Source organism: Panthera tigris, chromosome X (assembly GCF_018350195.1).
Source record: "Panthera tigris isolate Pti1 chromosome X, P.tigris_Pti1_mat1.1, whole genome shotgun sequence".
In the NCBI taxonomy this organism is placed as follows: Eukaryota; Metazoa; Chordata; class Mammalia; order Carnivora; family Felidae; genus Panthera; species Panthera tigris.
Genome location: NC_056677.1, coordinates 839168 through 906147, shown reverse-complemented (window position 1 = coordinate 906147; position 66980 = coordinate 839168). Strand labels below are relative to the sequence as shown.

Below are 66980 nucleotides of genomic sequence, written 5' to 3'. Positions count from 1 at the left end.
TCGGCCAAGTGCGTACAACCAACAGCAGAAGACGCAGCGGAAGCCAGCCACGTGTGTCACTGCTGTGTCCCTGTCTCCTGTGTCCCTTTTCTGCGGACCCCCCTTTGACAAAATCGGCAGGGGCCTCTGGTGGCTCAGGCAGCGTAGCGTCCGACTCCTGGTTTCGGCTCAGGTTCACGAGATCGAGCCCCGGGTGGGGCCCTGTGCTGACGCTGAGGGGCCTGCTTGGGATTCCTCGTCTCCCTCCGCCTCTGCCCCTCCCCGCTAAAATAAATAAACTTTTTAAAATTAAAAAAAAAAAAAACACAGAAAAGGAGCAAACATATACAAGTTTCCTCCCGGCCTCTTTTGATCGAGGGTGCTGTTTGCTTGGCCTGGTTTCTCCGTCATGAACGCTTTTGAAAACAAGTAGACGCCCAGACAGACGCGTCCACGGCCGTGCACATGCGCGTACACACGCACCCACTTTGTGCTTCAAGCCCCGCTCTCGTGCGGTCATCACCCAGAGTTCCCGGAGCCAGGCAGCCCGCTTGGGGCATTCCCAGAGTGAATGCGCGCTGCCTGATGGCATCCTGCGTGCTGCACCCCCAGCCCCGGACTGGTTTCCCCCACGCGCTGAATCTGTGTCCCTGTGCACCGGGCACCCTCCCCCCACACCCCCAGGCTGGGCCCTGAGACTGCCGGCTGCTCCCCTGCCCGTCTGCCTGTGTTCCCCTCTCTCCCTCCGTGTCTCTGTCTGTCTCTGCCCTTCTCCGCTTCCACGGTGCGCGCCGGCCTCGGCCTCCCCACGGGCCTGGCGCGCGCGCGGTCGCCTCGCCCTCCCCGCGGCCTGGCGCGCGCCGTCCTTGGCCTCCGCTGCCCTCGGCCTCCCCGAAGGTAGTTCCGAGCGCCCATCGTCGCTGAATCTTGCCCACGACTCCCTCTGGCTCTGTTGTCCGCAGGCGGTGGCCTCCTGGTGGTTGAAACGGCCCTGGACGAGCGGCGAGCGGCCCGGGCCAGCCTGCCGGCGGCCTTGAACGCGCTGGTGCAGGCCCAGGGCAGGGAGCGCAGCCTGGCCGAGTACCGCAGCCTGCTGGGGCAGCATGGGTTCCGGGACGTGCAGGTGGCGCAGGCGGGGGACAGGCTGGACGTGGTTCTGGGCACCAGAGCGTCGTCGGCGCCCTGAGGCTGCCAGCGCGTGACGCTCTCCCAGGAGGCTGATGGGGGGGGGGGGGGTGGTGAGGAGGCTGGAATTTGGATTTGGGCGTCAGGTGCAACATTTACTCGGATCAGCTTGTGTAACCAGACGGATTAAACCAGCAAAACGCACTTGCTCTGAGCTCCTTTGTGGGTCCCGGTCGCGTGGGCAGGAGGGCCGTGCCCTCAGGCGCTCATCTGAGGCCCCGGCCACTTGGCTGCAGACTCCCTCCCCCCCCCCCGCCCCCCCCACTTCCTGGCCTCTGGAAAGGCCTGCAGTCCCCCAGGGGCGCGGTGGAAGGGCCCCTCCGGCTCCCGCTCCGGGACTGCGCGTGTTCCTCGTTCACGCCTGTTCTCCATGTGTTTCTGCACGTGACTTACAGCAGGTCGACCCTGGGGCACCCCGTGTCCCGCGCTCTCTGCCCGGATGCTGGAGGGGATCCTGTGGCGCCCCGTGTCCCGCGCTCTCTGCCCGGATGCTGGGGGGGATCCTGGGGAGCCCCGTGTCCCGCGCTCTCTGCCCGGATGCTGGAGTGGATCCTGTGGCGCCCCGTGTCCCGCGCTCTCTGCCCGGATGCTGGGGGGGATCCTGGGGAGCCCCGTGTCCCTCGCTCTCTGCCCGGATGCTGGGGGGGATCCTGGGGCGCCCCGTGTCCCGCGCTCTCTGCCCGGATGCTGGAGGGGATCCTGTGGCGCCCCGTGTCCCGCGCTCTCTGCCCGGATGCTGGGGGGGATCCTGGGGAGCCCCGTGTCCCGCGCTCTCTGCCCGGATGCTGGGGGGGATCCTGGGGAGCCCCGTGTCCCGCGCTCTCTGCCCGGATGCTGGGGGGGATCCTGGGGCGTCCTCTCTCCTACCCTCTCTGCCCAGATGCTGAGCCGCAGGGCCGCTTCCGTCCACAAAAAGCATCAGAAGTCGTGTCTAGGGAGCTGGTGGTTCACACGGCGGTTTAACAGGTCGAGAGGCCTGCTGGCCACCTGTGTCCCCAAGCGACCTATTTCCCGCTCGAGTCTGCTGGGTATTTCGCTAATTTCTCTCGTCGTCAGGCCATCGTATGATGATTACAAAAACATATACGGACACCTTCATTGATTTATTTACTTATCTTGAATGTTTATTTTTGGGAGAGAGAGAGAGAGAGAGAGAGAGAGAGAGAGCCAGCAGGGGAGGGGCAGAGGTAGAGAGAGAGCATCCCAAGCAGGCCCCGCAGTGAGCCCCACGCGGGACTCGAACTCACCAGCCTGAGACCATGACCTGAACCCAAGTCCGAGGCTCAAAGGACTGAGCCCCCCAGGCGCTGATGGGAGTCATTTCGCTCACACTTTCCACCTACAAGCCACTGTACGTAACTCATAAAAATACACAATTACACGCAAATTAGTTTCCCCTGTGTACAAATGTGTTTTATATAAATAAGATACATTGTGTGTGTTTTATAGAATTCTGTAGCTATGCATACTTATAATGTATATACTACATGTTGTGGATTATAATTCTAGATTTCCACACAGACATTAATTCTTTTTTCTCTAATTTTCTTAAATTTTGTATTTATTTTTGAGAGAGACACACACACACACAGAGTGTGATCGAGGGAGGAGGAGACACAGAATCGGAAGCGGGCTCCAGACTCTGAGCTGTCAGCGCGGAGCCTGATGCAAGGGTTGAACTCAGGAACCATGAGATCTTGACTTGAGCCGAAGTCGGACGCTGAACTGAGCCCCCCAGACTATCCCAATGTTTTGTTTTTTTTTTTTAATCAGAAGTCGTGTGTCTGTGGGAGGCTGGGATGGAAAAAGGAATGAAAGGCTGATCCGAGGGGAGGGGCGGTGCTGTCCAGTGGGTCCCCCGTCTCCTGCCTCCTCCCCACCCCCCTCCATGTAAGAACACAGGTGAAGGGCTCCAGCCTCCTTCATGCCCCAGTGCCGCTGTCTGTGGGACGACCTGACCCGCAGTAAAACAGCACTGCTCCTGCCCTGGGTCCCCTCCCCCACCCCCCACCCCTGGCTGGTGCTCAGCAGCCTGGAGGGACACACCCGCCTCGTGCCAGCCCCAGCCGGGCAGAGCCGCGTGACGCTGACCCGGTCACCTTGGCCCGCCCGTCTGCCTCCCCGCCCCCCCCCCCCACCCCCATCCTGGAGGGGCCAGGCCCTGCGGGGCGCGTTTTGTGTGTCAGCCTGGCCGCACAGCCCTGGCAAGGACACCGCGTTTGTTCCCAGCGACCTCGACCAGCCACGTGCCTGGGCCGCCGCGCGCAGAGCTCAGCCCGCCCGGAGTTTGCACACCCACAAGTGTGCCCGTAAACCAAGGACCCGGGCGGAAAGCAACCGCTCACCCTCCCGCGTCTGTGTCTGCGGGAACTTCTTGAGGCAAAACATCCCCAAAATAGGAAGAGAACGTGTGACCTCCGTACTATACGTCCTGAGCTTTCTTTTACTAGGAATATTGTGACAAAACGGGCTGCCTGGGTGGTCCGGCAGTCACGCGTGTGACTCTTGACTTTGGCTCAGGTCACAATCTCACGGTCCGTGGGTTGGAGCCCCACACGGGGCTCTGAGCTGACATCATGGGGCCTGCTTGGGATGCTCTCTCTCCGTCTGTGTCTCTGCCCCTCCCCTGCTTGCACTCTGTCTCTCTCAAAACAAAATACATAACTTTAAAACGAGGAATTTTGGGCAAAAGGTATGTTTAGAGGAGTCAGACAAAGAACGGATAGTGTGTGGGCACAGAGTGCAAAGGAGTTTCAAGGATCTGTGGTCTTGACGAATGGAGGAGGTTGGAGTTCTGTGGCTGACCTGAGCCCCACCCTCCAGGTGAGATTCATTGACTCATTTTTGAGAGACAGACAGAGCACGAGCAGGGGAGGGGCAGACAGAGAGAGAGGGAGACAGAGAATCCGAAGCAGCCTCCAGGCTCCGAGCTGTCCACACAGAGCCGGACGTGGGGCTCGAACCCACGAACCGTGAGATCGTGACCTCAGCCAAAGTCAGACACATACTCCGTTGAGCCACCCAGGCACCCCACGCATGGTCTCTTAAAATGCATTTTCATTAAAATCTTTTTTTTAATCAATAGGCCCATTTCTCAGATGCTCCGGGGAAGCAGATTTAAGCATCGACTGCCCAGCAAAGGCTGGCCTCCAGCTCCTTCCAAGCGCTGGCTTAATTCTTAGCCATGGGGACCTTTCTGAGCCTGCCCACAGGAGGCGGGAAACGTGAGCCTCTGCAGGACCCCGCCCACCCTGCGTCCCCCCACCAGCCCCTTTCGGGCATCCTCTCCCCCTTGCCTGTCTCAGGGGGGCAGTCTCCCCAGACCGGCTGTCCCAGGTACTCGGGGTTCTGGGCTTCTGGTGTTGGAGACGCCGCTGCCCTCTTGCGTGGCACCCACGCACACCCCCCCGCCCCCCCCAACCACAGAGACACAAAGGGCACACAGTGGAGTGCCTGAGTCGACCCGCCGCGGAAAAACGTGTTCTGGACAGCGATTAGCGATGAGGGAAAGAGACTGTGTGTCTTCCTTCGTCCCAGAAGCATTCTCCAGGGACCATGGGGCTCCAGGGACCATGGGGCTCAGTGCGGCCCGCTGGGGTGGTCACTGGGAATCCAGGCGCAGCGCAGGAGCCGGGGTAAGGGGAGCGGACCGGAGGGTAACCGCCCCCACCTGCTTAGGACGCTGGCTGCACAGAAGCACTTCATGCCAGGTCCTGGGCCTGGAGTCCCAGTGTCATCCGGGGTGAGCCGCTGAGAGGCCCTGGAGGTCCCTCCCCCCACCCTCCCCTGCCGGGCGGTGATCACCACTGCCAGGGTCCCTTCCAGCCCAGACGGGCTGATGCTGTTCTCACCTGGGAGCGCCCAGCTCCAGCCCCCCTGAGCTAACTGCCTGGTCCCCGGCGAGCATCCCCACCACCTCCCGCTGCAGAGCCCCTTGGCTGCTCCTGGTGGCCGTGGGGCCGTCCGGGGACATTCTCCACTTCCTGTCCCTGCGAAGCCTCGAGAATGTGCCAGAACCTCCAAGCGCCCCCCCCACCCCCCCACAGCCGTGCTCAGGGGCCCAGACCCTGTCACCGTTTAAGCTACTTCTGAGTGCCCCCCCCCCCCCCCCCCCCCGCAACAGGGTCAGCGTCTGCATTGCCGGCCAGCCTCAGGCGCCCTGAGCAGGACCGGCCTGTCCTGGAGGTCAGCACAGAGCAGAGGCGGGCGTTGGCAAGGACTCGGCGCACTGGTGCCCGGGGCTTTCCCCGGCGCTTTGCGGGCACTGATCCATCCGGTGCCAGAGGTTTTCACCTGCTACTGGGGACACGGGAAACGACAGTGTGGCGAGCACAGAGAAAAGGGGAAGGAAGCAGAGGGCAGAAAGGAAAACAAACAGGAAGACAGTCCTGGGGTGAGCATTGCTCCCAGGATCTGTTCTCGAGCTTCCAGTTTACAGCACGTAAAACTGAGCCAATGACGGGTTTCCTACTCGGGACGTTCGCTTGCGAGTCAGTAAAAAGCTCACCACGTCTTAAGCCGTCTGGGCTGGTCAGCCTCCCCGCAGGGATGTGCTGCTGGGGGCGCAGGGGGGTGGCGGGTCACGCGGGCGCGTGTGTGCCACGTGTGCGGCTGGGGGAGCAAGGGCCCCCTGCGGGGAGGGCCACCAAGGGCACGGACGGGTCCTCCAGGGGGACGGGGCGCCCGCAGAGGCTGGACGGTCTGGGGTCTCGGGCAGGGGGGCGCGCCAGCCTGGGGGGTGTTCCGGTTAAGGACGGGCGGGGGCAGCCAGCGGTGCAGCCCGAAGAGCCTCAGGGTGAGCGTGGGGGTGGTGACGGGACCTCGGGCGTCGGCAGCGAGGGGTCGCGGCTCAGACAGGGCTTTGGGGGGGCAGCCTAAGGGCCGCGGCGGAGCACCGGTCAGCGAGACGAGGCAGGAGGTCGGGGTCAGGGCCCGAGGTCTTCGGGGCGAGCGCTGGGGTCGAGACCTGACCTCGGAAGGTCAGCAGGGAGAGCCCAGGGTCGCGGCTGGCGCTCGGGCGTCTTCGGCACGAGCGTGCAGGTCACGGCCGGGCATCGGAGGTCGCCGGGACGAGCGCCTCGCGGCGTCTGGGAGGAGCCCGAGCGCGGGAACCCAGCGCCCCCCAGCCGTCTCCCTCCGCCGCGCGCTGCTGCCCCCGCGTGACCTTGACAAGGTCACGGGGCCGGCCGAGCCAACCCCCCGCCTCCACCCGGCCCGTACGGCGCATGGGCGGGGCCCGGCTCCCGCCAGGCCCCGGGGCGAGGCGCGCGGCCGGCAGCAGCGGCGCGACCAATGGGCGCGGCGCTCGGGGCCGCGGGGCGGGGCGCAGAGCGGCTCCCGGCAGGCCGCGGGGGCGCGGCGCGCGGGGAGGGGCGGGGCGCCGGCGCGCGGCGCAGCCAATGGTGGCGGCGGGCGGGGGCGCGGGGCGGGGCGTCGTCCCCTTAGCGGCTGCGCGCTGGCCGCCCCGTCTTTTCGGTCCCGGCGGCGGCAGGGCTGAGCCAGCGGCGCCCACCCTCCGGCTCTCCGCGCCCGCAGCCCGCACTCCTCCCGCCGTGCCGCCCGCCCCGCCACCATGACGGAACAGGCCATCTCTTTCGCCAAGGACTTCCTGGCCGGAGGCATCGCCGCCGCCATCTCCAAGACGGCGGTGGCCCCGATCGAGCGGGTTAAGCTGCTGCTGCAGGTGTGTGTGTGTGTGTGTGTGTGTGTGTGTGTGCGCGCGCGCGGGGACGGAGGCGGGCGGGGGGGGGTCGGCGTGCGCCCGGTGGCGGGCCCGGGGTCCGGGAGCGGGGAGGCGGCATCAGGCCCGGCGGGCCGCGTGCAGCGGAGCCTGCAGTCGGGCGGGCGCCGGAAGTGCGAGGCCGCGCCGCTTTGTCCGCGCGCCGCCGGGTTCCGGGGCCGGGCCGGGCGCGCGGGGTCACGTGGGCGCTGCTGCAGGCGTGGGGGCGGGCCCGCGGGCGCGCAGGCGCGGTCCGCGCCAGGAGGGCAGTGGCGCGCGTGCGCCCGGGGGCTGGGGGCGGGTGACGGAAGAGTCGTTCCCGGGGAGCGGCTTCTGCCGCCGGGAGCGGGAGTGGGGGCGGCCCGGCGCCGCTCGGGGGCGCGCCTGTCCTGGGGCCCTGTTGCCAGCGCGCGCCCGCCCGCCCTGCAGGTGCAGCACGCCAGCAAGCAGATCGCCGCCGACAAGCAGTACAAGGGCATCGTGGACTGCATCGTGCGCATCCCCAAGGAGCAGGGCGTCCTGTCCTTCTGGAGGGGCAACCTGGCCAACGTCATCCGCTACTTCCCCACGCAAGCGCTCAACTTCGCCTTCAAGGATAAGTACAAGCAGATCTTCCTGGGGGGCGTGGACAAGCACACGCAGTTCTGGAGGTACTTCGCCGGCAACCTGGCGTCGGGCGGGGCGGCCGGAGCCACGTCGCTGTGCTTCGTGTACCCGCTGGATTTCGCCAGGACCCGTCTGGCCGCCGACGTGGGCAAGTCGGGCACCGAGCGGGAGTTCAAGGGCCTGGGAGACTGCCTGGTCAAGATCACCAAGTCTGACGGCATCCGCGGCCTGTACCAGGGCTTCAACGTGTCGGTGCAGGGCATCATCATCTACCGGGCGGCCTACTTCGGCGTGTACGACACGGCCAAGGGTAAGCGCGTGGGCCCGGCCGGCGAGGGATCGGGGTGGTTCAGACGCAGAGGTCCGCTGAGTGCCCAGTGTGCTTCAGATGGGGGGGGGGGGGGGCGAGGGACCAGGGAGGTTTCACAGTTGTTGATGTTCCGCTGGCTTCTTGGGTGTGTAGAGGGTGGTTCTGCCCGTGTGTTCTTATGTGACCTTTCTGTGCGTTGAGATTTCACGTTTTTAAAAATTTTTTAAAGTTTACTTACTTATTTGGGGAGGGACAGACAGGATGTCAGGCAGGTTTTTTTTTTTTTTTTTTTAAGACGCTCTGCCTCAGTACAGCTCGATTTCTACCTGCTAGGCATTGGGGCTCCTCTGTGAGTTTCAGGGGCTCACAGATCACACCCTGAAAGCAAGCTGAGAGCAGCTGTCATCAAGGTTTGGGGGTCTTTGCAACAGAGCAGCCTCGCGTTGGGGCGCCTGGAGGGCTCAGTCGCTTGAGCGTCTGACTTCAGCTCAGGTCGTGATGTCACGGTTCGTGGGTTCAGGGCCTGCGTCCCCACTCGGGCTGTCTCAAAAATAAAGGTCCAAAAAAAGGATAGCCTCGCGCTGTCTGGCATGATCACTTCCAAGGTTCGTCCGGCCCCTGCTGTAGAGGGAAGTCACTCTCAGGCACTAAGCGTGGGTCTCTGGCACGGTACCGTGGCCTGCACGAGGCTTCAGCACGCCCACCCCCCTCCCCGTCCAGGCTCTGTGGCCGAGCCCGTCTGCTATCTGGTCTCCGTGACCCGTTGCTGGGAACCCCTCGAGGGGGCAGGGTGGGCAGCACTAGGCCTAACGTCGGCTGCTGACCCCGCAGGCATGCTCCCGGACCCCAAGAACACCCACATCGTGGTGAGCTGGATGATCGCGCAGACGGTGACGGCCGTGGCGGGCGTGGTCTCCTACCCCTTCGACACCGTGCGGAGGCGCATGATGATGCAGTCGGGGCGCAAAGGAGGTATCGTGTGTCCGTTCTGGTGGCCGGACCACAAAGTCCGAGAAACCCTTCCTGGCGGGAAGGGCGTCCTGGTCGCAGCCTTTAAGGGGCTCGCGTTCCTCACGTGAGCCGCTTCCCACACCGCTTGGGGCAGCGTCTGGTTCCAAAGTGTGCCGGCTTCGCGGGCACGGGAGGCCGTGCTGAAGGGCGCTACTCTTGTCCCGCCAGCCCTTGACCCCCGGGTACCTGCTCGGTCCCTGGTCTCCCGAGTGGCCAAGGGCCTCGCATGGTTCCCGAGGTGGGGGTGGGGCCTGAGTTCCGCATTCCTCCTCGACCCCGACAGTGGGCCGGCTGGGCTGTGAGCTGGGGCCACGGGTGTGCGCTGCCTCCCTTTTCTCCCTGACGAGGAACCACGTCCCCCGGGTCGTGGCAGCTGGTTTCGCTGCCTGCCACGTGCCTTTCGTGGTTCCCGTAACGTACTCTTCACAGTAACCTCCCGGTAAGTGTCGTCTCTCTCTTACAGCCGACATCATGTACAAGGGGACCCTCGACTGCTGGCGGAAGATCTTCAAAGACGAAGGGGGCAAAGCCTTCTTCAAGGGTGCGTGGTCCAACGTCCTGCGGGGCATGGGGGGCGCCTTTGTGCTCGTGCTGTACGACGAGCTGAAGAAAGTTCTCTAGGCTCCCCTCCCCCGGACGCAGGCACCGAGGGAATTCTGTAGAATACTTGTAACTGTTACGGACCAGTGATCTTCGAGAAATTCCAGGGTCCCGGCCCCGGCCAGATCGCCTCTAGAGGCCTGGGGCGGGTTCTAAAGGGGCTCATTGTGATCGACCATTGGCACCAGATTCCATGTATTGGTTGGGGGGGAGGGGAAGGAGGACGTCTGTCTTCACGAGTCCGCAGGCAGGCAGGCAGCTCGGCCACAGACCTTAGAGTCCAGGTGCTTGTGGGACCTTAGTTGTGTTTAAGTATTTATTTAAAAAAGAATCATGTCTCCATTTGTACTTAAGCACTATTCTCTTTTGCACAGCCGAATATTTGCAATTATGTTTCATGTCGGGCATTCTGCAAAACCATAAAAAACGGGACAGAGAGAGAGACTCTGGTGGTTTGTTTTCAGCTGAGTGTGCCAGGGAGAGGGGGGGTTCCTCCGGCAGCCCAGGCAGTGGGAGGGGTTGAAAACAGTATGCCCCCTCCTCGCTCCCCCTCAAGTGCTGTGCTGTAGCAACTTGTGCTAAGAAAACCCCAGCCCAGAAAGGGCCTCCAGGAACCGCGTCCCATGGCCCACGTTAGCCCTGGCCCCTGCGGGGACCCACATGTCTCGGCACCAGACCTCGGGGGCAGGTCCTGTGCACCTGTTGCCCCAGTGCACCGGTCAGTGTGGGAGACGCCCTGCAGGCTGAATGTTCGGTCCTGGCGTTGCGTCCGCCTGTCACGAGGGCCACCCGGGGTACGCAGGCCGACCCTATGTGAAGCACCGCTCCTGGGCTGTGGGGTCCTGGCCGTGGGAGGCGGGGCTCCTCAATTTGAAGACGTTGGTAAATGCAACCGTCCTTTCTGCCGCAATTACGGGTCCCGTTAGACACGAGGGAATTTGGGTCGCGAGGCAAGTTAAAAAGAGGCCGGGATCTGTGCGGCCTCCTTGGGGACCTCGCGCTCCTGACCTACTTGACCGGTGGTGCTCTGGCCGGGGCGACGTGGGTCTTGGGTGCGGGCTCCCGTCTGGATCCGTGTTCGGGATTCGGAACTGCCTGTTCGCTCTTTGGCTGAGACCAACCTTCCCTCTTGGCCGCGAGACCTTTTTATGTTTAAGTGACACGTCGCCAAATAGCCACCTGACAGGCCGGTGGCCTCGGGGCGTTCGGGAAACCGTGCTTTGGCTACGGGGTGGGGGTGTGGCGCTCCCGAGGGGCCCCCTGACGCCGCCCTGCCCTGCGCGTCGCGTCTCGGCGTGCGTGGCCACGCCCTCCATCCCCCACGCACCGGCCACACGGTAGTGACCCCCTTGTGCCCGGATGCCCTGTGCCTTGACTGGGGTGGTCGTGGAGCCTGTCGGACCTTCCTGGTTACCTGGGGTGTGGAGGGCTTACAGAGAAGCCGGCATGGCCGCTGAGTGGGGGCGGGGGTGTGGGCTAGGCCCATTTCAGGAGGCCGGAGCGACCCGGAGCCACGGGGCTGGATCCCACTCCGGAGTCCAGGGGGTGGCCGGAAAAGGGCTTTATTTAGGAAACGACCCCCACACCACCTTTCTTCCCTCCTGGTGGCAGCTCCGTGAAGTTGCGCCGGGTGGTCGTGCCCTGGTCCCCCGGTCCCCTGGTCCAACACCAAGCAGGCCGTCCAGGCCCCCGCCGTGCCTAGGACGAGGTCTGCGTCCCAGCGTCACATTTCTCTCAGAACCTGCACCTCCGCCACCTGGCAGTCCTCCTGGCTTGCTCTGCTGGCCTCCCAGGCCACCTGCGCGGGTAATGGGGGGGGGGGGGGTCGTCAGGGTAAAACACAGAGCTGCGGACTCTGGGGGTGTGGGTCCCTGCGGCTTTGAGGCCCGCACCTGGGGCAGCGCCCAGCTCCTCCCCTGAGCGTCACCCGGCAGCCTTCGGCAGTCTACAGCCCGGGCCCACGGACCAGCATCGCGTGCCCGTGCGCCGGGCTATGAGCACCTGTGCGCAGCACCCCCGCCCCACCCGTGCAGGAAGCGGGACGTACCAACTTGCTGCTGTGCAGGGTGTCAGTGATGGGGTCCTTCAGGTGCGGGATCGGGGGGAAGAGTTTCTGCAGCACCGAGTACCTTGGAGGAGGGAGACAGACAGACAGACAGACAGCATCACGTCCTCTGAATCCGGAACGGAGGGGGCAGTGTGGGCCACAGGACGCCAGCCCGAGGGTGAGGGCCTAGGGCCAGTGGTGGGGGGCGGGGGCAGGGCTGTGATCTCTACGGGAGCGGGGGGGGGGGGGGGGGGGGGGGGGGGACCTGGGGTGCGTGGTGTCTACTTTGGGGCTGAGGAGGGGAGGCACTGGGGTCTATACCACTGGGCTGGGGTGGGGGAGGGGGTCTCTACCTGGGGTGAGGGGTATGGTCTGCGGGGGTGGGGGGGGCAGACGGTGCTCTTTCCCGCGGGGCGGCGACTGGGGGGTGTGGTGTCTACTGAGGGGTGGGAGGGAGGAGAAGGGAGAAGAGGAGAAGGAGGAGGGAGAGGAAGAGGGGAAGGAGGAGGACTAGGAAGGGGGAGGGGAGGAGAAAAAGGAGGGAGGATGGAGAGGAGGGGAAGGGAGGGGGAAAAGGGAGATGAGAAGGAGGGAGGAGGAGGAGGATGGAGAGAGGGAGGAGGGAGATGAGGAGGAGGGAGAGGACAAGGGGTCAGGGAGGAGGGGGAAGGGGGGAGGAGGGAGGGGGAAGAGGGAGATGAGAAGGAGGACAGACAGGAGGAAAAGGAGGGGGAGGAGAAGGAGGACGGATAAGAGGAGTGGGGGAGGAGGAGGGGGAGGACAGAGGCAGAGTGGAGGGGAAGGAGGAGGGAGGGGGAGGAGGGAGAGGAAGAGGAGGGGAGGAGGAGGCGAGGGATGGGGAGGGCGAGGGGGCGGAGGGAGAGGAGGGGGAGGAGGGGGAAGGGGAGGGGAAGAAGGAGGAGGGGGAGGCAGAGTGGAGGGGGGGGGAGAGAAGGAGGAGGCTTTCCGGACCCTCCCCCCCCCCCCCCCCCCCGTCGTGCAAGGACATTGGGGGACCGGGAATGTGGGCCAGCGATGAGAGTCCCCCCAGCGGGGACACGTGGGGACACGCAGGCCAGCCTGGCTGCGCCCGCGGACTGGCAGTGACGGTCTGGGGACACAGGGGGGTCCTGAGGGCACCGCACCGGGACCGGCGTCGGCAGGGACCGGATGGCACCACGGGGTCCAGGCTCACACAGGGCCGGACCCGGCGACCCGGCGGCGGGGTCGCGCGGCCCAGCAGCCGGGACCCGCCTGCGGCGGGGGTGGGGCGGGGGTGGGGTGGGGTCAGGGGGCGGCTCGCTCACCTTTGGCACAGCGCGACCCCCAGCCCCAGGGCCAGCAGCGCGCCCAGCGGGATCAGAGCGGAGGCCAGCCAGTCTCGGAAGTGCGCGTCCTTCCCGAGGTCGCACTCTAGGGGAGGGGGAGGGGCGCGTCGGCGTGTGCCCGGGGTCGTGGTTCCTCCCCCATGCGGCAGGCTCTCGGTGCGCCCAGGAGGGGACAACGTCCACCTGCCCCTGGGGGGGGTCCCTCCCACGGGGCCGGCTGCACCAGCCCCAGCGCGAGCCCCAGCCCCCAACCCCAGGCCCCAGGTGCCAGCCGGACAGGCTCACACCCCAGCCCCCAGCCCTCTGCCCCCTGCCCGCCAGGGCCCAGCTGCAGCCCAGCCCAGTCCTTAGACGGCGAGCTTTCCCTGCAGCCTGGCCAGCACAGGGCCCACCGGGTACACTGTCTTCTAAGCCCTCGGGCTCCCCGTGACAGCGGGGGGGGGGGGGGGTCCCTGTGGGGAGTGCCACCACCTAGTCCCACAGGCTGGGTGGCCTAGCAGCAGATATGTGTGCCTTGCAGAGCCCTGGAGGCCGGGGCTTTGAGAGCCAGGCGGGGCGAGGCTGGTTCGTCCCGACGCCCTTCTCCTTGGCTGGTAGAGGCCGTGCTGTCCCTGTGTCCGCACCTGGCCGTCCGTCCCTCTGTGCGTGTCTGTGTCCTCAACTTCTCTTCTTGAAAGGACCCCAGTCCTGTGGGGTCAGGGCCCACCCCACTGACCTCGTTTTACCTTAATCCTCTCCTCAAAGACCCCACCTCCACATACAACCACATTCTCAGGTCCTGGGTGGGGGGGGGGGGGTGAGGACTTCAACATATAAATTCGCGGGGACACATTTGAGTCCACAACAGAGAGTCTGCAGAAATGATCACGTCCAGATGAGGCCCCAGTGGAATACGATGGACCCTGATCCCATGACTACTGTCCTTATAGAGACAGGAAATTGGGACAGAGAGACACAGGAGAAGCCACATGGAGACAGAGGCTGAGACACGAAGCACGTGGCCACAGGTCCAGGGACACCTGGAGCCCTAGAAGCTGGCAGAGGCAGGAGGGACCCTGCCCTGGAGCCTCTGGAGGGAGCACAGCTCTGTCCCATCTGGACCTCAGTGGCCCGGCCCTGCCTGGATCTCAGTGGTCGTGCCCCTCCTGGATCTCAGGGGTCCTGCCCTGCCTGGATCTCAGCAGCCCTGCCTCTCCTGGATCTCAGTGGCCCTGCCCTGCTTGGATCTCAGAGACCCTGCCCTGCCTGGATCTCAGAGGTCCTGCCCCTCCTGGATCTCAGTGGCCCTGCCCCTCCTGGATCTCAGTGGCCCTGCCCTGCCTGGATCTCAGAGGTCCTGCCCCTCCTGGATCTCAGCAGCCATGTCCTACCTGGATCTCAGCAGCCCTGCCCTGCCTGGATCTCACCGGCCCTGCCCCTCCTGGATCTCCGTGGTCCTGCCCTGCCTGGATCTCCATGGTCCTGCCCCTCCTGGGTCTCAGTGGTCCTGCCCCTCCTGGATCTCAGCGGCCCTGCCCTGCCTGGATCTCAGCGGCCCTGCCCTGCCTGGATCTCAGCGGCCCTGCCCTCCTGGATCTGTGGCCCTGCCCTGCCTGGATCTCAGACTTCCTCCCGTCTCCAGAGGTGGGAAAGCACAGATTTCTGTTGTTTCCAGCCCCTCCCCCGCCACGTGCGGTCATTTATAGCAGGAAGCCCAGGACCCTAGTGAGCGCGGTTCCCTACGTGTTACCACTGAAATGGGATGTTTTGGGGGCCGCCGGAGGGGAGGGTCTGTTTTCAAACGTGCTGAGGGAGAGGTGGCCGCTCTTACTGTGATGACAGCCTTCTGCTCAGGCCCTGAGCCCTGCCCTGACGTGTGGGATAAAAGGGAAGGACCCCCCTGCCCTGCACGCCCCGCTCTCACCAGCCCCGGGGTGGGGGTGGGGGTCCGCCCGCCCTCCGCTTCCTCCCACCCTCCGCCTTCCCAGGCCGCCTCTTCAGGGGCCTGCTGGCGCACGCCTCCCGCCAGGGTCGGTGCTTCCGTGACCCGGGGCGGCGCCCGCCAGGGAGTCGTGAGAGGGCGCCCCACTCACCAAAGCGCCGCACGGCGCTCCACTCGCTCCAGGTTTTGCGGAAGCGCGCGTGCGCCCTCAGCCTCACCGCGTAGTTTCCGGGGTTGGGGAGCACGAAGTAGCTGTCGGGCGCCTGCGGTTTCCGAGAAGGGAAGGCCAAGCCCGGTGGGCGGGGCGCTCCCCACGTTCGCGCGCCAGGACTCTCGCCCGAGCCGGCCGTCGTGGGGGGCGGGCGCGCGCAGGCGCGGCGGGGGGCGGGGGGCCACGTGGATACCGGGGGGGGGGGGGGGGGGCTGCGGCCGCGCGCCAAGGAGCCCCCGGGAGCAGGGACAGAGGCCTGGGACGCGGTCCCTGCGGCCTCCGGAGGGAACGCAGCCCCGCCCCGCACGCCTCTCAGGCGACAGGTGTCCAGGACCCCGGGACCACAGCCCCCAGCTGTGGTACCTGTTGTAGCCCCCGCCCCCCAGAGAGAGAGAGAGGGTCCGGCCGCCAGGTACGGCCCCCCAGAACCCGTGGACGGGAGCTGAGTCGGAAACGAGGTGTGTGCAGGTGTGAGTGAGGGGTGGGAGGGGGGTCAAGCTGCATGAGGGGGGCCCTGAAGCCAATGACAGGTGTCCTTGTGAGAGACAGAAGGGGGGACACAGGCTCAGAGGAGAAGCCCCGGGAAGGCGGACTCCCAGCTCCGTGCGGTCCGCCCCCAGCACTGCGTAGGGGTGAGTGGGGCCCACACGCACAGCCCCGCGCAGGGGAGCGGAGGGAGCGCACTAACACACGGCCTGCCCTTCGTGATGCCGAGTTGGGGGGTGGGGGGCTGGGGGACACTCACCTTCTCGGTGTAGGCGGCATCTGAGCCCTGCAAAACAAAACCAGAAGGCGGTGGGTGCCCGCTGCTGTCCCCTGAGAGGGACCCTTGTTCTGTGAGCCCTGTGGTTGGGTGGGAATCGCCAATATAATGTGCGAATCAGTATGACCGTAAAGGAGAGATTGACTGAAAGCTATGTGGCCTTGGAGTCCCGGGGGTGGGGTGGTCAGTTGCTTAAGCGTCCGGCTTTGGATTTCGGCTCAGGCCATGATCTCACAGTTCGTGGGTTTGGGTCCTGTTTCAGACCCTTTTTTGGTTTTTGGTTTTTGGTTTTCTGAGAGAGAGAGAAAACGCACGGGAGCAGCAGAGAGGGAGGGAGAGAGCGAGAATCCCAAGCAGGTTCCCCACCGTCAGCACAGAGCCCCCTCGGGCCTCGAACCCACAAACGGTGACACCATGACCTGAGCCAAAATCCAGAGTCGGATGCTTGGCCGACTGAGCCACCCAGGCGCCCCTGTACCTGGTCTTATAAAACAAAAACAAAAAAACAAAAAAAGCGTAGAATTAATAACGTTTGTGTTTTTGACCACTTGTACGTTTGCAGAAACATGACGTATCATCACTAGTGAACTATAAACAATACATAGAATATACAAAGAAGTAAAGAAAAGTGATACCTTTAAGTCAATAATTGAGTATGAAATACTAAGTAGCTCCAAACGTTTGCTCATTGTCCTTCAATTTGCAGACTTAACATTTTTTACATTTATTGATTGATCATCTCTGTGCCCAACGTGGGGCGCGAACTCACGATCCCTCAGATCAAGAGTCACATGCTCCACGGACGGAACCAGCCAGGTGCGTCACCCACTAGCATCACTCTGCATTTTCCACGCCTCTGTGTATACACGGGATGCCCCAGGGTGGCCCTTGTGTCCGGCTGTCATTCGTGGGGGGTCGGATTCCACAGCGCGGATATATTTTGTTCGTCCCTTCTCTTGGGTCATTCCCAAACACAGCTGCTGTGACCACTCAGGGCCCCACTCTGCTGGGATTATGTTTACACTTCTCTGGGAGCCACACCTCGCAGGGGATCTGCTGCCTTGGCAAGCTGGAACCGAAGGCTCTTCCAAAGCGACTGCGCCATTTTTTACGTAAAGGATACGGTTTTATCCTGGCTCTTGCAATGCAGAGAATGTTCACCCATGAGGAACATCTCATAGAAGAAGGAGCCACCTGCGGGTTTCCTGAAACGGGCCATACCGTTCGAAATGGCCACGAGTTAGTGGCACAAAAGTGTTCCAGTCAAGTGGGTGACAACCTGGCTGACACTGGGTTGGGCCAGACTTTGTCATTATCGCATATCTAATGGGTGTGGACCGGCCTCTCCCTGCGGTTTCCATTTTCTCTGCTATCTTTTCATGTATTTATGGGTCATGAATACATCTTCTTTGGGGAAGTGGCTGTTTCAACTTTTTGCCCTTTGGGTTTTTTTATACAGTTGTTTATCTTCTTGGTATTGACTTGAAAGAATTCCTTATCTACCCTAGATGTGCGTCCTTTGACAGACAAATGTGGAACTGGTTTCTTCCACGTGTGACCTGCATTTTCAATTTTACCTGTCTTTTCAATAGCCAACACTGTTACTTTTGCTAAAGCTAAAAAAAAATTTTTATGCTTCATATATTTTTTGATGATTTTTAGACACACACACACAAAAACTTAAATGATCTTTACTTTTTTCCATTTTTTGTTAGCTTTTTTCATTTTATGTAGAGTTTAGCTTCTATTTATTTTTAAATTTATTTTTGCTTATTTTTTATTTAATGTTTAGTTTTAAAAGATTAAAAACAATTTTTTTTTGGTTCATATTTGTGTGTGTGTGTGTGTGTGTGTGTGTGTGTGTGTGTGTGTGTGTCTTTATCTGCTTCCAAACCCTCAGGGTATAGATTCTGGAGAATCTAGAATTTCCAGTGGGGGCAAGCATTTACCTTTTGTATTTCAAGTTCGTATGTAAATCTGTGATTAAAGTGGCTTGACATTTTCCACTCCATGACTGAATAGGATTTATTACACATTCCAGTGATGTTGGGCAGACTTAATCTCTCTAGGGAAGAAAAAAAAAATTTTATGAGTAAAACAAATCAATATTTTTCATCCCCTAGAAGATACTTAAATTTTTTAAAAAATATTTAGTTATTTTTGAGAGAGAGAAAGGGAGAGAGAGACAGGGCATGAGCAGGGGAGGGGCAGAGAGAGAGGGAGACACAGAATCCGAAGAGGGCTCCAGGCTCTGAGCCGTCCGCACAGAGCCGGACATGGGGCTCGAACCCACAAACCATGAGGTCATGACCTGAGCCAAAGTCGGACCTTTAACCAACTGAGCCCCCCAGGCGCCCCTAGAAGATGCCTTTAAAATAGGCTTCTTACAAATTCGGATGCAGGGGAGGCAGAGAGAAGGTCATTTCAAGGTTGAAGACGGGGCAAAACACCAAGACAGATGCCTGACAGGATATCTGGTTGAATGAGGGTGCTCAGACACCAGCCTGCGAGAGACCCCCGCCCATCCCGAGATCCTTCTGGAATGCGCTCCTAGGTCTGGACTACACCTCACGTTTTCCCCTTGGCCACACGTCCACTGCTCTCCGGTCCGCCCTTGGGGCTGCTGGGACCCTCCCGTCCATCTGTCCCCCCTTCGGGGTGCCGTTCCGGGGCTCTGCCCCCAGCTCTCCCTCCAGAGGGTCGGCCTCTCTGTCCCCAAGGCGTCAGTAGCTTCCTGTGTGACCGCGTCTGAGACGACACCACGGGTCCGACCTCCACGAGGAGCCCAGCCCTGCGTCCTTGCCCGACTGCCCTGCGGTCCGCCTGGACCCCTGGCAGAGAGCTCCCCGCAGGGTGGTCTCCAGCTCGGGGTCTCCTCGTCTTTTTCTCGCTCCTGCTCCCCCTCCTCGCCTTCGCCCTCCTCCTCTCCCTCCCCCCTCCTCCCCTCCTCTTGCTCTCCCCCTCCTCTCCCTTCTCTCCTCCTGCTCTCCATCCTCCTGCTTTCCCTCTCCCTCCTCCTCCTCCTCTCCCCCCACCTATGATGTCACCCTGCACCCAGCCTCCTTCGGTCCCTCTTTCTACCCCAGCAGCATCCACAGAACCCACTGCAATTCCGTCCTGGGAAACAGTCTCAAAAGCGGCTCCCCCCGCCCCTCCCTGCAGCCATCCAGGCCGTGCCCGTCTCCTGCTGCCTTGCACTGGGACCTTCGGGAATGGCCTTCCCCCCCTCAGGACCAGGACGCCTGCGGCCAGCAGCCTGCTTGGGAGGACGCGCCCATGGCAGGGCCGGGAGGGAGGCCCGGGCGGCAGGGACTTCCCAAAGAGCGGCCGCTCAGTCCTGCTGGGGAACCACCCTGCGGACGAAGGAACGCACCTGGTAGGAGCCCCCCAGCCCAGGGCGAGGGAGCCGGGTTACTCACCAGCCCCTACGGCTTCCGGCCAAGCACTCGTGTGGCACCTGCTCAGGGGCTGAAAGGCTCGGTCAACACATAGCACCCACGTGCAGGGTCACGTGCAGGCCCGGGGCCCCGCGGGGCAGGAAGGGCCAGGGCGAAATGCCACTTAACTTCTAAGGAGCTCTGCAGGGGCGCCTGGGTGGCTCAGTGGGTTAAACATCCGACTTTGGCTCAGGTCATCATCTCCCGGTTCGGGGGTTCGAGCCCCGCGTCGGGCCGTGTGCTGACAGCTTGGAGCCTGGAGCCTGGTTCGGATTCTGTGTCTCCCTCTCTCTCTGTCCCTCCCCTGTTTGCTGTCTCTCTCTCTCTCTCTCCCAAATAAATAGTGTCTTTGCAGGTACAGTAAGTGAAGGTTCTGGGACGACCTCCTTCTGCATCAAGGTGGCCCTAAATCCGATGACGACTGTCCCTATAAAAGTCAGAACAGGAGACACAGACACAGAGGGGAAGCCCCAGGAAGACGGACGCAGACACGGGAGGGACGCGGCCACGAGCCCAGGGACGCCTGGAGCCCCAGAGGCTGGAAGAGGCAGGAAGGACCCTCCCCTGGAGCCTCAGGAGGGGGCACAGCCCTGTCCTGCCTGGATCTCAGACTCCGATGCTCCAAGCCTCGTGCTTTGGGATCGTTTGTTAAGGCAGCAGCTGGGAACCAACAGTCCCCCCGGACCCGATTCTCCGTGTCAGTGGGCGATGTCTCTGATACTCTGAGACAGCCGCACCTGCGGGCCCGGACCTGGCCAGTCCACGCCCAGAGACGTCGCTGTCCGTGGCCCCAGGCTTGGGTTCTTGCTCTCCTGGTGCCATCTGGAAATCGCTCATAATGGTATGGCACGGAATATGGAATTCCCCACGGCTGCCACAGCAAAGTCCCACAAACTGGTGGCTGGGGCCATAGAAATGTGTCCTCTCCCAGGTCTGGAGGCCAGAAATCTGAAGTCCACGTGTCCCCGGGGCTGGCTTCTGGTGGAGGCTCACAGGGAGACTCTGTTCGAGGCCCCTTTCCCACTGCGGGCGGCTGCTGGGGAGGCTGGGCGTCCCTGGGCTGGACACACGTCACCTGTCGCTGTGCCTTCCTCCTCTCCTGGCCTTCTCCTCCGCCCCGGCGTCGGCCTCCGCGTCTCCTCCCCTTTGTACGGGCAGCACCGTATTGGATTGGGTGGGGGCTGCCTTACTGCACGTGCAAAGACCCTGTTTCCACATGAGGCGCCTTCGCAGGCGCCCGGGGGCGGCCAGATGTTTGCGCAGCACAACCGGCATCTTCGAAGTCGTGCAAGTGAGGTCCTGGTGCGTCGGCGGAGGCTGAGGCCAGGCGCGTTCCCAGCTGCGCGCGTCCCCGCCGGGCGCTCACACACGCCCGGAGCAGCCCAGCGCGCTCCCTCCCCGCCCGTGCCGGGAGCCGCGGGGTGGACACGGGGGGCGGGGGGCGGGGGCAGCGTGCGCGGCGTCGCACGAGGCCTTGGACGCGGAGCGCAGGCACCCGCGAGGGAGCAGCGGACGCAACACAGCGTCTCGGCCCCAGGGGAGGGAGTCCGCGGGCGCAGGAAAAGGCCCCCCGCTTTTCCAGTAGGAGGCCTGCCTTGTCCCCTCGGAACCCCCGTCTCAGCTCAAGCGGCGGCTCACTGCCCCCCGCCCCCACGTGACCCCGCGCTGCGCGGTGCGGCCCCGGCTTCTCGGGGCTGGCAGGGGCCACCGTGCGGAGAGGGGTCCGCTTTAAGGGAACGAGCCAGAGAGAGCTCTGCTAAGGTGGGGTCCGCGCGCCCCGAACCCGAAGGAGGGTGAACACAGGGCCTCGGCGGGCGCCGCGAGCACGATACTGAGCCCCCCAGACTCGTGGCGGGAGCACGTGCCATCGCCTGCCCTGACCGCCCCCCCCCAAGAAGGTGACCCCCTGGGGAGGCGATTAGGCTTAGGTGACGTCATGAAGGTGGGGCCCCCCCGGGATGCTTTCCTGGCTTCCCACGAAGACCACACGGCTCCCTTTGTCTGTGCCCCGTGCGAGGTCCCGGCGAGGAGGGGTCCCCAAGCCAGGAGGACGGTGCCCCCCGGGACCCACATGCGCCCCCAGAACCGTGAGAAACCCCCCCCCCCCCCAGGACTCACCGATTCTTGCTAGTTCCACAGTGAGGTCCGAGCACGGGATCCTCGCGCCCTTGCTGGTGCCCTTCACCAGGAACCGGACGTGTTCCCCGAGCCGGGACACGTCGTCGAAATGACACCGGATGTGTGTCCCCCGATCGTCCACCCCGTACCGGGGACACTCCTCCTCCTCGTAGGTCCTGCGGCCACCGGCGGGCACTCAGCAATGACCCAGCGCCCCCCCCCCCAGCCCAGCACAGCAGGGGCCGCCAGCCGTGACCCAGCGCCCCCCTCCCAAGCCTGGCGCGGCCGGGGACACCGCTGTCCCCCCAGGGGCCCCGGCGCCCGGTCGACCCAGCCTGCCGCGCCTGCGGCCGCGCCTACTTGAGGTCCTGCCAGTACAGGCGATACTGGACGTCCCCGGGGGCCGCGCGGCCCGCCTCCCAGCTGCACGTCAGGAAGTCCACGTCGTGCACCCAGCAGCCCAGACGCTGCGCCGCCGCCTCAGGGTGGCCCTCTGTGCTTGCAACGGGCGGGAGACAAAAGCACGTCCCCGTGAGCACGGGCGCCAGCGTGTCCAGGCCCCGGGCGAATCCACACACACTTGCAGCAACAAACGCGGACGCGTCCTGCGCCGGCTGGCCTCAGTTTCCCCCCGCGGCTTGACTCGGTTTCCCCCGGGGCTTGCCTCAGTTTCCCCCCTGTGGCTTGAGTTTCCCCCGTGGCTTGCCTCAGTTTCCCCCATGACTTGGCTCAGTTACCCCTATGGCTTGCCTCAGTTTCCCCCCGTGGCTTGCCTCAGTTTCCCCTTACGGTTGACTCAGTTTCCCCCCTGGCTTGCCTCAGTTTCCCCTCATGGCTTGCCTCAGTTTCCCCTTACGATTGACTCGGTTTCCCCCGTGGCTTGCCTCAGTTTCCCCCCGTGGCTTGACTCAGTTTCCCCCCGTGGCTTGCCTCAGTTTCCCCCGTGGCTTGACTCAGTTTCCCCCGTGGCTTGCCTCAGTTTACCCCGTGGCTTGACTCAGTTTCCCCCCGTGGCTTGACTCAGTTTCCCCGTGGCTTGACTCAGTTTACCCCCTGTGGCTTGACTCAGTTTCCCCCGTGGCTTGACTCAGCTTCCCCTTATGGCTTGACTCAGTTTCCCCCACTGGCTTGCGTCAGGTTTCCCTCGTGGCTTGCCTCAGTTTCCCCCCGCGGCTTGACTCGGTTTCCCCCCGTGGCTTGCCTCAGTTTCCCTCGTGGCTTGACTCAGTTTCCCCCCGTGGCTTGACTCAGCTTCCCCTTATGGCTTGACTCAGTTTCCCCCACTGGCTTGCGTCAGGTTTCCCTCGTGGCTTGCCTCAGTTTCCCCCCGCGGCTTGACTCGGTTTCCCCCCGTGGCTTGCCTCAGTTTCCCCCGTGGCTTGCCTCAGTTTACCCCGTGGCTTGACTCAGTTTCCCCCCGTGGCTTGCCTCAGTTTCCCTCGTGGCTTGACTCAGTTTCCCCCCGTGGCTTGACTCAGTTTACCCCCTGTGGCTTGACTCAGTTTCCCCCCGCGGCTTGACTCACTTTCCCCCGGGGCTTGCCTCAGTTTCCCCCGTGGCTTGACTCACTTTCCCCCGTGGCTTGCCTCAGTTTCCCCCGTGGCTTGCCTCAGTTTCCCCCCGTGGCTTGCCTCAGTTTCCCTCGTGGCTTGCCTCAGTTTCCCCCCGCGGCTTGACTCGGTTTCCCCCGGGGCTTGCCTCGGTTTCCCCCGTGGCTTGACTCACTTTCCCCCGTGGCTTGCCTCAGTTTCCCCCGTGGCTTGCCTCAGTTTCCCCCCTGTGGCTTGACTCAGTTTCCCCCGTGGCTTGACTCACTTTCCCCCGTGGCTTGCCTCAGTTTCCCCCATGACTTGGCTCAGTTACCCCTATGGCTTGCCTCAGTTTCCCCCCGTGGCTTGCCTCAGTTTCCCCCTATGGCTTGAATCAGTTTCCCCTTACGGTTGACTCAGTTTCCCCCCTGGCTTGACTCAGTTTCCCCCCATGGCTTGCCTCAGTTTTCCCTTACGGTTGACTCAGTTTGCCCCTTGGCTTGCCTCAGTTTCCCCCCATGGCTTGACTCGCTTTCCCCCGTGGCTTGCCTCAGTTTCCCCCCGTGGCTTGACTCAGTTTCCCTCGTGGCTTGACTCAGTTTCCTCCGGGGCTTGCCTCCGTTTCCCCCAGGGCTTGCCTCAGTTTACCCCCTGTGGCTTGACTCAGTTTACCCCCCGTGGCTTGACTCAGTTTCCCCCCCGTGGCTTGACTCAGTTTCCCCCGTGGCTTGATTCAGTTTACCCCCTGTGGCTTGGCTCAGTTTCCCCCCATGGCTGGACTCCGTTTCCCCCCATCAAGCGCCTCTTAAAAACAGCCGAGCTCTCTCTGAAACGCAGGTCACCACGCACGCGCTTGGGACACGGGACCCTCGTCCCCGAGGCCCCGGGGCCACCTGGTCCCCCGATCGCCTCGCGCCCCTCCCCTCCCGGCCTCAGCCCTGCGCACCATCCCCGTGTCCTCATTTGCCCAGTTCGCTTCCAGAAGCCCCCGCGGACGACCTCCTTCCGCGTGCGTGGACCGCCCCCCCCACCCCCCACCCCCGCCCCGGGGTCGCGTCCTTTTGTCGCCACTCCCCGCGGAGACCCCGCGGCAGAAGTGGTGACGCCTGCGTCTGTGGCGCCAGCTGGCGAGGGGCGGCCCACGCCCTTCCGTGCCGAACCCCGCTGCCCTCACCTGGCCTGGGGTACAGGATCCCCGCGGAGAACGGCCGGTCTCCGGTGGAAGCGACCGTGAAATTTGTCACCTGACACGAGGAAAGTACGCGGAACTCGCAGTAACGCTTGTCGGTGGCCTATGGGGAGCGTGTCACGTTGGGCCCTGTCGCCCAGGGTGTCAGAACCCCGGACGCTTCCCGCCCTGAGCCATGCGCCCTCGGGCTCCCGCGACCTTCTCGGAAATCCCGGCCACGTCCACGGGCTTCTGCACGAGGCGGGACGGGATGGGCGGTGCCTGTCGTGGGGTCTCAGCACGGCCGAGTCGCAGCCCCCCAGACGCGGGCCCCGGGGCCACGGTACCTGGCGGAGACCCCCCCCACCCCATCCCCCAGCCCAGCCCGCAGGAGAGCCCCCACGTCTGCGACACCAGGGCCAGACGGTGGCTCTCGGGTCCCCGGAGGACCCCCGGTGCCGAGGTCGGGGGACGAGCCTACCTTAGTGATGAACCTCGAGTTGATGAAACAGCCGATCTCAGACACGTTTCCGCTGAGGTCCCAGGTCAACCTTCTCGTCTCCGGCTGCATTCGCAGGTTCTTAATCGGCGACTCGGGATCTGAAACGAGGACACAGGGTCGCCTGAGGTCACAAGACGTCCCGCCGCTGAGGACTCATGGTCCGTGGGTTCGAGCCCCGTGTGGGGCCCTGGGCTGACAGCTCGGAGCCTGGAGCCTGCTTCCGAGTCTGTGTCCCCGTCTCTCTCTCTCTGCCGCTGAGACCCAGACGCCCATCAGATACTTGGTGAGGTTTTCTCTGGGGTCCCTTTGAAGGTCCCACAGGTCCCACAGGACATGACTTTCATAAACGTCCACCTCCTTTACGGCCTGTGAGTATGATGATTGCTGATCAAGATCAACGACCTTCGTTTCATCAGCAAAACCAACCCACGCAAACACCTAGGTTTCTGCCTTGGGGTTCTCGCGACACATAAGGATAATTTACTCCTTAACAATTAAAAACAAAAAACATAAAACCCCAAAGGGCGCCCGGGTGGCTCAGTCACTTCAGCGTCTGACTCTTGAACTCGGCTCAGGTCATGATCGCACCGTTCCTGACTTCGAGCCCCGTATCAGGTCTGTGCTTACAACGCGCAACCTGCTTGGGAATTTTCTCTCCTTCTCTCTGTCTCTCTCTCATCTCAGAAATAAATAAACAGTAAAAAACATAATAAGAAAATGCACCAAGGGAAATTTTTTCTAAGTTGAAAATGTAATTTTTAAAAACTTTTTTAGGTTTATTTGTTTTCGGGACAGACATACGGGAAGAGCAGGGGAGGGGCAGACAGGGAGGGAGACACAGAATCCGAAGCGGCTCCAGGCTCCGAGCTGTCGGCACAGAGCCCGACGCGGGGCTCGAACCCACGAACCGTGAGATCATGACCTGAGCCGAAGTCGGACGCTGAACCGACCGAGCCACCCACGTGCCCCGGAAAACGTTAATTTTTAACAGATTCTTATGCCTCCAAATTTACGCTGAGTTCTGCCAGCTCAACATCGAACGTCATTAAAACGGGTATGAAAAATGAAGTAATGAATCTTAATTTTAGCAGATCTTTATCATATTTTACGTGCTGTTTATGAATAAAATCAATAGCTATAAAGGATCCGATATTTAAGGAAGAACTAGTATCCTGTGCACAGACTTTCAAAAAAGAAAGGAAAGGATGGGAAATATTTTGCGACTTCGTGTTCGGAAGTCATCGTCATCCCAACATCAAAATCGGAGATATGAAGAGGAAACGCGAGGGGCGCCTGGGTGGCTCAGTCCGTGATGCGTCCTGTTTTCGGCTCGGGTCGTGATCTCGGGGTTCCCAAGTTCGAGCGCTGCGTCTGGCTCTGTGCCGAGCGTCGGAAGGCTGCCTGGGATTCTCTTTCTTCCCCTCCCCTGCTCGTCCTATCCCTCTCTCTCTAAATAAAGAAATAAACTTAAAAATTAAGAAATATAAGAAAATAATAAAAGCAAACTCAAGGCCAGCACCCTTTATAAATATAGAAATCCCTTAGTCAATAAAATCCAAAAATACATAAACCCGGTAATACGACACGACCCAAGAGACTTACTCTGGGAATACAAGGTTCTTTTAACCATGAATAGAATTCACCCCATTCACAGAAAACTAATAATCTCCATAAAAGCAGGAAACAAAAAAATGACTGAATTTAAAACCCATTTGGGATTAAGATATCTAAGCAAACCAGGAATGGAAGAAAATTTCCTTATCCTCATAAATCTATGAAAATGTTTCAGCTAATTCAGACTCACTGGTGAAAGACTAACCACTTCTACTTAAGGCTAGAACGGGGCAAGGCATGTGATTTCGACACTTCCTCAGTGGTGCTGCCTGGATCTTGGGGGTCCTGCCCCTCGTGGGTCTCAGGGGTCCTTCCCCTCCTGGGTCTCAGGGGTCGTGACCTGCCTGGATTCCAGTGATCCTGCCCTGCCTGGATCTCAGCGGCCCTGCCCCTCCTGGATCTGAGCCTCTGGTCCCCACAACTCTTCAGAAATAGGTGCCTGTATTTAACGTCCGCAGGCCCTGGAATTTTGTCCTGGCCTCCGTCGCAGACCCTGACAGCCGCCTTCAGGGGACAAAGACCTTCGTCTCCGTCCCCACAAAGCATGTGAATCTCACTCGCGCTAGAGGAAGGAGTGAACGTCTAACGGGTTGTGAAATCTTGTGGCTGTCCCCCCCCACCCCGCCCCGACTGATAAAACGGCCGAGGTGAGGCGGGGACACTGAGGTGCTCCTGCAGAAGTAAGACGCTTGGTGGCCCGGAGCCTCGCCCACCTCTGCCAGCGCTGGGAAAGGGGCGCCTGGGCCCTCTCTCGCTCCCCCTGCGTCCTGGGAACCTTCCAGATGGCGTCCGGTCTGCAGGCAGACGGCCCTGCGTTCCCTTGGGTCACTATTGAGTCTGCCTGTCCTTTCCTGAACCCTGGACCCCCCTCCTGCAACCCCCTCTCCCCTCCTGCCCCCTCTCCTCACCCCAGTCCCTCATCCCGTCCTTCCCCTCCCACCCCCTCTCCCCCCGTCTTGCCCCCTCCCCCCATCTCCCCCCCTCCCCGCAAAGCCACGGAGCCGCAAACACCTGGACAGACGCGCACAGCGCTCGTGGGTTTCCGCCTCACCTTCGTCCTTGTGCAGCAGACAGCACGCGGGCGTGAGACACAAGGCCAGCCACAGGAAGGCCATGGCGCTCGGCTCCCGCGTCCCCGACGGCGCGCACTGGAAGAGAAGGGACGCTCAGCGCGCGCCGTGCGGGGCGCCGAGCCCGGGGCACCGCGGGCGCAGGGCGCACGGAGGGAGGGAGGGAAGGCTCCGGCGGGTCTGCGTGGGCGCACCCCTGCGCGCGTCTCCTGCGTGTGCACGCGTGGGGCCAGCCCTGGGGGCGGGGTGTGTGTGTGCGCGTCCGCCGGCCGGCAGAGACCCCCCCACCCCCCACCCCCCGAGCCCGGAGCCCGCTCCTGGCTCCCGCCTGGGCCCCCCCTCCCCCCGCCAGGCCGGGAAACGCCGCGGGGCAGAGCGGGGGAAGGAAGTGCAATTAAGATACGAAGTCAACACAGACCCGGGTTCCTGGGCCGACAGGGTTACGGGAACTGGAGGCTGCCCGCCCCCGACGCCCCAGCCGGGACTGCTGGCCACGGTCGCCAGGGTCGCCGCAAAGCCCGCGCGCCCACCTGGCCCTCCTGGGCCCGCACCTGCGTGCCCGGGGGCTCCCGCTCTCCCTACCGACCCCGCGCGCGCGCCCCACCTCGTCACGCGCGCCCCACCTCGTCACGCGCGCCCTGGCGGCCGGCGCTCTGTGCCCCGCAGAGAGTCGCCCGCGAAACGTGCCACCCGGTCAACCCCGTCCGGAAAATCTCTGCCGGGATGGAAGAGATGGGGCCGCCGACCCCGACACCTGTGCTGGGCATTCACAGCCCCCGTCACAGGACCCAACATGGACCCCACCCAGGGGTTTCAGCTCGTCTCCCGAGCCTCTCTCTCGCAGTTCTCCCGTCTCAACGCCCGAGAGACCCCCTCCCAGGAGAGGGGGATGGTAGGAGCCACGATTGCCTCTGGGTTAGTAATAGAGGGATTGTAGTGGGTTTGTAATACAGGGATTGTAGCAGGTCAGTGATACGGGGATTGTAGTGGGTCTTTAATACGGGGGATTACAGTTGGTTTGTAATAGAGGGATTGTAGCGGGTGTGTAATACAGGGACTGTAACGGGTGTGTAATACAGGGATTGTAGTGGATCTGTAATACAGGGATTATAGTTGGTCTGTAATACAGGGATTGTAGCGGGTGTGTAATAGAGGGATTGTAGTGGGTCTGTAATACAGGGATTGTACTGGGTCTGTAATACAGGGATTGTAACAGGTTTGTAATACAGGGATTGTAGTGGATCTGTAATACAGGGATTATAGTTGGTCTGTAATACAGGGATTGTAGCGGGTGTGTAATAGAGGGATTGTAGTGGGTTTGTAATACAGGGATTGTAGTGGGTCTCTAATACAGGGATTGTAGCGGGTGTGTAATACAGGGATTGTAGTGGGTCTGTAATACAGGGATTGTAGCGGGTGTGTAATACAGGGATGGTAGTGGGTGTGTAATACAGGGATTGTAGCAGGTTAGTGATACAGGGATTGTAGCGGGTGTGTAATAGAGGGATTGTAGTGGGTCTGTAATACAGGGATGGTAGTGGGTTTGTAATACAGGGATTGTAGCAGGTTAGTGATACAGGGATTGTAGCGGGTGTGTAATAAAGGGATTGTAGTGGGTCTGTAATACAGGGATTGTACTGGGTCTGTAATACAGGGATTGTAACAGGTTTGTAATACAGGGATTGTAGTGGATCTGTAATACAGGGATTATAGTTGGTCTGTAATACAGGGATTGTAGCGGGTTTGTAATACAGGGATTGTAACGGGTCTGCAATACAGGGATTGTAGCGAGTTTGTAATACAGGGATTATAGTTGGTTTGTAATACAGGGATTGCAGTGGGTCTGTAATACAGGGATTGTAGCGGGTTTGTCATACAGGGATTGTAACGGGTCTGTAATACAGGGATTGTAGCGAGTTTGTAATACAGGGATTATAGTTGGTTTGTAATACAGGGATTGCAGTGGGTCTGTAATACAGGGATTGTAGCGGGTGTGTAATACAGGGATGGTAGCGGGTGTGTAATACAGGGATTGTAGCGGGTCTGTAATAGAGGGATTGTAGTGGGTCTGTAATACAGGGATTGTAGCGGGTTTGTCATACAGGGATTGTAACGGGTCTGCAATACAGGGATTGTAGCGAGTTTGTAATACAGGGATTATAGTTGGTTTGTAATACAGGGATTGCAGTGGGTCTGTAATACAGGGATTGTAGCGGGTTTGTCATACAGGGATTGTAACGGGTCTGCAATACAGGGATTGTAGCGAGTTTGTAATACAGGGATTATAGTTGGTTTGTAATACAGGGATCGCAGTGGCTCTGTAATACAGGGATTGTAGCGGGTGTGTAATACAGGGATGGTAGCGGGTGTGTAATACAGGGATTGTAGCGGGTCTGTAATAGAGGGATTGTAGTGGGTCTGTAATACAGGGATTGTAGCGGGTTTGTCATACAGGGATTGTAACGGGTCTGCAATACAGGGATTGTAGCGAGTTTGTAATACAGGGATTATAGTTGGTTTGTAATACAGGGATCGCAGTGGCTCTGTAATACAGGGATGTAGCCCGTTAGTGACACGGGGATTAGGGGGAGGAGAGGAAGGCATCAGGCTCCGTGTGTAGCAGGGGACCCCCAACCCCATTCACCGTGAGCCAGACTTCAACGCGACGTTCACAAAACGTCGGTGCGGAAACGCAGAGGACGAACCATGGCGCTTTCGAACCCGTGGGCGCAAGGGCGGCCTGGGGCTGAGGTTCCCGCGGACGCGGGGCGCTCGGGGCTGCGCCCAGCGGGACAGGCGGTGACCGCGGGGACGTGACTGCGCGGGGGTCGCGGATGGCGCGCATGGGCCCCCCCCCCCACAGGAGGGGCCAGCGCTGAGCGCCCCAGGGCGGGACCGGGGCCTCCCCAGACACAGCCCGGCGTCCCCATGTCGTGGCTCCGTGGCCCGCAGGACCTCAGTCACCACACGGGACCCGCGGGCGTCCGTGGTCTTTCAAGCGGATCCATTCATGAATAGTTTTCTGCAGGCGAATCCCCATCAAAATGCAAGCAGGGGGCCAAATGGCACAGTCACCGCGTCTATGTGGCTCCGGAATGTTCCAGTCCCCCCCAAAGGAGACCCCGCCCCACGAGCTCTTACTCGGCTGCCCGTCCCCAGAACTGAGAGAGAGAGAGAGAGAGACAGAGTGAGCAGGGGAGGCGCAGAGAGAGAGGGAGACACAGAATGGGAAGCAGGCTCCAGGCTCCGAGCTGTCCGAGCAGAGCCTGATGCAGGGGTTGAACCCACGAACTGGGAGATCATGACCTGAGCCCAAGTCGGACGCTCAACCGACTGAGCCCCCGGGGCGCCCCTGTTGTGCACAATTTTTATAAACGGGATTGCACACCGTAGGGTCTCGTGGGCCTGCTTCCGTCCCTGAGGATGGACTGCTCAGGTCTATGCAGCGGTCACAGCTTTGCTGCTTTTCGTGGACCAGTGGTGTTCCCCTGTGTGGACGGACCACACTCTGCACGCGTTGCCCCTCCGGGAGGGATTCGTGCGTAACAATCCCTCCAGGGCGCGTGCAGTCCCCCTCCCCGGGGGGCGGGGGGACGCCCAGGAACCTGGGATCCGAGCCCCCAGGCCCTCCCGGCTGGGCTGGGCTGCACGCCAGGACCAAGCCACCCCCAGGGGCGCAAGTGAATTCTAGCACATTCCCCAGTGGACGCGACAGCCGCTCGCGCGGTCTCCAGCACCCTTACCTGCGCTCGCAGACCCGCCGCCTGCCTGGGGTCCCTCGTGCAGCCTGCGCTCGGGATGTTCCCCGGGACGCGGAGAAAGTGCGCGAGCGGGAGGCGGCAGCCGGCCTGGGGGGCCCCCCCCCGGACCGCGGGCTCCTCACTCGTCACTCCTTCCTCGCCTCGGAGGAAGTGTCCCCAAATAGAAACCAAAGCCCAAAGCTGGCTGTCGCTTGCCTCTCGGGGACTTTATAGTCCCCGCCAGGGGCCCCACCCCAGAGGCCTGACCCGGGCACGGTGGGCGTGGTCGGGGCCTGCCCGAGGACCCCCTCCCTCCGACGGCGCGTCCCTCTCCGTGCCTGTGTCTCTGCCTCAAAACCCGGGACAGCCGCTGTGTCAGGAATGTGTCAGCCGCTTTCCCAGGAATGACCCTCTTTCTTACAAAACTGCTGTTTTCCTGTTCTCCTTCCTCTTTGTGACAATCCTAATTGCTCCTAAGCGCCCAGGCCGGCGGGGGCAGCTTCCTGTCCGGCCTCTGGATGGCCGGGCGAGTGGCTTCTGGCCGGCTTCCCTGCAGGTCCCGCTGGAAACTCCCTCGTGCCCTCTGACACCTTCCCTGTTCGGGCTCCGGGTCCCCTGGTCAGGTCGCTGCCCGGGGCCTATGGGGTCAACTGCGCCCTCCAGACGGAAAACGGACCCCAGCTGCCTGTGCAGCTGAGATCGTGATGGCCCCGGGCCCAGCGGCACCTGGACTGAGCCCGTCCAGCCCCTTCCCTTCACCCCGCTCACCGCCATGACTACATGCGGCCTTCCCCAGGCTCAGGACCCTGTGACACGGGAGGGGTCGCCAGAAGTCAGTCTGACCCACCTGCAGGGACCGTGCACTGAAAAGGGGTCTTTTCGAAGCAAGTGAAGGATCTGGGAGGAGCCCATCTTGGATGAGGGTGAATCCAACGACAGGTATCTTTACAAGAGACAAAAGAGGGGACACAGAGACGCAGAGGAGAAGCCCCGCGAAGACAGAGGCAGAGACGGGAGGGAAGCAGCCACAGGCCCAGGGACACCTGGAGCCCCGGAGGCTGGAAGAGGCAGGAAGGGCCCTCCCTGGAGCCTCTGGAGGGAGCACGACCCTCCCCTGCCTGGACCTCAGCGGCTCTGCCCCTCCTGAATCTCAGTGGTCCTGCCCCTGCTGGGTCTCAGTGGCCCTGCCCTGCCTGGATCTCAATGGTCCTACCCCTCTTGGAACTCAGTTGCCCTGCCCTGCCTGGGTCTCAGTGGTCCTGCCCCTCCTGGATCTCAGGGGTCTTGCCCTACCTGGATCTCAATGGTCCTACCCCTCTTGGAACTCAGTTGCCCTGCCCTGCCTGGATCTCAGGGGCCCTGCCCTGCCTGGATCTCAGCAGCCCTGCCCCTCCTGGGTCTCAGCGGCGCTGCCCTGCCTGGGTCTCAGTGGTCCTGCCCCTCCTGGATCTCAGGGGTCTTGCCCTACCTGGATCTCAATGGTCCTACCCCTCTTGGAACTCAGTTGCCCTGCCCTGCCTGGGTCTCAGTGGTCCTGCCCTGCCTGAATCTCAGCAGCCCTGCCCCTCCTGGATCTCAGTGGCCCTGTCCTGCCTGAATCTCAGCGGCCCTACCCTGCCTGGGTCTCAGTGGCCCTGCCCTCCTGGGTCTCAGGGGTCTTGCCCTGCCTGGATCTCAATGGTCCTACCCCTCTTGGATCTCAGTGGCCCTGCCCTGGCTGGATCTCAGCAGCCTTGCCCTGCCTGGATCTCAGCGGCCCTGCCTGGATCTCAGTGGCCCTGCCCCACCTGGGTCTCAGGGGCCCTGCCCCTCCTGGATCGCAGTGGTCCTGCCCTGCCTGGATGTCAGCGGCCCTGTCCTGCCTGGATCTCAGAGGCCCTTCCCTACCTGGATCTCAGTGGCCCTGCCCTGCCCTGCCTGGATCTCAGCGGCCCTGTCCCTCCTGTATCTCAGCGGCCCTGTCCCTCCTGGATCTCAGAGGTCCTGCCCTGCCTGGATCTCAGCGGCCCTGCCCTGCCTGGATCTCAGGGGCCCTGCCCCTCCTGGATCTCAGCAGCCTTGCCCTGCCTGGATCTCAGCGGCCCTGTCCTGCCTGGATCTCAGGGGTCCTGCCCCTCCTGGATCTCAGAGTTCCTGCCCCTCCTGGATCTCAGTGGCCCTGCCCCTCCTGGATCTCAGTGGTCCTGCCCTGCCTGGATCTCAGCAGCCCTGCCCTGCCTGGATCTCAGCGGCCCTGCCCTGCCTGGATCTCAGGGGCCCTGCCCTGCCTGGATCTCAGCGGCCCTGTCCCTCCTGGATCTCAGCGGTCCTGTCCCTCCTGAATGTCAGTGGCCCTGCCCTGCCTGGATCTCAGGGGTCCTGCCCTTCCTGAGTCTCAGTGGCCCTTCCCTGCGTGGATCTCAGGGGTCCTGCCCTGCCTGGATCTCAGTGGCCCTGCCCCGCCTGGATCTCGGTGGCCCTGCCCTGCCTGGATCTCAGTGCCCTGCCCCTCCTGGGTCTCAGGGGCCCTGCCCTGCCTGGATCTCAGTAGACCTGACCTGCCTGGATCTCAGAGGCCTTGCCCTGCCCAGATCTCAGCGGCCCTGCCCTGCCTGGATCTCAGTGGCCCTGGGCTGCCTGGATCTCAGGGGTCCTGCCCCACCCAGGATCTCAGTGGCCCTGCCCCGCCTGGATCTCTGTGGTCCTGTCCCTCCTGGATCTCAGCATCTCGGACCTGCCTGGATCTCAGCAGCCCTCTCCCCACTCCTGCATCTCAGTGGTCCCGCCTGGATCTTAGACTTCAGTCTCCAGAGCTGGGGGTGAATAGATCCCTGTGGTTTAACCCCCAGTTTGGGGTCTTTGGTTACAGCCGCCCCAGGAGACTCATAGACCATGCACCTGCCATGGACCAGCGTCCAGGGAGCGGAGCAGCCCCACTTGGAGATGAAGCCTGTTCTCCCAGGAAGGCAAGGACCCGAATTCCCTCCCTCATCCATCCTCTGGGACGGGGCGGGGGGCGGGGGTGGGGCACCTGTTGAGAATGCAGGTGGGTCCCACATGTATACGGCAGGAGTGTGATGCACTCAGCGAACAGGGCTCTGGGACCCACGGCAGACGGTGGGGGTGGGGCCCCGACTGGGTCAGGGTTCTCAGTGACTCCGGACCAGGCTTCCCCCACAGAACGGGCCCTGTCGTCCCGCTGAGCCCCGGGCTGGACCCCTTCCGGGGGCATCGTGCCCCCGGACGCTGTGGGCAGAGAGGGCACAGAGCGTGGGTAGGGGACGGCCCAGGGCCGGGGGGCAGAGAGTGGCTGGGGAAGGCCAGGGTGGGGACAGGGGAGCAGAGCGGTCCGAGGAAAGAGGGAGTGCCTGGGAGGAGGCAGGCTCCGTGGGCAGAAGTGGACGTGTCGAGGGCTCCGGGGGCAGGGCGGGTTTGGCAGGTCGTCCCCCTGCGACAATGCACAGCTCCTGGGGGCTCTGTGACGAGGAGGGTGTGGCCAGAACCAGGAAAGTGACTCACAACCACCTGCAGGGTGGCTCCCCTCCTGGAGATGAGTTTTCTGCCCGCTTCTCTCTTTCCTCCGGCACCCTCCCTCCTGCGCACGTGTCCCCTGTCACCCGGGAGAAAACCGGAGGGTCCGAGGACCGGGCACCGAGGCTGGGAGCGGGGCCCCTCCAGAACACGGCCAGGAAGGCATCTTTCCGTGCAAATGCCAGACCCTTTCGTGGCCGGTTCCAGAACGCCTGGACTTACCCGCTGGAGCCCCGGCGGCTGACCCTGGCTGCTGGCTCACCTGTCCTGTCTCCCAGGCTGGCACGTGCCCAGACAACCGGATTTCAGAAAGTGGAACGGCAAGGCAAGGCAAGCCCCCGGGGCAGGGGGAGGGTCTCCAGTGGGAGGGCTTTTGTCCTGAGGGTGACGGGGGGCAGCCCCACCAGGACAGGACAGGGTGTGCACGTCTTGATGGTGGAGGAAAAGAGGACAGAAACGGGGAAGAGAAAGTGGGGAGACGGTGGGTGACGCAGGAGGCACAGCTGGCAGTCGGGAGACCCAGATAGACCTTCTCCGCCCAGCCGGGTCCCCTTGTGCACACGGCCCCTGAAACTCCAGCCCCAGAATAGACCTTCTCCGTGAGCCCAGCCTGGTCCCCTGTGCACACGGCCCCTGAACACCTTGGCCCCAGAATAGACCTTCTCCGTGAGCCCAGCCTGGTCCCCTGTGCACACGGCCCCTGAACACCTTGGCCCCAGAATAGACCTTCTCCGTGAGCCCAGCCTGGTCCCCTGTGCACACGGCCCCTGAACACCTTGGGCCCAGAATAGACCTTCTCCATGAGCCCAGCTGGGTCCCTCTGTGCACATGGCCCGTGCACACCTTGGCCCCAGAATAGACCTTCTCCATGAGCCCAGCCGGGTCCCCTGTGCGCGCGTCCCCTGCACACTCCAGCCCCAGAATAGACCTTCTCCATGAGCCCAGCTAGGTCCCTCTGTGCACACGGCCCATGCACACCTTGGCCCCAGAATAGACCTTCTCCATGAGCCCAGCCTGGTCCCCTGTGCACACGGCCCCTGAACACCTTGGCCCCAGAATAGACCTTCTCCGTGAGCCCAGCCTGGTCCCCTGTGCACACGGCCCCTGAACACCTTGGCCCCAGAATAGACCTTCTCCATGAGCCCAGCTGGGTCCCTCTGTGCACATGGCCCGTGCACACCTTGGCCCCAGAATAGACCTTCTCCATGAGCCCAGCCGGGTCCCCTGTGCGCGCGTCCCCTGCACACTCCAGCCCCAGAATAGACCTTCTCCATGAGCCCAGCTGGGTCCCTCTGTGCACACGGCCCATGCACACCTTGGCCCCAGAATAGACCTTCTCCATGAGCCCAGCCTGGTCCCCTGTGCACACGGCCCCTGAACACCTTGGCCCCAGAATAGACCTTCTCCGTGAGCCCAGCCTGGTCCCCTGTGCACACGGCCCCTGAACACCTTGGGCCCAGAATAGACCTTCTCCATGAGCCCAGCTGGGTCCCTCTGTGCACATGGCCCGTGCACACCTTGGCCCCAGAATAGACCTTCTCCATGAGCCCAGCCGGGTCCCCTGTGCGCGCGTCCCCTGCACACTCCAGCCCCAGAATAGACCTTCTCCATGAGCCCAGCTGGGTCCCTCTGTGCACACGGCCCATGCACACCTTGGCCCCAGAATAGACCTTCTCCATGAGCCCAGCCTGGTCCCCTGTGCACACGGCCCCTGAACACCTTGGCCCCAGAATAGACCTTCTCCGTGAGCCCAGCCTGGTCCCCTGTGCACACGGCCCCTGAACACCTTGGCCCCAGAATAGACCTTCTCCATGAGCCCAGCTGGGTCCCTCTGTGCACATGGCCTGTGCACACCTTGGCCCCAGAATAGACCTTCTCCATGAGCCCAGCCGGGTCCCCTGTGCGCGCGTCCCCTGCACACTCCAGCCCCAGAATAGACCTTCTCCATGAGCCCAGCTGGGTCCCTCTGTGCACACGGCCCATGCACACCTTGGCCCCAGAATAGACCTTCTCCATGAGCCCAGCCTGGTCCCCTGTGCACACGGCCCGTGCACACCTTGGCCCCAGAATAGACCTTCTCCGTGAGCCCAGCCTGGTCCCCTGTGCACACGGCCCGTGCACACCTTGGCCCCAGAATAGACCTTCTCCGTGAGCCCAGCTGGGTCCCTCTGTGCACACGGCCCATGCACACCTTGGCCCCAGAATAGACCTTCTCCGTGAGCCCAGCCTGGTCCCTCTGTGCACACGGCCCATGCACACCTTGGCCCCAGAATAGACCTTCTCCATGACCCCAGCCGGGTCCCTGTGCTGTTTACTTAAGACTAACGTATCCGACGTATATCGATACTTTCGCTGTGCTTAGGTGACCAGCCTTTGTCTTTCTGTCTGGTGGTGCCATAACCGGGAATGTGTTAGTCCTTCGGATTCAGGTGTGCTGAGCGGTGAACCGGGGGCCTGCGTCCGGACCATCCTGCGAGCGCCTGTTCCGTGCAGGGGGCGGAGGGGAGGTCCCCCCGGGGCGGCCCCAGGCCCTGTTGGCACGGACCCAGCCTCAGACGCGACAGTGGGCCTTGGTACGGAGGAGCATTTCTGGAGCCTGCTTCTTGGGGGCCCTGGAGAATTCTCTCCATTCTTCGCTGCCGATTCTTTGCCCACCGTGTCCCTGCGACCCCAGCCTCCAAAGTGAGAAGGCCCGATTCTGCGGGGGCGGAGCTCTGGTCTGAGCAGGACCATCGGGAAGGCGGGTCCAGGTTCGAGGGGGCACCGTGAGGGTCTCTTAGGGACGGAGGGCTCGCCCCGCCCCCCGTCGGACTCGTGACTGCCCCAGGCTTGCCCGGGATGCGGGGTGATGGGTGCAGCTCACGGAGAAGCGGGGGGGGGGGGGGGGAGGGCGGGGGCTGCGGGTGCTGGTCCCTGGGCTCCTGCCCGGGGTCCCTGAGCCTCAGCAGAGGTGGGGGCCAGCGTGCAGCCGTCCTTCCCGTGCTTGGCACAGGGTGTGGGGAACAACCCGCTCCTCCCAGAGCCCAGGGCAAGAGCACAGGTGACGTGCGTCCCAGGTACCTGAGCTCAGTGCTGAGGTCACCGCTGCGCCCCTGGGGGCTTTCGGGGTCTGTTGAGAGGCTGGCCTCGCGCTCCCATCACATGGGCCCGATGGCACGACCCCAACCCCTGTCGGTCGGATTCCCCGGAGACGAGGGGATTCCCTGCTGAACTTTCCCAGCTGAAAATACAGCCGCCCAACGCTCGCCCCCTGACCCCGAAGGGGAGGGCGCTCCCGGCTCGAACACGCCCAGCCGGCTGCCTGGGGACGACCGTGCCCCCGTCCCTGGGGCTGGCGCCCGGTCTGTGCAGAAACTGGACCGGGGACACATTCTCCCGGAGACGCCTCCGGATGCTGCTTCCAGGGAAGCGGGCGTTCCCTCTGGGCCAGCACGCGGGGTCGCGGACGCCCACAGCCTTTCCGACGTGGGTCCCTCCCGGGGGTTGAATGCTGCTGCCTGAAATTTATGTCCCTGGGAGCACGTGAAGGGGACCTTACTGGAAAACGGTCTTTGTAGATGTGAATCAGTGAAGGCTCTGAGATGAGCCCATCCTGGGTCGGGCGGCCCGGATTGCAATGACGAGTGTCCTTTTAAGAGACAGGAGGGGACACACAGGCACAGAGGAGAAGCCACGTGAAGACAGAGGCAGAGACTGAAGGGACCCAGACACAAGCCCAGGGGAGCCTGGAGCCCCGGAGGCTGGAAGAGGCAGGAGGGACCGTCCTCTGCAGCCTCTGGAGGGAGCACAGCTCTGCCCACTTGGGTCTCAGTGGCCCTTCCCTGCCTGGATCTCAGCGGCCCTGCCCCTCCTGGATCTCAGGGAGCCTACCCTGCCTGGATCTCAATGGTCCTTCCCTGCCTGGGTCTCAGTGGTCCTGCCCCTCCTGGGTCTCAGGGGTCTTGCCCCTCCTGGATCTCAGCAGCCCTGCCCCTCCTGGATCTCAGCGGCCCTGCCCTGCCTGGATCTCAGCAGCCCTGCCCTGCCTGGATCTCAGGGGCCCTGCCCTGCCTGGATCTCAATGGCCCTGCCCTGCCTGGATCTCAGTGGCCCTGCCCCTCCTGGATCTCAGGGAGCCTACCCTGCCTGGATCTCAACGGTCCTGCCCCTCCTGGATCGCAGTGGTCCTGCCCTGCCTGGATCTCAGCGGCCCTGTCCTGTCTGGATCTCAGTGGTCCTTCCCTACCTGAATCTCAGTGGCCCTTCCCTGCCTGGATCTCAGTGGCCCTTCCCTGCCTGGATCTCAGGGACCCTGCCCTGCCTGGATCTCAGCAGCCCTGCCCTGCCTGGATCTCAGGGGCCCTGCCCGCCTGGATCTCAGCGGCCCTGTCCCTCCTGGATGTCAGCGGTCCTGTCCCTCCTGAATGTCAGTGGTCCTGCCCTGCCTGGATCTCAGGGGCCCTGCCCCTCCTGGATCTCAGCGGCCCTGTCCCTCCTGGATGTCAGCGGTCCTGCCCTGCCTGGATCTCAGCAGCCCTGCCCTGCCTGGATCTCAGCGGCCCTGCCCTGCCTGGATCTCAGCGGCCCTGTCCCTCCTGGATGTCAGCGGTCCTGTCCCTCCTGAATGTCAGCGGTCCTGCCCTGCCTGGATCTCAGCGGCCCTGCCCTGCCTGGATCTCAGGGGCCCTGCCCCGCATGTATCTCAGCGGCCCTGTCCCTCCTGGATGTCAGCGGTCCTGTCCCTCCTGAATGTCAGTGGTCCTGCCCTGCCTGGATCTCCGTGGTCCTGCCTCTCCTGGATCTCAGTGGTCCTGCCCTGCCTGGATCTCAGCGGCCCTGCCCTGCCTGGATCTCAGGGGCCCTGCCCCTCCTGGATCTCAGTGGCCCTGCCCTGCCTGGATCTCAGCGGCCCTGTCCCTCCTGGATGTCAGCGGTCCTGTCCCTCCTGAATGTCAGTGGTCCTGCCCTGCCTGGATCTCCGTGGTCCTGCCTCTCCTGGATCTCAGTGGTCCTGCCCTGCCTGGATCTCAGCGGCCCTGCCCTGCCTGGATCTCAGGGGCCCTGCCCCTCCTGGATCTCAGTGGCCCTGCCCTGCCTGGATCTCAGCGGCCCTGTCCCTCCTGGATGTCAGTGGTCCTGTCCCTCCTGGATGTCAGTGGCCCTGCCCTGCCTGGATCTCAGGGGCCCTGCCCTGCCTGGATCTCAGCGGCCCTGTCCCTCCTGGATGTCAGTGGCCCTGCCCTGCCTGGATCTCAGGGGTCCTGCCCTTCCTGAGTCTCAGGGGCCCTTCCCTGCGTGGATCTCAGGGGTCCTGCCGTGCCTGGATCTCAGTGGCCCTGCCCTACCTGGATCTCAGTGGCCCTGCCCTGTCTGGATCTCAGTGGTCCTGCCCTGCCTGGGTCTCAGTGGCCCTGCCCCTCCTGGATCTCGGTGGTCCTGCCCTGCCTGGATCTCAGTGGCCCTGCCCCTCCTGGATCTTAGTGGTCCCGCCCCTCCTGGATCTCAGTGGCCCTGCCCTACCTGGATCTCAGTGGCCCTGCCCTGTCTGGATCTCAGTGGTCCTGCCCTGCCTGGGTCTCAGCGGCCCTGCCCTGCCTGGATCTCAGTGGCCCTGCCCTGCCTGGATCTCAGTGGCCCTGCCCTACCTGGATCTCAGTGGCCCTGCCCCTCCTGTATCTCCGTGGCCCTGCCCTGCCTCGACCTCTGTGACCCTGTTCCCCATGGTTCTCAGATGTCTGGTGTGCACAGCTGGGGGGAGGATGAACCTGTGGTTTGAGGCCCCCAGTGTGGTCGTTTGTCCCGGCCACCCCAGGATGCCCCTAAAATAACAACACTCTTCCTTATGGTCCCTCCGACGGTTATCAGTCACCCCTCCCTCACTCTGACCCGCGATCCCCGCCCCCAGTCGCAGCAAGCAGGGCCTGGCCATCCCGTGGGGCCCCAACCCACTGAGGCACGCGGGTGACCGTGCCTTCTGCAAGCTGCTGGCCAGGGGCCCAAGCTGGGGCTGGATTCCCAGGCTCCCGTTCTTCGGCCCAAGCCGCGTCCGTGGAGCGGAGTCTCCCCCGCAAGAGAGTCTGCCTCCAGACTCCGCAGAGCGAGAACACGCGTTCCCAGCAGGGAGCTCTGTCTTGGGCTGCGAGGTCCTCCCCGCGGTCCTTGCAGGGTCCGTCCTGCAACCTCGCGGCCGTGGGTGCTTATCGGCCACGGCCCCTTGACCGGGCGGCTCCTGGGCGGTGCAGGACGGGGTCTGGGGGCCGCGGTGCCAGCTGCCCGCGGAGATAATGGGCGCGCACTTCCTGTGCGGGGAGCCCAAGTTCTCTCTCTCTGGGGCGTTTGGAAACCTTTCGAAAGAGGCTCACGCTTGCTTCCGTGCATCTTACCCGGGCCCGATCAAACCAGGGACGTTTTTCAAGAAAACCCTTGCTTATCAGGCCCGCGGCTCTTGTGAAACGCGGACTGACGCTGACGCGTCTGTGGCCTCGGTCTGCGTGGGTGTGGCCGAGACCCTGCTCACCTCGCCCTGAGCCCGGAGCCCTGGGCTGACGCGTGTGGGCGCACGTCCGCGTCCGGAGACCCGGGGGCCTGGCGTGGGCGACCCCGGGCCCGGCTGCTGGCGCGCATCCACGGCCCCCGATGACGCCCCCGCAACTTCGCCGCGCACCGCGTGTGGACGGCGGGCCGGGCGCGTCTCGAAGGACGCGTGAGCAACCCCGGTTCGCCAGCACGAGGACCCGCGTTCAGGCCGGCACTTTGCAAAACCCGAGAAGCCGGGAGGCTCGTTTGCCATTGGACGCTCGGCGTTTCCCCACCTGCTATTCTCTTATTCTTACATTTTGTCTTGTCATTTCATTTCTTTTTTTGCCCTGTATGATTTTATTTCACCCTATTACGTTTTCTCTTGTTATTTTCCTTCTCTTATGTTATGTTCTCTCGTTAGTTTATTTATCTGCTAGTTTGCGAACACCACACGGTGCCAGAAGTGGTCGCAAGAGGAACGCACCACCTCCCCTCGTCCCCGTGCCCGTCAGCACGTTGCCTCCAGCGTGACCACGTCCTCGGGGTCTTGGGGGCCCGGCGGGGGGTGGCCCTCGTCCCAGGCGACCTGAGAGAGAGAGAGAAGGCAAGGGTCGAGACCCCCGAACCCTCCCACACCCCTAGGCCGGCAGGTGCAAACAGGGCGGGGTGTGGGGGGGGGGGGGACTATTGCTCGGCTGCGAAAAGGACACGATGCTCAGGGACAGAAGCGGGACACACAGGACCTCGGGGCGAGACCCCAAGGCTACAAAACCCCCGAAACAGGGAAATCCGGCCACACGAGGTGGACGGGAGCGCCCACAGGGTCGGGGGGACCTGGAATCCGATGCTTAATGCGGACAAGCTCTCCTTTGGGGGTCATGAGAATGCTCTGGAACCAGACGCAGCTGGTGGGGGGCACAACGCCCCTGCCTTGGGCCTTTGGAATAGGTGACAGGGGCGGTGGGGGGGGGGCGTGTGACTTAGGTTTCCACAAACCTGTCATAAATGGAAATAATGCGTCCCTGTGACGCTCACCCCAGCGGACACCCAGGAAGCCCTCCCTTTTGCCCGGCGACACCACGGGAGGCCCCCTAAAGTCCCCCCCCTGCCTGCCCCGGGCGCCCCTCGGGGACCCCGCAGGCTGCCGTGGCCCCGGCTGCCACCAGGTGACACAGTCCCCCTGTGAGATCAGGCTCCGTCCAGCCTGGACGCTGGGGGCCGCCGGGGGCCTCAGGGAGCCCCCCTCCCAATTTAAGGGACAGGGAGTGACCCTGCCCTGGAGCCTCTGGAGGGAGCACGCTGGAAACCTGAGCTGGAAACTTGAGCGCACTGCAAGCCCCGTAGCCTCGCCCCAAGTTTCTCCGTGGACCCTAAGCACCCCGCGAGGGCAGCCTGGGTCGTGGAAGCCGCGGGGTGGGGCGCCCCGGCGGGGCGTTTTGGGGGTGTCCGACCGCCTCCTCAGGGGGAGCGCTTGGGCTGACGCATGAGGACGCGAAGGCGGCTGGATCAGGAAGTAGGGTCTTTGCTCCTGTGACGGGAGGTGTGGTAATGGGGGGGGGGGGGCGGTTGCCGGCGCCCACAAGCTCCCCCCGAGGAGGGGAACCACCAGCACCGAAGGACCAGCCCCGGATCTGCGGCAGGGAAACGAGCCACACGCCTGCTCCCGGGGACTGGGGTGGCGGACGGCCGTGCGTCTCCAATGCCCAGCATTTCGGCTTTCGTGGTGAGCGCCCACGCGCACGGCCTCGGGTGCTGGAGGGTCGTGGCCCCTCCGCTGACCCCCCGCCCACCGACAGCGCACCCCCGGACTGCCCCCACCGCCAGAGACACCCCCGCCCCCACTCCCGGGACCTCACACGGCGCTGGCAGCCGGGAGGGGACGCGCCCACCTCCTGGGTGTAGACGGAGGGGTCACTCACCCCCGGTGTGGGCATGAGGGCCTTGGCGATTTCCTTCTTCACCTGCGGGATGGGAGGGAACATCTTGCGCCTCACGGAGAACCTGGCGGGGAGACGTACACCGTGAAGGGCCCCACGGCCTCTGCGCGTCCCTTCCTGGAGAAACGCAGCGCCCACGGACACCAGGCCTGGTGTGCACCTGCCGGACCAGCGAAGACGCGCGCAGGACTCCTCAGATCCTCTCCAAGTGCCCCCCCCCCTCCTCCCCGGGTCTTCTAAAGCACCACAAAGTGTACAAGGACACCCGGAGTCTCCAGGTCCCCAAGAGGCCCCAGGGCTTTGATTTTGGTCCTTGAGTATCAGAGGGTCCTGGGGAGCACGCGGGGAGGCAGAACGACCCGCCCCCATCGACCCGCCCATAGCCCCGGGGTCTCCTGGAGACTCCCCTGCTCCTGGGCTTGTCCAGAGCTGCGCACGCGTCGTTACCCGCCTGCTGCACCACCCCCCCCCCCTCCGGAGGCTCACTGCCCCTCCCCGCCGCGAGAGGACCGTCCTAACTGAGGCCCCAGGAAGGGTTCCCTAACCGGGGACCCTGTGAGCAAGTCCCCAGCCGTGGACACGGGGACGGGACGTCCCGAATGGTGCTTTGTCCCCTTGGCGACCACGGAGCGCAGCGACTGGACCCGGAGGACTCTGGCTGGGACCCCCTGGAAGCGCGCAGTCTAGCGGTTCGTGGGACGGGAGGGTCCTTCCGACATCCCAGTGTGGCTGTGGGGCCGCTGACAGCGGCGGAGACAGCAGGAGACCCCCGCCCCTCCCCAGCCTTAAGCAACTTCGACTCCACTCCAGTGTCTGGATTCGCGGTCTCTGGATTCGCGGTCTCTGGATTCGCGGTCCCTGGCCATTCCCCAGGCTCCCGGGCCAGCGCCGCGTGGCCTTCTGCAAAGTCCGGGGTGGGGGGGGGGGGGCGCTTACCGTTTGCAGAGGAACATGAGGACGAGCGCGGACAAAGCCGCCGTCCCCACCACGGGCCCCACCAGGGCGCCGCTGAAATCCTGCTCCGGGAGGCCTGGCAGGGAAGAGAAGTAGGTGGTCAGCTTTGCACACAGCAGGCGCTTCCGGGGTGGGGGGGGGGGGCTGCCAGCCTGCAGAGCGCATGGGCATCCAGCTGGTGCATACTTTGGGCTCACGCCCCCAGAACAGTCCTGTGGGACCCCTGGAGGGGGCCATTTAGGCAGACCCTGGCCTCGTGGGGTTCCCCATGTCCCTCTGGGCAGGTTGGTTCGCTCAGGTGGCTGAGTCTAGGGGGACGGCCTCCTAGGGGGCCCCTAGGGACCCGGGAGAGGGTGCTGCGGGGTGTCCGGACCCCCAAAGAGGCCCCCGTGGTGCCCCGGAGACCCGTGAACGGGACCTGATGGGAAGAGGGTCACAGGTGAGAGGGCAGTGACGGCTCGAGATGCGCTCAGGGGGGCCTGGGTCCCACGGCAGCGGTGCCGAGATGAGACGGCAGAGGACGCCAAGCCGGGGCCCCAACGAAGGGTCCCTGCGCGGCGCGGGGGGCCTCGGCCACTCACCGAACCGCCGTGTGGGGCTCCACTCGCTCCACAGGTGGTTGTACATGTAACGCACCCTCACCCGGAAGGCGCTCTTGGCTCTGGTGGCGGAACTGGGCATCAGATACACGTTCGGGTCCTGTCCCCTCTGGAAAACCTTGGAGACGGGAGGGGACTGTGTGTGAGGAGCGTTGCTGAAGGGTCGTCGGGGAGCAGGCCGGGGGCGGGGGGGTCCCCTGAGCTCTGAGGTCTGGGGTCCGTGCAGGGACCAGGCCGCACACCCCGCGCGGGGACACCCGTGCGTCCGGGCGCAACTCCGCACGTCCGTCTGGTCAGTCTCGCTCCGCCAAAGCCTGGGAGGTAAGGCCCCGCCTCCCCCGCCGGGGAGGTTGACCCCGCTTCACGCCTGGCGCCCACAGCTCTCTGAGCTGCACCCACACCTCGGGCAGAGACCTCGCGCCCTCGGGACTCGGCCCGCGGTGATTCCGCACCGACCCCGTGGAGCCCCGTCGGCCCGTTCGCTTTCTGGAGGCACAGCCGGGCTCTGAATCGGAGCCGCTGGCCGGGAGGCGTCCGCTGTCCCCACCTGCCTTTCCCTGGCGCCACAGGGACCCGAGAGTGCACAGTCATGAGCCCCAGGGCACCATCTGGACGGTCCTCTGCGCGGGGAACGCACTTGATGTCCCGGGCACGCGGCTGAAACACCCTGCTGTTCTTTCTGGGCTCTGCAGGCGCCCTGCTCCCGGCCGCCCACCCGCACGGCCCTGGGGCAGGAACGGGGGGCGGGGCAGACGAGGACCCAGGGAGCTGCCGGGCCAGCTCCTGCAGACGGACGCTGAGGGGGGCAGCAGGGATCCCCCCCGCCCCCAAGGAGAGCCCCCCAGGCAGCGGGAGCCACACACACCGCCTGGCCAATGCCTGTGGTGCCCTGGATCTCAGCTGGCGTCTGAGCGGCGAGGGGTCCCAGACTGGATACCTGGCGCCCGAGGCTGGCCCCCAGGGGCACCTTGAGAGTGCACGGGACCCTCAGCCTGGTCCCGGGCACTGCAGGTGTGGTCCGTGGGGCAGCATCTGGCTAGCAGGGTGGGTGTCACCCGGGAGCACGTGAGGCCCACGGGAAGCCAGGTGATGGATGGGAGAGCATCTGCGGGATGGGGGTCGCTGCTGCCCTTGAGAGGATGGGGGGGCACTCATGTCAGCATCTGAGGGCAACACTGACCAATGACCACACACCCCGTGGCTTAAGACCACAGACGGCATCCTTCCCCAGCTCTGGACACCAGAAGTCTGACATCCCGGAGGGGCAGAGCCGCTGATTTCCAGGCCAGGCAGGGCTGCTGAGATCCACGCAGGGAAGGGTCGCTGAGATCCAGGAGGGGCAGGACCACTGAGATCCAGGCAGGGCAGGGCTGCTGAGATCCAGGCAGGGCAGGGCCCCTGAGATCGAGGCAGGGAAGGGTCGCTGAGATCCAGGCAGGGCACGACCGCTGAGATCCAGGAAGGGCAGGGCCACTGAGATCCAGGCAGAGCAGGGCCACTGAGATCCAGGAGGGGTAGGGCCCCTGAGATCCAGGAAGGGCAGGGCCACTGAGATCCAGGCAGGGCAGGGCTGCTGAGATCCAGGAGGGGCAGGACCACTGAGACCCAGGAGGGGCAGGACCATGGAGATCCAGGCAGGGCAGGGCCACTGACATCCAGGCAGGGCAGGGCCACTGAGATCCAGGAGGGGCAGGACCACTGAGATCCAGGAGGGGAAGGGCCGCTGAGATCCAGGAGGGGCAGGACCACTGAGATCTAGGCAGGGCAGGGCCACTGAGATCCAGGAGGGGCAGGGCCACTGAGATCTAGGCAGGGCAGGGCCACTGAGATCCAGGAGGGGCAGGACCACTGAGATCTAGGCAGGGCAGGGCCACTGAGATCCAGGAGGGGCAGGACCACTGAGATCTAGGCAGGGCAGGGCCATTGAGATCCAAGAGGGGCAGGACCACTGAGACCCAGGCAGGGAAGGGCCGCTGAGATCCAGGCAGGGCAGGGCCCCTCAGATCCAGGAGGGTCAGGACCACTGAGATCCAGGCAGGGCAGGGCCGCTGAGATCCAGGCAGGGCAGGGCCACTGAGATCCAGCAGGGCAGGACCACTGACATCCAGGGGGGCAGGGCCACTGAGATCCAGGCAGGGCAGGGCCACTGAGATCCAGGAGGGGCAGGACCACTGAGATCCAGGAGGGGAAGGGCCGCTGAGATCCAGGAGGGGCAGGACCACTGAGATCTAGGCAGGGCAGGGCCACTGAGATCCAGGAGGGGCAGGACCACTGAGATCTAGGCAGGGCAGGGCCATTGAGATCCAAGAGGGGCAGGACCACTGAGACCCAGGCAGGGAAGGGCCGCTGAGATCCAGGCAGGGCAGGGCCACTGAGATCCAGGCAGGGCAGGGCCACTGAGATCCAGGAGGGACAGGAACTCTGAGATCCAGGCAGGGAAGGGCTGCTGAGATGCACGCAGGGCAGGGCCACTGAGATCCAGGCAGGGAAGGACTGCTGAGATCCAGGCAGGGTAGGGCCACTGAGATCCAGGTAGGGCAGGGCCCCTGAGATCGAGGCAGGGAAGGGCTGCTGACATCCAGGAGGGTCAGGACCACTGAGATCCACCCAGGGAAGGGCCACTGAGATCCAGGCGGGGCAGGGCCGCTGGGATCCAGGCAGGGCAGGGCCGCTGAGATCCAGGCAGGGCTGTGCCCCCTCCAGAGGCTCCAGGGGAGGCTCCTTCCTGCCTCTTCCAGCTTCTGGGGCTCCAGGCGCCCCTGGACTCGTGGCCGCGTCCCTGCCGTCTCTGCCTCCTCCTTCATGTGGCTTCTCCTCTGTGTATGTGTGTCCTCTTTGTGTCGTAAGGACAGTGTCATTGCATTTCGGGCCCCCCTGACCCAGGATGGGCTCATCTCCGATCTATCCTTTACTCACATCTGCAAAGAGCCTGTTTCCAAATATGACCCCAGTGCAGGGTTCTGGGGGGACACAAGCTTTTCCGGCCGCTGTTACACTCACTACAACGTGTGAACTGCATCGGCCCAAAGGAGATCGTCTGGAAGGACGTTTCCCCGTCTGTGGGCGACCTGAGCTGAGTCAGGGGCAGCGGAGAAATACAGCGTTCCAACGCGAGAGTGAAACCCTGAGGGCCGCTAAGGGGCTGGTTGGGACCCACGGCCCAGGTGGTCAGTGAACATGGAACCAGGTCTCCCCCCGCTCCCCCCGCTTTCCGGGCCCGCGCACGTAAGTCACAGAGAAAGGACGAGATACTTACACGGTTTGTTTCTGGGGAGCTCGCCTGTAAGAAAGGAAAAATGGTCAGTGTCTGCATTTTCTGCACCGTGTGCAAGTGTGGGAACCTGCCTGGACCTCCTGGACCGGGATGAGGCAGCCCTGTCAGAGCTTCCTTACCTGCTAAAGAGAAAAGACCGGGAATGAAGGTCCATACGACCCCACTGTGGGGACACCTCAGTTCCAGGAAGGACAGCGAACGTATCAGAAATTCCTTCTCCAGGGAAGCGAGGTGGGACACTCAACCAACTGAGCCACCCGGACGCCCCTGCCTTTTGTTTAATTTGCAGCCCTCAGGGACAGCACTTAAGAGGGTAGAGAAACTTGAACACCGAGTTCCGTCACTGTGACTCTACCGCTGGCTGGTGAATTTGTCCTGGGGACGGTGTGAGGGACGAGAAGGCGGCTCCGATGGTCGCATCTTGTCCGAACGTTCAGATGTCCGGCGTGGACTAACCACGTCAGAGGCCTGCGGCCCACTCTGGGTGAGGTCCCCTGTCTACAGTCACCTGTGTTATCACCTGCCTGAGGTTACCCGTGAGGAACCATGCGAGGTCACCCGTGTGAGGTCACGCACAGGAGCCCTGGGGACCAGGATGCCAGCGGGCAGGGCGGAAGCTGCACACTCTTGGCGGCCACGTCCAGGGTACGAACCCGAATCCAAGACCCAGACCTGGCCTCTTGGGAGGGTTTTCAGGACAGAAGGGACACCGCCTAACTTCCGTTTGGAAAGGTGCCGACAGGTGAGGGGTCCACACCCGGCTGGGCCTGGGGACCCCTCCACGCCTTTGAGGAGAGCACCAGACCGTGCCGTAAAGGGCGCTGCGGGCTGTGGGACGGGGCCAGCGGCTGGCGCCAGCCTCGGGAATGTGGACACGTGGACACCTGGGGACAGATCGTGGACAGCAGATCACGCCTTGTGGCGGGTCCCGTGGGCAGGAGAGGCGCTCTTGTGGTGTGTGGGGGCCGTGCACGGATATTCCCAACATTCATTCATTCATTCATTCAGTGTGGAGACAGAGAAGGACCTCACACTTGGGGACAGAGGCAGAGCCTGTGGGCACAGGCAGCGGTCTGTGCAAAGGTCCTGGGGTCTGGGGTGCTCAGGACCAAATCCTATGCTGTGCATGGAGATTACTCGAAAAAAAAATTTTATAAACAATTTTCTTAAGTATATCTATCTGTTTTGAGAGAGAGACAGAGAGAGAGAGACAGCAGGGGAGGGGCAGAGACAGACGGAGAGAGAGCCCCCAGCAGGCTCCGTGCTGTCAGCGCAGAGCCTGATGCAGGGCTCGGACTCACAAACTATGAGATCCTGACCTGACCCGAACGCAAGAGCCGAGGCTTAACCCGCTGAGCCACCCAGGTGCCTCCATAGAGGTTCCTTTTTAAGACCAAAAATGAATCTGCGCACTTCACGCCCCAGGGGCAAACGGGACAGCACGCGCTGTGTGGGTCGTTCACGGACGCGTGGGTTCTTACCGGCGTTTGGATGTCCAGCTCGTAATACAGCATGTGACTCGAAAGGTCGAATCGGATCTCGGGATGTTCCCACCGGATGATGTGGTGCGACCGGTTGTAGGTGATGGTGATGTTCCTGGGTGGATCGTACTTCTCTACGGCAGCGAAACACGACAAAGTGTTTCGTGTTTAGCCCATTTGTTGTCTTTTGTTTTAAGTTTATTTATTTGGAGACAGAGACAGACAGCAAGTGTGGGGGCTGGGGGTGCAGAGACAGATGGAGACAGAATCCCAAGCAGGCTCTGCACTGTCAGCACAGAGCCTGACCCGCGGTTCGAACCCACGAACCGTGAGATCATGACCTGAGCCAAAACCAAGAGTCGGACACTTAACTCACTGAGCCACCCAGGCGCCCTCGACCATTTCTTTTCTATGAAGGCCCCCCTCCAGGCATGTAAGAATTAAAATTAAATTTGTATGCTTTTCTCCCGCTAATAGAGTGCTTGTCAGTTTAATTTGCAATCCTCGCTTACAGAACCTAAGAGCGTAGAGGATAAGTTTTTTTTCTTGTTTTGTATTCCCACGCACAAGAAGGCTGTGATGCGCCTCTTGGAAGAAATACACGTATTAGAGAAGCATCCCCCCCACCCCTGGGGGCAGCCAGACACCGGTCACCTTGGACGGCGAGCCAAACGCAGGGCGAGGGAGGCCGCGACTTACCGATTTGAACGGCCTTAAATGGAGTGAAATCCAAAAACGGGATCGCCGTTTCCCTGCTGGTTCCGTTCACCAAGAAGAAGTAATTGTCCGTCCTCTGGGGTTCGCCCAGTTGGTCGAAATGGCAGCCCACGCGGGTCCCCGTGGGGCCGAGGATGTAATGGATGCATTCCGCCTCGGCCTCATGCCTGTCACGTGCCAGGGGGGCGAGGGCAGGCCCGCCTGTGAGTCCTCGTGGGCAGCCATTGCCAGCCACACCCCCCCCCCCGCAACCCAGAGAACCCACTGATGACAGGGGACAGTCCCGTCCCCCGAGTAAGCGTAAAACCAGAACGCGATGTGCGTCCCAGGCGACCGGCCGGCACGCGGCAGGCACGGGCAGGGGCCCGCCCTTTGCAGAGCGAGGGGGTTACAACCCCTTCCGTGAAGCATTCAGTGTCCAAATGGGGGATGTCCTCGTCCCTAGGACGGGAAGGGGGGCTGCACGCTGGGGCCAGGAGGCGGCAAAGTTGCCCGGTTCTCCGCCCCACCCCCCCCAGGGGCCTGGCCGATGGGCGCTTTGCTGGGTGACTTTGGAACCTTTCGAAGAGACGCCCCCCTCCACCCTGGGGCCCTGAACCAAAGGCTGAGCACTTGACGTGAGGACCGCCGCGCGGGTCCCGGGCGCAGCGAGGGCTCCCGGTCACCTGGACGCCCAGGAGAACAGTCGATACTGGACGTCGGCCGGGGCGGCCGGGCCGGGCGCCCAGCTACAGTTCATGAAGCGCACGTTGTAAATGAGGCAGGAGAAGTTCACGGCTCCGGAACCTTCCCTGCCTGGGGAGACACGGCCCGAAATCCGTCGGTGCCCCGCGGGCGGGCCGGGAACCACACGACCGCAGCTGACGGGGACCTCACCTGGGTTAGCGAAAGTCAGGACTTGGAGGAACACGTCCCCGTCGCAAGTGACCTTCACGGTCAGGTTGGCCCCCCTGTGCAGCACGGAGTTGGGGAAGGTGCAGACGTAGGTGTGGTCCTCCGTCACCTGCAAAGGCCGCATTGCCTTGTCTGCAGGCGCCCCTGCCCCGGGGCTCCCGGCGGGAAGGGCCCAGGGCACCTGAACGCCGAGAGCACTCCCGACGCCCCGCCAGCGCCCGGATGACATCGAACCTACAGCACAGATGTCATGGGAACGACACCCAGCCTGCATTTCTTTCCCCAAAGAATTATCGTCAGCAGGGACAGAGCACACCCTGACCCACGACCTCCGGGAAACCCCGCCCTCGCCTGTAAGAACCAGCTCAGAGGTCCCGCGAAATCAGACGCATGGGGACACCGCCCTCTCTGCCATAATCCAAAGAGCTCACATCTGGCCCATAACGGCCAGGACCTGATTAACGCCAACGACGTCCCTACTTCCGTGCATACTTTGCTTCAAACACGTATCTTCCCCCAGTGTGCTGCCCTTGGCCGCCTCAAACCTCTTTTCCCGTCTCTTGTCACATCTGCACGATTTACTGCTGTGTGTGAAGAAAATAGTATACAAACTCCCAAGTCTAACTGCTGCATTGGGTCCGTTTTCTTCTTTCTATGAAGCCCCCCCCCACCTCATGGCACTGAGAATTTTAACACCATGTAAAACCTGCCTCGCTTAATCTGTCTTTTGTCAGTCTAATTTGCACAGCCCCGTGGACAGCACTTAAGAGTGTAGAGGAAAAGTGTTTCTGCACATCGGCACCAATAGAAAGTGTTCCCACTTTTCAGCCTGACTTTGAGGCTCTGCACCCTCTGTCTGTCTGTAGACTTAGCATTTCCCAGACGCCTGATTTTGGGCCTGTTTGCTTTTCCTTAAATGAGGGGAGTCCCCCCACCCCCCACGCCAGGCCTGGGTGCAACTGGGATGAGGCACAATGTAGCCTTTTGTGTCTGGCTGCTTCCGTCACCCGGCAACATTTTTGCCAAGTTCATGCACATTGTTGCAGGTACCCCGCTGTGTTCTGCTTCATGGGCGAATGGCACTGTTCATTTCTCATCATCGTCTTTCCCCCCGGGGACCGTGGCGTCTCTCCCGACGGCTCCTACGTGGACCGGGATGAAACGCGGAACTGGAAAAAGGGGCCAGGGCGGCGCGGGCCCGCGGGGAGGCCGACAGCAGCCAGCCCAAGGCGGCCTCAAGTGCCAAACACGGAGCGCACTGAGGACACGAGATTAAAAAAAGCTCGAGAGGAAAACCAGACCACGTGCGACGAGAAAAGTCAGCACGGGCCGCATCCTGTTTGTCAAACCCCGGATTCCAGGGGTGCAGGGCGGCCCAGCGGGTGGACTCTGCCCACGTGGCTGTGATCCGGTGGAGTGTGGCCAGGAGGGAAATCATTACACGCACGCACATTTCCTCCTCAAGTTCAAAACCTAGGAAACGCGGACCACCGTTAGCTCCCGCGTGTGCCGAACCGGGTGCAGGAAGTTCTCCTTTCCCGGGGGGAGCGGCTGGAGATCCCCAGGCTGCAGAGAACCCCAATCCGCCCTCACATCCGGCTTGCAGGAGGGGGGCTGCCAAGGAAGGAATAAAACACACCCAAGTTCAGGAATGCCCTCCGATCGCTGCCTGCTGGGCCTCACGGAAAACCCCAAATCCCAGGGAGAAATTGTGCAATTCTGCGGCCGCGTTTTCCGAGTCTGCAGAAAAGCCCCCAGCTCCCAACTAAAAACAAAACATGACTATTAAAAAAAAAACCCCAAAAACGGAATGAGCTGTTTCCTACTAAAGCCTTGGGAGAGGACAGAACTGACACATGAGGCGGTTTAAGATAAAGGTGGCCCCAGGAGGCGGCTCAGCGAGGGTCTCCTTCTGGAACATTCCCTTTCAAACCAGCGGGAAGGAGGAAGCTGCCAGCTACTTGAAAGCATTGCAACCTCTTTCTGCAAAAGAACGAGGTGTTTTGTTTTTTTTTTCTTTTTCCTGCAGGAGAAAACCCTCAGATTTGTGCAGACCACACAGAAGGCAATGAACCACAAAATACAGACTCGCACAAACGGGGGCTTAAGAAAACACAGCCAGACTCGACTTTCCGTTGCTGGCACAGCTCGGATCCAAGACCACCCACAGGATATTCCGAAAGGAACCAATTTCATCGAAAGAATTTTAAAAATGTGGGACGTCTGGCGGGCCCAGTCCGAAGAGGGTGCGACTCTTGATCTCAGGGTTGTGAGTTCAAGCCCCGCGTTGGGTGTAGAGATTTACTTAAAAATAAAACCTTAAAAACTATAAAAAAGGATAAAACTCCAAACACCAGGCTCATATACTGAATTCAACGTGGTGTCTTTTTTTTTTTTTTTTTTACATTTATTTATTTTTGAGAGACAGAGAGAGCGTGAGCAGGGGAGGGGCAGAGAGAGAGGGAGACACAGAATCCGAAGCAGGCTCCAGGCTCCCAGCTGTCAGCACAGAACCCGATGTGGGGCTCGAACCCATGAACCGTGAGATGGTGACCTGAGCCGAAGTCGGACGCTTAACCGACTGAGCCGCCCAGGCGCCACGGGATTCAACTTAAAAAAAAAAAAAAAGAATTGTACTAAGCTCGGAGGCGCCTGGGTGGCGAAGTCGGTTTTCTCCCTCTCTCTGACCCTCCCCTGCTTGTTCTCTCTCTCTCAAAATAAATAAATAAACTTAAAAAAAATTGAAAAATTGTACTAAGCTTGTGCACGGTGTGTATTAGTGAGGCCGACCAGGGGGATGGGGAGGGGAAAACCTGATCATCTCAGCTGAGGTCCCAAAACAAGTTTTCAGGAAGGTGCAAATTCTGTGGGTGAAAAAAGCTTACATCAGCAAGAATTTAAGGGAATCTCTTTGACCTGACAAGAGACCTTTGTCTCTTTTCTTGTTTCTTTTCTTTTTTCTTTTTTCTTTTCTCTTCTCTTTTCTTTTCTTTTTTCTCTTCATTTCTTTTCTTTTCTTCTTTTCTTTTCTCTTCTCTATTCTTTTCTTTTCATTTCTTTTCTTTTCTCTTTTCTTTCTTTTCATTTCTTTTCCTTTCCTTTCTTTTCTTCTTTTCTCTTTTCTTTCTTCTCATTTCTTTTCTTCTTTTCTCTTTTCTTTCTTTTCTTTTCATTTCTTTTCTTTTCTCTTTTCTTTCTTTTCATTTCTTTTCTTTTCATTTCTTTTCTTTTCTTCTTTTATTTTTTCTTTTCTTTCCTTTCTTTTTTGCCCTTTTCTTTTCTTTTTTACATCAACGGCCACTACTGTAAGTACAGAAACACTGAATTTTTGAACTGTTTTCTTGAATTCACAACGAAAATTGAAACGGAAACAGAAAGTCCACACGGTTCTAGAGGAAAGAGCCACATTAGCATTCTTTCTAAACAGGACAAAATTCGGAGAACAGGATGCTTTCCCGAACACACTGAATTTATAAAAGAGGGTAAGGACCTGTGGACACAGAGCCCATAACATCAGTGGCTTTCCTGCACCACAGCAAACAGTTAAAATTAAAAAAAATTTTTTTCAAGCCATCAGAAGAATACTATGAAATGCACAGAAATTACCAACAGTTTTTTATTTATCTATATTTTTCATAATCATGAATTTTTATATTTATTTAATAACCTTGACATTTATTTTATTACTTTTTTTTTCAAGTTCATAACTTTTTAAAAAATGTTTATTTTTGAGAGAGAGAGAGAGAGAGAGAGAGCGCGGGCGAGCGGGGAAGGGGCAGAGAGAGAGATCATGACCTGAGCTGAAGTCTGATGTTTGACCGACTGAGCCCCACAGGCGCCCTTCTCTTCCCTTTTCCCTACCAGTTAGGTATACAAGGCCCTAACTTTACCTATTCATTGGGCTACTCTTTTTGTAAACTCCATATGCACAGAAATACATTTCCTCTCGCCTCTTCACCTCTTCATCGTAATCCTTCATCAGGTTAATTCACAGCCCTCAGAGACAGAACCTAAGAGTGTAATGGCTAATTTTCCTTGCCCAACCTCCTAAGAATGAAACTGAGGAAGCATGTCAAGTATACAATGAGTGAACGAACAGAGACCAAAGACAGGGATGGAATCCAGACGGGACTGTTCTAACGTGAAGGGGGTGGGAGGCACGTAAGGGACAAATCCCTGTCTTTTCCCCTCCCCCTCACGGAAGGGGAGAAATCAAAGCAAAGGCAGGTGCAGAAAAGACCGCTGTTATATTCTCCCTCATACGTGGGATTTAGTGTGTAAGTTTTATGTCCACTATACGAAGGCAGGGTGCAAATGTCCCCAAAGGTGTCAAAGGTGGCATGACCCGCCCCCACCTTCTCCTGGGCCAAGACGAGGGCAGTGACCCTTCCCGCCTGATGTGGAGAGCCAGCACGGAGAAGACACTGTATACACAGACCTCACTTTAAAATAACCCATATCTGCCATTAGGCTTGTGGCTTATTGCCCACTCCCGTCCCCACAACTTATTGGCCCCAGAAGCCAAAGTGCCCATTTCTCTGACAACCCACGTCTCACTCAGAATTCCTCACCCTCTTAAAAAACTGGTACCAAACCTCCCTGCTCCTTGGGGTTTCCCTTCTTTCCTCTGAACCTTCATGGACGTAAAAAGTTACCATAGGAACAAATCTGTACCTCTTTTCTCCCAAAAAATCTGGCGTGTGTCACTTTAATTTGCACATCCCTATGCCAGAGCCTAAGAGGATACAGGAAATGTTTTTTTTCTTCCCGGACAAAAGCAACAGGGGTGGAAATCGAGGCAGGCCAGGGGCACGAGAGTCGTCTCACAGGAAAATTCCGGATTCACGGGGCGCAAAGCCACAAGGCGTGAGCCCCAGACACTCACCTGTGGGCCCACCGTGGCGGAGTAGGCAGTCGGCGTATCTATTGTGCATTCCTGGTCACTCACGTTTCTTGTGTACGTCCAGGTTAACGTTTTTTTCCTTGAATCCAGCTGCATGTTTATAATAGGGGATATTTTGTCTTGCGCTGTGATTAAAAAAGCAAAAATGAAAACACAAACCCTTAGGAGGAGCCGGAACCCCCACCTGCCCCCCCCCCCGCCCCCGGTCATGTTCTAGGAACGGGGAGACGGTTTGCAAACGTCGGGCGCGGCAAATTCACACAACGTAACATTGACCATTTCAAAGTGAAAAACTCAGGGACCTGTACAAGCCCACAAAAAGATGCTCAGAATCCGTAGTCGTTGGGGCGGGGGGAGGGGGGAGGTTGCGAATCAAACCCACAAGGTCAGAGCGCGTGGGGGGCTCAGCGGGTTGAGCGTCTGGCTCTCGACTTCCGCAGTTTGTGAGTTCGACCCCTGCATCAGGCTCTGCGCTGACAGCACGGAGCCTGCTCGGGATTCTCTCTCTCTCCCTCTCTCTCCGCCCCTCCCCCACTTGCTCTCTGTCTCTCTCTCAGAAATAAATGCATAAACTTTTTCTTAAAGGAACGAGCTGAAAAAAAAAAACTAAGAAAACGAACAAACCACAAGGACGTCACTTCTTGCCCGTGAACTTAGCTATACTAATAAAAATTCGGGAAATACAGAAAATAATCAGAAAAACAGACAAATTGGGCAGAGCAATAATTTGAAGACTACGGAAAATAATTTGAAAGACACGAGTTGGCTACAGTCATAATTTGAAAAATACGGAAAAATACAGAGGCACCCGGCTGGCTCCGTGGGTGGAGGGTACAAGTATTGATCCCCGGGTTGTGAGTTCGAGCCCTGTGCTCGGGGTAGAGATTACTGAAAAATAAAATCCTTTAAAAAAATAAAAAGAAAAGAAAAACATAGAAAATAGTTTGAAAACTACAGCAGATCATTAGAAACATACAGACAAGTTAGCGATCGTGACGATAATTTGAAAATTTCAGAAAAATACAGAAAATAATTTATAATTAGCCACAGTGACAATAATTTGAAAAATGCATAAAATCATGTGAAAACTACAGAGAAGGGGCGCCCGGGGGGCTCAGTCGGTTGGGCGTCCGACTTTGACTCAGGTCCTGATCTCGCAGTTCGTGAGTTCGAGCCCCATGTCGGGCTCTGTGCGAACATCAACTCCAACCCAATCCCAGGATCTGCAGCATCTGTGAAATGGGATCAGGGGGGACCCGAGCTGAACTCCAGAGTCACACGCTTGATCGGCTGAGCCCCCCAGACGCCCCTGGGCACCCCGTTTTCCTGGGCCACCTGCGGGAACATGTCTACATGCTCTCTGGCACCTTCCGGTGGACGTGTTGCGGGATCGAATCTTCACCCTTGGGTCCCTGATTCTGCCCGCGAATAAATACCTGTAGTTCGATTTGCAAAAGGACCCCTCCCCCTAGCAGGGCGGTCTCGGGGCCGGGGGACGCTTTAGGTCTTGGGGGAGGGACTTCTGTCCCCTTTGGCATCACGGGGGTGGGGGGGAGTGACAATCCCACCCCGTCCCGGGGCGCCTGCCTCTACCTACCCGGCCGTGGTTGTGCACAGCACGCCGACTTCAGGACGACCAGGAAGGTCAGAAGATCCAGCACGGCCGCCATATCCCAGTCCCAAAGCTACACCTTCACAGGAGACACCAGGTCAGAGGTCAGATCCCCAGCTGCCTCCCCCCCAGGGGTGTCGCCGCTAATGAGCTCCTGGCCGCATCCCTGGCCCTTGCTGGTCACGTCCACATTCCTGCTGCTGAGACGAAAAAAAATCTTTTCCCGGTAACCTCTTAGGTTCTGGACCCGACGCCCGCAAATTAAACAGATGAAAGTTTAGCAGACACACCAGTTTTAACTACACATATACACACGGGGTCTCAGAAAGAAACATGCGGCTCAGGGAGATGGACGGATGACCAGGGCTTAGAAGCCGTGTCAGATTCAGCCTGGGAAAAGGGGTTCCGGACTTTCCGATGGGGACGTACAGCTCTGGGGAAACGCAAAACAGGAAACGCAGGAAATTCATGGCCATTAAGGTCTGTCTTGTTAATAAGAGTCTCTCATATGATGAGACATCTCTGGGTGTAGTTCTCCCCGTACGGAAACATCTCCACCATTAGAACATCCATTTACGGGGCGCCTGGGTGGCTCAGTGGGTTAGGCGTCCGACTTCCTGCTTCTGCTGGTTCTCAGTGGCCTGTCCCTCCAAATCACCTCTGTGCCCAAGAGGGAAACTTTGGGGTGACACGTTCTGGTGCCCTTCAAGGCGCACCTGTCCTGGGTCAGCCCGAGGGGGGAGGGGGGCCTGTCTGTGCCTCATCCTGGACCTCGCTTGCCTCTCGGTTCATGTCGTCCCACCTTCCCTTTGGGGGTGGCCCTCCCATGCCACTGACGCCCCTCGGGGCCTCCGGGGTCCTTTTAGGGTTCCGGGGGGTCAGGACCCAGAGGGCGTGCTGTCATCGTGGAAACGTTTACCAGCACGGAAGGAAGCACAGTCACGCGTCCGGGCCACGAGGCGAAGTGAGCCCTCGGGGCGGGGCCTGTGCGGAGTCGGGCTCCCCATCAACACAGAACCCCAGGGGCGGCCCTTCGAGAAACCCAGAGCCGACAGAGACGGGAAGCCGGGCCCAGCGATAAAGTCCCAAAGCGCCGTTTGAGGCCCAAGGACGAGAAAAGGCTTTGAGGGGGAAGAGGTCATTTTCGGCCTCAGGAGCTGAGGTCCCGGCCTAAGGGGGTCTCACAACACTGGGGGTGGACGTGTCCCTTCCCCAAGAAAGGGGGTTCGGGGGCTGGATAGCGTCCCCTAAAATTCACGAGTTCAAACCCTCAGCCCCAGGACCTCAGTGGGGCTGTATTGGGCGTTGGGCCTTAAAGAGGAGACGAAGGGAACATGAGGTCACTGGGTGGCCCTGGTCCCTCAGGACTGGGGTCCTTAGAGAAGAAGAGGTCAGCACACAGACAGACAGAGGGACGGCCACGTGAGGACTCAGGCACATGGTGTCTACGTGGTGAGGAGAGACGCCTCAGGAGGAACCAGCCTCAGCCCCACGTGGATCTCAGACCCCCAGCCTCAGCCCTGCCTGGATCTCAGACCCCCAGCCTCAGCCCTACCTGGATCTCAGACCTCCAGCCTTGGCCCTGTGTTGACCTCAGACCCCCAGCCTCAGCCCTGCCTGGATCTCAGCCTCCCACCCTTGGCCCTGCCTGGATCTCAGACCCCCAGCCTCAGCCCTGCCTGGATCTCAGCCTCCCAGCCCCGGCCCCTCCTGGATCTCAGGCTCCCAACCTCAGCCCTGCCTGGATTTAAGCCTCCCAGTTTCAGCATTGCCTGGGCCTCAGAATCCCAGTCTTGGCCCTGCCTGGAAGTCAGACCCTCAGTCTCAGCCCTGCCTGGATCTCAGACCCCCAGCCTTGGCCCTGTGTTGACCTCAGACACCCAGCCTCAGCCCTGCCTGGATCTCAGACCCCCAGCCTTGGCCCTGTGTTGACCTCAGACACCCAGCCTCAGCCCTGCCTGGACCTCAGACTCCCAGCCCCAGCCCTGCCTGGATCTCAGACTCCCAGCCCCAGCCCCTCCTGCATCTCAGACTCCCAGCCTCAGCCCTGCCTGGATCTCAGACACCCAGCCTCAGCCCTGCCTGGATCTCAGCTTCCCAGCCTCAGCCCTGCCTGGACCTCAGACTCCCAGCCCCAGCCCTGCCTGGATCTCAGACTCCCAGCCCCAGCCCTGCCTGGATCTCAGATCCCCAACCTTGGCCCAGCCTGGATATCAGACTCCCAGCCTCGACCCTGCCTGGATCTCAGAGCCGCAACCTCAGCCCTGCCTGGATCTCAGCCTCCCAGCCCCAGCCCCTCCTGGATCTCAGACTCCCAACCTCAGCCCTGCCTGGATTTAAGCCTCCCAGTTTCAGCATTGCCTGGGCCTCAGAATCCCAGTCTTGGCCCTGCCTGGAAGTCAGACCCTCAGTCTCAGCCCTGCCTGGATCTCAGACCCCCAGCCTTGGTCCTGTGTTGACCTCAGACACCCAGCCTCAGCCCTGCCTGGATCTCAGCCTCCCAGCCTCGGCCCTGCCTGGACCCCAGACTCCCAGCCTCAGCCCTGCCTGGATCTCAGACCCCCAACCTCGGCCCAGCCTGGATCTCAGACTCCCAACCTCAGCCCTGCCTGGATCTCAGACACCCAGCCTCAGCCCTGCCTGGACCTCAGACTCCCAGCCTCAGCCCTGCCTGGATCTCAGACCCCCAACCTCGGCCCAGCCTGGATCTCAGACTCCCAACCTCAGCCCTGCCTGGATCTCAGACACCCAGCCTCGGCCCTGCCTGGACCTCAGACTCCCAGCCTCAGCCCTGCCTGGATCTCAGACTCCCAGCCCCAGCCCCTTCTGGATCTCAGACTCCCAGCCTCAGCCCTGCCTGGATCTCAGACTCCCAGCCTCAGCCCTGCCTGGATCTCAGCTTCCCAGCCTCAGCCCTGCCTGGATCTCAGACCCCCAGCCTCAGCCCTGCCTTGACCTCAGATGCCCAGCCTCAGCTCTGCCCGGAGCTCAGCCTCCCAGCTTCAGCCCTGCCTGGATCTCAGCCGCCCAGCCCCCAGGACCAGGAAGGAATAAATGTCTGTTCTGGATCCTGCTCCATGAGGGGTATTTGTCCCGGCTGCCCGATCTGAGTCGTACAGCAGAGTCACCAGGAAAGCAAAGGGGGCCGATGGGGGGCCATGTGCGTGTTCACGGGCCTCCCCAGCATCACCTGGGTCTGCACTGTGAGTCCGAGGGTGGGGGCTCCTGTCAGGACCCTGGAGGGGGAGTCTGGTGGGCTTCCTGGTGCGTCCGGAGGTGGGTTCAGCAGGCAGAGGTGTGGCTCTGTGGGCCCCCACCTCGAGACGGACCAGCCTGCAGACGGACCCCGGGGATGGTCGGATGCACCCTGTGACCCCAGGGCATCCCGCAGAGCGGACAGAATCTGGACTGGGCACCCGGGGGCCTCCTGGGAACACGGCCGAGCCGCGTGCCAACTCCTGATTTGTCCTTAAATGGCCGCGTTCACGTGCAGGCCGTGTCCCTGAGTCACGGAAGCTGGATGTGTTGCTGCCCCCTTTGCGTGGCTTTGCCCCAAGGTCGTGCCCATCAACGCTCCCGGACACCCCGTTTCTTACACACGTCTCAGTGCAACAAACAGGATCCCCTTTCTTTCCGTTTGCACGCCCGCGCCTCGCGTCTGCAAGAAACCTCCCCCGCCCTCCCCGCCCGAATCTGATGCAGCTCCTGGGTATTTGCAGCCATGTTTCTCTTGTCCACCGTCGGGGGCTGTCTGGGGAGGTGAGACCGTGTCTTGCCCCCGACAAGCGAAAGGACACCCCCAAACGCTTCCCTGCACATCCCTGCGCCCCTGTCCTCCCTCCCGTGTGATTTTGAGACAAAACCTCAGCTCGACTTTCCATGAAAAATCTCCGTGTGTGTACGTGAACTAACTTGGATGTAAACTTAAAAAATAACGATATAAAAAGGGCGCCTGGGGGCCCCGTTGGTTGAGCGTCCGACTTCGGCTCAGGTCGTGATCTCACGGTTCGTGAGTTCAACCCTTGCATCAGGCTCTGCACTAACAGCTCGGAGCCTGGATCTGCTTCGGAGTCTGTGTCTCCCTCTCTCTCTGCCCCTCCCCCACTTGCCCTCTGTCTCTCTGTCTCTCCCAAATACACATTAAAAGATACAAAAACATATAACAATAAAAAATAAGAAAGGAAGAAAACAAGAGAAACGTCCGTGCATTTTTCAGCGACCAGGTGCTTCACCACGTGACCCCAGGACCCCAGGGTCGTTCTCACTCTGAGAGTATTAACCCGTCATGAATGGGGGTTCCCTCTATCGATGCCTACATTTGCTACTGGCTTCCTGTCTTTCCTGTGGGCTCCAAGGACCCGTCCCCAGGCTTCGGCAAGGTAAGCCCGCTCTCCGGCCACCGGCCACTGATGACACCTGGCCCCTTCCCAGGCGATCGGCCCGTCTTCTGCGATGGGAACCAGGGTTGGCCTCAGGCCTCAGCCACCCTGTCTGCCCCTTGGTCCAGAGCCTCCAGCCCCGAGGCAGGACGATCGCAGAGGTCACCGTGCACCTCGGGGACGACCCGAGGGCTCGCCCACAGCCGGTGGCTGTGAGTCACGGCCTGGGTGCACCTGCTCCGGACGTGGCCTCGGTGGTTGGCTTCCCCAGTCGCACCCTTCCCGGGTGTCACCTCGCCAACCCCCTCAGCCTGGGTCCCCATCTGCACCACGGTCTCAGACCCGTCTGTATCAGAGACCAGCCCTCGGTCAGGGATGCGCCCAGCCGTCTCCGCCCTTCCCTCCCGTCCTGAGCACCCCCTGCCCTGGGACAGCAGCCCCCCGCCCCCACCGACGGGACGACGTCCACTTACTGGCCCCTCAGCTCTCGGCTCCTCTCTTGGGTCGTCTCAGCACTTTCGGGGGACGCCGTCCTGCCCGGGGGACAGGCAGTGACGATGACAGCAGACGAGCAGGGTCCCCGAGGACAGACTCTGGGCACGGACAAGGAGACACGGCCTGGTCAGGAGCCTGTGCTGCCCGGAGACCCTCGCATGATTCATCTGGACGCACGTCAGCCGTGTCCTGCCCGTCAAGAAGCAGCAGCCTTGTTATCTCGGGACAGGAAGCGTCCCCGACGTGTCCAGTGTGAAGCCGGCCCTGTGCCGTTTATCAGCCACTCAGGGTTCCTGTTTCTACAGCCCCGGGTCTCTGGACACTTGCCCAACGGGGTCCGTCTGGGGAGCGCAGGGGAACCAGGGTCTCCGTGCTGGGCTTCCTGTTCTGGAACCTTCTGTGCCCCACCCCCCCCCATGTCTGCTCCTCTCATTCAGGGGGAGGCGAGCCCATTGTCAGGATTCACGATCTCGTAGACGTTGGGGCGTGTGGGGTCTGTCTCGTCTACACCACAGGACAAAGTGGTGTTCGACACGAGCAAAGAAGGCCATCACTGGGTGTCATGGGAAGGGTTGTCCCCAGGCGGACGTGGTTGTAAATACGGGTCTTGGCACGTGCATGCCATTGAGTGGCTTACGTCATCCCCAGCCATCTGCACTGCTTAGGCTCCTGCTGTCTACTTGAGGAGCGGGGCTGGGGGGGCGGTGATCTCTCCCTCCCAACCCCACAGCTAAGTGGGACGTTTCCAGAGGACCGTGAGTCCTGAGACGGTCGGCGGTCTCTGTCTGATTTGGAACCTGCTGAATCGGCAGGCGGGACCTACGTCGGGGTCAGGGCTCCTCAGCCGGCCCTCGGATCGACAAACGCCAAGGATATCGCCGTGTCTGGGGTCGTCCGAGGCACGGCACGTGGACGACACAAGGGACCGGAATGCGAAAGGCCTTGCGACCATGGGGTTGACCCTCTAGGCCAACGGTGGGAGCGAGGAGGTCCTACGGAGCAGTAGAGGCAGCTGTGCAATATTCGGGGACGCAGGAGGCACCTGGCGTAGGAGCCTTGGGGCAGGGATGCCCTCGGCGGGCAGTGCGGGTCTAGAAGGTTCTAGAACACAGAAACGGTCCACAGTGCCGAGCATTTTCTCCGCCAAGAGCCGACGCGGGGGATTTGGTGGTCGAGTCTCGGTGTGTTTGAAAGGGCGTTGGCGAAGGGATCCGTTCCCGGGTCAGAAGGGGAATCCCATCGTGAGGGAGAGAATCCTGGCTTCCTGTCCGTGTCTCGTTTACGTTCTAGAGGCGCTTGGATGGTCAGTCGGTAAAGCGTCCGACTTTGGCTCAGGCCAACATCTCACGGTTCGTGACTTCAACCCCTGCATCAGGCTCTGTGCTGACGGCTCGGAGCCTGGAACCTGCTTCGGATTCCGTGTCTCCCTCTCTCTCTGCCCCTCCCCCGTCACACTCTGTGTGTCCCAAAAATAAACATAAAAAAATTTTTTTGATAAAAAAAAAAAATCTGCCTCTGCCCCTAGACACGTATCACAGAATTCGAAAAGATCACCGTTGTGGGTTGAACGTGCATTGGGGTTGCCACAGCTCACACCCTGGCCGGAGCTCGCGAGGGGCCTCGGGAGATGCACCTGCCTGTGCGCTCGTGAACGCCCAGGAGACGCTGAATTAGGAGGCAGCTGTGTGCCTCTGGAACCACCTCCACTGCTGGCACTTTGGTGACGGCTCTGGGACGCCCCGGGGCTCACCAAGACGGTGACCGTCCCTTTCGGTTAGCGGCCTCCGCGTTGAGGAGTGCTGGGGGCCGTGCAGGGAGGGGGCCTGGGAGATCGTGGCTCATTCTGGGTTATAACACGCGTTGTGCGAAGGGCGGGTCCCCGGGGCTGCGGGTGGGGACGGCCGGGCCATCTTGGGGGTGACGGTGGGTCCTGTCCCAGAGAAGCATCGCGGGGGACCCTGGGGTCCTACAGGTCCCACAGCACGTGGGGGCTCGGGCCAGCAGCCAGCCGTGTGCGGGAGCCTAGAACCTTCCACGCCTGCTGCTGACTCCACGGAGACGAGTTACAAGCGGCAGAGGTCGACGAGGCTACAATGTTTCTAACTGAAGGCTGCAGACCGGCAGAACGTTCCAAGCTGGATGCAGTGCGGACGAATGCAGGAAACCGCGCACCCCTCCCCCGCACAGCCCCTGACGGCCTCACAGACAAACGTTTCCCTGTCCACACCCGCTGGCGCTTAAACCAGCGGGTCCGAGCTTGGAAAATATTTCGTCTCAAGTCCCAGCGGATGAATCGGAAGGGACAAGACTCGTCCCCACCCCCCACCCCCCCCCCCCCGCCCTGCTTCTCTGGCCTCCGATCTCCCCACCTTGGCGTCTATGAAAACGCTGAAGACGATGTGAAAATGACAGTTTCACCAAAACCAGGTGGGCTTTATACAAAGACATGGATGGCCAGGGGGTCCACGGGTGGCTGGAGACGGGCTGGGGCTTTGGGGACTCACCCACGGGGGAGGGAGTCCTCACGAGAAGGCTGGAGTTTGTGTCCCCAGAATATATGTCCCTGTTCTAGCTCCCGGTACCCGGGACGGGGACCTGATTTGGAAACAGGGTCTTTGCAGATGTGATGAGGGATGTAAACAGAGCCCATCCTGGATCAGGGTGGCCTTAAATCCAGTGACAGGGGACCTTACAAGAGAAGAGACACAGACACAGACAGAAGCCACGTTAAAACCAAGGCAGACACGGAAGGGACGTGGCCACAAGCCCAGGGATGCCGGGAGCCCCAGAAGCCTGAAGAGGCAGGAAGGACCCTTCCCTGGAGCCTCTGGAGGGACCACGGTCCTGCCCCTCCTGGATCTCAGCAGCCCTGCCCACTTTGGATCTCAGTGGCCCTCCCCTGCCTGGGTCTCAGTGGTCCTGCCCTACCTCAGTCTCAGCCGCTCTGCCCCTCCTGGATCTCAGCGGCCCTGCCCCTCCTGGGTCTCAGTGGTCCTGTCCTGCCTGGATCTCACTGGTCCTGCCCTGCCTGGATCTCAGGGGCCCTGCCCCCCCTGGATCTCAGTGGCCCTGTCCCTCCTGGATCTCAAGACGGCCTCCCACGAGTGCCACTGTGTCCCCAGGTCTCATTTCCTGGGGGTGAACTCCCCATGGGCTCAGATCCCTCCCCCGCCAGCTGCTCAGCCCCCCCGGGTGCCTTCGCCTGACGCTCTTAACCATGGGAGACCCTGGGGGCCGAGGTGGGCCCCAGACCATTATCTCAGGAGCACAGGCACGAGGGAGCCTTCCTCACCACAAGTGGTGTGGCCCCACCTGTAAGAACAACGGGGCTGTGAGAACCACGGCTCCAAGGAAAACCCCAAGGTCTGGGCCTGGCCCCTGCCACCACTCTGGTCCTTCTGACCCCCAGCCTGCGGCTGGCCGGTCCCCACAGCCTACGGCCTTTGCAAGGTGTGGAGCATGAAAGTATTCCTCTGGGACTCGTCCTAGGGTTTTCTTCTCCGGGAAACCTCAGGATGTGCCCTTGAGGTCGTCACCTGATTAGATGAGGCCCACCCCCCATGTGACGTCACCTCTCTTTACTTAAAGTGAGCTGCTTGCGGACTTTTGATCCCACCTACAAAACACCCCTCAGTGAGTGTTTGATTGAATAACGGAGTGGGATAGAGGGCTGTCGCCCAGAACTCTTAGCTGGTTGGGGAATGAAAGAATCATGGCCAGCGACTCCTCCTGAGTTTAGATTCCCCACAACACCATCCACGCTTCCAGATGAGAACGAAATGCAGGGAGTCTGGGCCCGTGCTTCCAAATTCATACTAGCAGGATAATGACTGATATCACATCCGCTCGCGAATCCAGGAAGTGACTCTAAAACATGTTCAGGGTCAGAGGAGAGGGAGGCTTGGGAGGCAGAATGGAGAAGCACCTGTGGGAACCCGTGAGGTGGGGTGAGTCGGAGACTCAGCCGTGAACTCCTCCAAGAGTGTTGGGAGCTGCTGTGGAACAAAGAGCCGGGACTAGGAGGTCTGCACCAGCCCCTCCCCCCGGGGCCGGCCCGCCTGAGCCCAGAGGAGCCCGTGGGAAGGCACAGGTTGGGCGTGAGGACTACCGTCGGGAGCCTGTGCCCACTGCCCTGGCGGGGGTCACCTAGGACTGGTACAGGGGACCCACTGGACAGCACATCATGATGAGTTCACCCTTTAAATAGTTCCGTGACGGTCATTTCATGTGGATGGGCATCACATGGATGGGCAACAGCGCCCCTCTCCGTCCCCATTATTCAGTCAAACACTCACTCGGGCTGTTTTGTAGGTAGGACAAAAAATCCACAAGCAGCTGACTTGAAGAGATGCTAGTTCACATGGGGGGTGGGCCTCGTCTAATCAGGCGAAGACCTCAAGGGCACACCCTGAGGTTTCCCAGAGAAGGAATTCTGCCTCAAGTCTGGAGTGTCCCCTGCTACATGCCCACCTGCCCGGCAGGTTTCACCCTCAGCAGCCCCGTCATCGACATCGCATGAGCCAATTCCGGGATAACCATCTGTGTATCGTCTTCCTGTGTATCTTTTTGTATATATGTGTGGATGTGTTTCTGCCAACATGTATCTCTTCGTGCATATGTATCCACACATATTTCTGCAAATATGTATCTCTTTGTGCATACATATCCACATGTATTTCTGCAAACATCTATCTCTTCATGCATACATATCCACAGGTATTCCTGCAAATATGTATCTCTTCGTGCATACGTATCCACACATATTTCTGCAAATAGATATCTCTTTGTGCATGCGTATCCACACGTATTTCTGCAAATATATATCTTTGTGCACACGTATCAACACGTATTTCTGAAAATATGTATCTC

General features: G+C 61.2%; 4 protein-coding genes across 9 annotated transcripts in view; 2 read left to right on the top strand and 2 right to left on the bottom strand.

Moving 5' to 3' along the window:
- The window catches only part of ASMTL (acetylserotonin O-methyltransferase like), a 24466-nt gene extending 23262 nt beyond the window's left edge, over positions 1-1204 (top strand). The window contains exon 13 of one of the 3 annotated variants that reach the window (XM_042973846.1): positions 942-1204. In XM_042973846.1, coding sequence (XP_042829780.1) covers positions 942-1165 — 224 coding nt within the window. In that variant the 3' untranslated portion in view covers positions 1166-1204. The remainder of the gene's footprint in view (positions 1-941) is intronic. The other 2 variants (XM_042973849.1, XM_042973847.1) reach the window with 2 other exon arrangements.
- Positions 1205-6616: 5412 nt separating this feature from the next.
- SLC25A6 (solute carrier family 25 member 6) lies at positions 6617-9848 on the top strand. The gene is made up of 4 exons (XM_042974595.1): positions 6617-6847; positions 7313-7799; positions 8631-8771; positions 9274-9848. The coding sequence occupies exons 1-4, from the start codon at positions 6737-6739 to the stop codon at positions 9429-9431; spliced, it is 897 nt and encodes a 298-aa protein (XP_042830529.1). The 5' UTR covers positions 6617-6736; the 3' UTR covers positions 9432-9848.
- A 1099-nt stretch (positions 9849-10947) lies between these two features.
- On the bottom strand, positions 10948-31041 carry IL3RA (interleukin 3 receptor subunit alpha). 3 transcript variants are annotated; one of them, XM_042974593.1, is made up of 12 exons: positions 30862-31041; positions 27100-27196; positions 24414-24532; positions 23939-24008; positions 21596-21728; positions 21236-21411; positions 17630-17745; positions 15663-15689; positions 14858-14969; positions 12765-12870; positions 11458-11539; positions 10948-11208 (listed from the first exon to the last, which is right to left on the bottom strand). In XM_042974593.1, the coding sequence occupies exons 2-12, from the start codon at positions 27161-27163 to the stop codon at positions 11134-11136; spliced, it is 1080 nt and encodes a 359-aa protein (XP_042830527.1). In that variant the 5' UTR covers positions 27164-27196; positions 30862-31041; the 3' UTR covers positions 10948-11133. The 3 variants fall into 3 exon arrangements, with proteins under 3 accessions (XP_042830527.1, XP_042830526.1, XP_042830528.1); XM_042974592.1 differs by having other exon boundaries at positions 23939-24056; positions 30862-31029; XM_042974594.1 differs by lacking the exon at positions 27100-27196 and having other exon boundaries at positions 23939-24056; positions 30862-30922.
- A 10058-nt stretch (positions 31042-41099) lies between these two features.
- On the bottom strand, positions 41100-64972 carry LOC102966477 (granulocyte-macrophage colony-stimulating factor receptor subunit alpha-like). 2 transcript variants are annotated; one of them, XM_042974872.1, is made up of 13 exons: positions 64616-64972; positions 62090-62209; positions 57223-57316; positions 55608-55750; positions 50705-50831; positions 50494-50623; positions 49811-49995; positions 49112-49245; positions 47613-47636; positions 44339-44474; positions 43740-43833; positions 42756-42867; positions 41100-41452 (listed from the first exon to the last, which is right to left on the bottom strand). In XM_042974872.1, the coding sequence occupies exons 3-13, from the start codon at positions 57293-57295 to the stop codon at positions 41375-41377; spliced, it is 1236 nt and encodes a 411-aa protein (XP_042830806.1). In that variant the 5' UTR covers positions 57296-57316; positions 62090-62209; positions 64616-64972; the 3' UTR covers positions 41100-41374. The 2 variants fall into 2 exon arrangements, with proteins under 2 accessions (XP_042830806.1, XP_042830809.1); XM_042974875.1 differs by lacking the exon at positions 64616-64972 and having other exon boundaries at positions 41107-41452; positions 42786-42867; positions 62090-63483.
- Positions 64973-66980: the final 2008 nt, after the last annotated feature.

Bases quoted from the DNA above. Each gene is read 5' to 3' on its own strand.
- SLC25A6 (XM_042974595.1), top strand. From the start codon at position 6,737: ATGACGGAACAGGCCATCTCTTTCGCCAAGGACTTCCTGGCCGGAGGC. The intron at 6,848-7,312 runs GTGTGTGTGTGT...CCCGCCCTGCAG, and splicing joins GGGTTAAGCTGCTGCTGCAG to GTGCAGCACGCCAGCAAGCA. The intron at 7,800-8,630 runs GTAAGCGCGTGG...CTGACCCCGCAG, and splicing joins CGTGTACGACACGGCCAAGG to GCATGCTCCCGGACCCCAAG.
- IL3RA (XM_042974592.1), bottom strand. From the start codon at position 27,163: ATGGCCTTCCTGTGGCTGGCCTTGTGTCTCACGCCCGCGTGCTGTCTG. The intron at 24,533-27,099 runs GTGAGGCGGAAA...TCCTCGTTTCAG, and splicing joins TCTGCTGCACAAGGACGAAG to ATCCCGAGTCGCCGATTAAG. The intron at 17,746-21,235 runs GTGAGTCCTGGG...TTTCTTCCCTAG, and splicing joins TGTGGAACTAGCAAGAATCG to AGAGATTAAGTCTGCCCAAC.
- LOC102966477 (XM_042974872.1), bottom strand. From the start codon at position 57,295: ATGGCGGCCGTGCTGGATCTTCTGACCTTCCTGGTCGTCCTGAAGTCG. The intron at 49,246-49,810 runs GTAAGTCGCGGC...TCGCTGCCGTAG, and splicing joins ATTTAAGGCCGTTCAAATCG to AGAAGTACGATCCACCCAGG. The intron at 44,475-47,612 runs GTAAGTATCTCG...CCCGTCTCCAAG, and splicing joins GCTCCCCAGAAACAAACCGT to GTTTTCCAGAGGGGACAGGA.